This window comes from Bidens hawaiensis, unplaced genomic scaffold (genome assembly GCF_021521415.1).
Source record: "Bidens hawaiensis isolate Kalapana, Puna unplaced genomic scaffold, B.hawaiensis_p1.1 tig00012610_1, whole genome shotgun sequence".
NCBI classification, from domain to species: domain Eukaryota; kingdom Viridiplantae; phylum Streptophyta; class Magnoliopsida; order Asterales; family Asteraceae; genus Bidens; species Bidens hawaiensis.
The window spans coordinates 192,313-264,401 of NW_027492036.1; the positions used below are offsets into that span (position 1 = coordinate 192,313).

Genomic DNA, 72,089 nt, shown 5'->3' on the forward strand with positions numbered 1-72,089 from the left:
AGAGTGTAGTGTGTGTAGTGCTAAGAAATTAGCTTAATTTATAGGAAAACCCAAGGGAACACAATCCCTTGAAAAGGGGAAAAGATCTTATCAAATCAAGCAAAAGATATTAAAAAGCACAAGGAAACAAAAGCAAAAGATATCAAAAGATATGCCGGCAGCTGCAGGGGATGGGAAAAAGCTGACAGGTTACAGGTAAAGCATGGGAGGTGTCAGATAAAGCACTGTTCAAGACATGCAAAAGAAGATTTCAAAAGATTATGTCAGTCACTTTTTCTGTCAACCAATAGGATTGGTGCGCATGCTGCGCCGAAAGTGGCTTTTCGGACAGATGTCGGAACTGACCTACAGTGCTCATACAAAAGATAAGATATTTCAAAAGCATACAGGCTGACTAAAACAGAAGAAAAGACTTAAGGTCTAGCGCGAGAAGACTCGAGCGCGCGCGAGGGCGAAGGCAGACAGAGAACAATCCTTAGCGCGCCGCGGGAAGAACTATAATCCTTAGCGCGTCGCGGGAAGAACTAAAATTCTTAGCGCGCCGCGGGAAGAACTATAATTCTTAGCGCGCCGCGGGAAGAACTACCATTCTTAGCGCGCTGCGGGAACAGTTCGCCTCGCGTATCGCAGGAACAGTTGGTCTTCGCGCAGGCTTCCTTGTAAGGAGTCTGGCGCGTGGAGCTGCGCAGACATCCTTAGGCGGGAAGAACCAAAGGACAAACAAAGGTTTAAGAGGAAAAGGGTTTCAAGGCTTAAGGGTTAAGCAAAGGGGCGGGACGGCGATAAGAGAGAAAAGGGGCGGGACGGCGGAGAGAAGGAAGAAAGGGACGGGTCGGCGGAAAGAAATTATTATTATTAGTAATATAAAAATATATATATATATATAGTTTATTTAATGTTAAATTTACAAAGATTAATAATCAAATTTAAATTATAAAAAGAATCGGATTCGAAAACGGGTACCTGGGTCGGGTCGGATTGGGCAGTTGTCACAGTCTCCCCTACTTTAAGAAATTTCGTCCCGAAATTTATCTCGAAGTAGGATGCGCAGAGAAAAGGTGCGGGTACTTGATCTTCATCTGATCTTCCATCTCCCAAGTGAACTCGGCTCCGCGCTTGGACTGCCAACGAACTTTGACAATAGGGATGCGACTGCGCTTGGTTTGCTTTACCTCGCGATCCATAATCTCAACAGGCTTCTCAACGAAATGCATAGACTCATCAACTTGAACTCCATCAAGTGGTATGTGGAGGTTCTCGCCAGCTAAACATTTCTTGAGATTGGATACATGGAAAGTTGGATGCACATTGCTGAGCGCGGGCGGCAGGTCCAGTTTGTAGGCAACTTTTCCCACCCTCGCAAGAATCTTGAACGGACCAACATAACGAGGTGCAAGCTTACCTTTCTTCCCAAAGCGGACAACACCCTTCCAGGGCGACACTTTGAGGAGAACAAGATCACCAACTAGAAATTCGAGAGGCTTCCGCCTGCGATCTGCGTAACTCTTCTGTCGGCTTCTGGCAGTCAGCAGATGATCACGGATCTTGGCGATTTTATCGGTTGTCTCTTGAACTAGTTCGGGTCCTGTGATTTGAACTTCACCCACTTCGTTCCAACAAATCGGCGAGCGGCACTTTCGACCGTAAAGTGCTTCAAATGGGGCCATACCGACGCTGGAATGATAGCTGTTATTATAAGAGAACTCGATCAGAGGTAGGTGTGAATCCCAATTACCTCCAAAATCAAGAACACAAGATCGAAGCATATCCTCAAGGGTTTGGATGGTTCGCTCAGACTGTCCGTCAGTCTGAGGATGATATGCAGTACTCATGTCCAAATGAGTTCCTAACGCAGTTTGGAGAGATTTCCAAAAGCGAGATATAAAACGGCCATCGCGATCGGATATGATGCTCAAGGGAGTACCATGACGGCAGACAATTTCTTTGACATAAAGATGCGCAAGTTGTTCAACACGGTAGGTTTCACGAATGGGCAGAAAGTGGGCAGACTTGGTCAATCGATCCACTATTACCCAAATGCTATCATGTTTGCTTGCGGTCAAGGGTAACTTGGTGATAAAGTCCATTGCTATACTTTCCCATTTCCACGTAGGAATTTCAGGTTGTTCGAGCAAACCAGATGGGCGTTGATGTTCAGCTTTTACCTTAGAACAAGTTAGGCATTTAGCTACGAACACAGCAATATCCTTTTTCATACCAGGCCACCAATAAGAAAGGCGCAAATCTTTGTACATTTTGTCAGCACCAGGATGAACGGAATACCGAGTTTTGTGTGCTTCACTCAGTATGACAGAGCGAAGATTCTCATCATTGGGGATCCAGATGCGATTGAGATAACAGAGAATTCCATTCAGGTTAGGGACTAGATGCGCTTCTGCACCACACGCTAACTCGGCGCGTAGGTTGCCTTTGCTGATCGATGCGCGCTGCGCGTCGCGAATGCGCGATTCCAGATCGTTCTGGATCGGCGCGAAATGAAGCTGCGTGCGCGGCAAGATACAGTTGACTTGACTGGGTTTGCGGCTGAGCGCATCGGCTACCACATTAGCCTTTCCAGGGTGATATCGGATCTCACAATCGTAATCGCTGATGAGTTCGTTCCATCGGCGTTGTCTCATGTTAAGTTCCTTTTGATCAAAAATGTGCTGAAGGCTTTTATGGTCTGTGTAAATGATGCACTTAGTCCCATAGAGGTAGTGTCTCCAGATTTTTAAGGCAAATACAACTGCACCAAGTTCGAGGTCGTGAGTCGTATAATTCTTTTCATGAATTTTGAGTTGCCTAGACGCGTAAGCGATAACCTTGCCTCGTTGCATAAGTACACAACCGAGACCTTGGTTGGAGGCATCACAATAAACGACAAAGTCGTCAGTACCCTCAGGTAACGCTAGAACAGGAGCTTCGCACAACAATTGCTTGAGCGTTTGAAAGGCTTCTTCTTGCTTCGAGCCCCAAATATACGGTTTGCCTTTGTGCGTTAATGCTGTTAAAGGCAAGGCGATTTTTGAGAAGTTCGAGATGAATCGCCGGTAGTAACCAGCTAAGCCCAAAAAGGAACGGATTTCGGTAGGAGTGGACGGTGCAATCCAGTTCTTGATTGCTTCAATCTTAGATGGGTCGACATGAATACCCATGTTGTTTACAACATGACCAAGAAACTGTACTTCATCCGACCAGAACTCACACTTGGAGAGTTTGGCATAGAGTTGTTCGGTTCAAAGCTTTTGCAACACCAACAGAAGATGTTGTTCATGCTCGGCCTTGGTTTTGGAATATACCAGAACGTCATCGATAAACACGATCACGAATTGGTCCAAGAAAGGCCTACACACCCGGTTCATTAGATCCATGAAAACAGCGGGTGCGTTGGTTAAACCGAAGGGCATGACCAAGAATTCAAAATGACCGTAGCGGGTTCGAAAGGCAGTCTTGGGAATATCCTCTTCGCGGATACGCAACTGGTGATAGCCAAAACGGAGATCGATTTTGGAGAAACAAAAGGCACCTTGGAGTTGGTCAAAGAGGTCGTCAATACGCGGTAAGGGATACCGGTTCTTAATGGTGAGCTTGTTCAGCTCGCGGTAATCGATACACATGCGAAACGATCCGTCTTTCTTTTTAACGAACAAAACCGGAGCACCCCACGGCGAAGAGCTAGGGCGAATGAATCCTTTATCGGTCAACTCTTGAAGTTGACTTGCTAATTCTTGCATTTCAGCGGGTGCAAGTCGATAAGGAGATTTGGCTACGGAGGATGCACCAGGGACAAGATAAACACGAAACTCGACTTCCCGAGCGGGAGGTAAACCAGAAAGATCATCGGGAAAGACTTCAGGAAAGTCACGCACGATGGGGATTTCAGAAAGTTTCTTCTTTCCTTCATCGGGTTTGACCACATGAGCTAAGAACGAGACACATTTCTTTCGCAAAAGTCTTCGGGCTTCAGTGCATGACATAAGTTTAAGACCGTTAGATGGTTTCTCGCCGTAGATATGAAGATCTTGACCATTTTCCCGAGGAATGCGAATCAACTTCTTGGCGCAGATTACTTCGGCGCGATTTTGCGAGAGCCAGTCCATTCCAATAATCACATCAAAACTTCCAAGAGGCATGGGAATGAGGTCGATTAGAAAATCATGTTCATTAAGGTTAAGCGTGCAATCTTTGATCACGGAGTTTATTAAAATAGTTTCACCATTAGCCAATTCAACTGAAAAGTTTTCGTTTAAGTTCTTTCGCGGTCGCGCAAGTTTGTGTTCAAATGCGCGAGAAATAAAACTTCTATCGGCGCCAGTATCAAAAAGTATAGATGCATATTGTCCGTTAAGTAAAAAATGTACCATTAACCACGTCATTATTCGCTTGCGCTTGGTGCGCGGTTATATTAAAAGCTCGTCCGCGCGTCACTTGGTTTGAAATTTGGTTAACCGGATTAGCTTGCGTAATTTGTACTTGCAGTCTCGGGCACGCGTTCCGGAAATGACTGGGGTCACCGCAGTTATAGCACGACCTGGGTCGTGGATTAGGGTATGCTGGTTGTGGGTTTAGCGGGTAAGTTGGTGGTGTTTGCGCGATTGGGTTGGCGGGAAGGACTCTACAGTTCTCTGTAGTGTGACCAGTACGGCCACATCGGTTACATTGTCGGCATGGGACTTGAGTTGGATGGTGAAGTCTACAGGTTGGGCAAAAGGGTTGGTTTCCTGTGTAAGGTTTCTTAGTTGACGGGGCAGGGAGTGCGGGATTGGTTAAGGCATAGTTATGGACTACAGGGGGTGTTGGGTAGGTTGACAGTGGGTTAGGAGCGTATACTGGAGGTTGGTAGGCGGGTTGCTGGACAACGGGCGGGTTGGTAAGGGCGTAGGCTTGATGATTGGGTTTGCGCCTGCGCTTGAGGTTGTTACGGTTTGAGGGTTCTGGCTTGGTTTCTGTTGGTTCTGGGACAGTCTTGGTGAGTTTGGTCTTCTCGGCTCCCCGCAGGAACAGGGTTCCTGCCCTGACATGGTTGTCGCTGAGCACAGCGGCCAACTCGATGGCGTCAGAGAGGGTTGCTGGGTTCCTGGCCCATACAGAATCTTGAATTTCCATGGGGAGACCCCCAAGAAACTTCTCGATGGCTCGGCGGGAAGGGGTAACTAGGTGCGGGACAAGCAAACTTAGTTCGTGGAAGCGCGTAGCGTACTCGCGCGCTTCGCCACTGTACTGCTTCAAGTTCCAAAATTCCTCCTCAAGGCGCTTTATTTCGTTGGGAGGGCAGAATTCTCTAGTCAAAAGTTCCTTGAATTCCTCCCAGAGCATGCTAGAAGCAGCCTCTGCGCCACGCGCGTGAGCTACTCCGTTCCACCAAGTAAGCGCCCTTGATTCTAGGACACTTGAGGCGTATAAGGTTCGTCGATCTGGAGGGCATTGGGTATGGAGGAAGGTGTTCTCAATTTTCTCGAGCCATTGGAGCATTACGGTGGCTCCTTCAAGCCCTGTGAATTTCGGAGGGTTACCCGCATTAAAGGATTTAATATTGTATCCGGAGGGGTTGGTATTGTTTTGGTTTAAGGCTTGGGCTATTGCGGTGGCCATTTCCTGGGAACGTTGCTGCCTACGTCTGCGCGCGGCCTCTCTCCTCTGATAACGAGCTGATAGCGGAGGCATTCTATAAAAGTTTTTAATTTTTGTTAATATCTTGGTTTGGGAAATCGTTTTAGCGCAAAGTATATCGTCGTAAAGCTTGTTTCGCGAAGTTAAATGCTATCAAATTTTGAAGTAAAATATGAATTTAAATGCAAACTTAAATGAATTCGAATTGAAAATCGACAATTCATGCATCACCATGACTTTCCGAATTCTCAATTTAAAATATCAAGTAAATGAATATTGGAGATTGACAATTCATGTATCACCATGACTTTTCAAATCTTCAATTTAAAATATCGAGTAAATGAATATTGGAGATTGACAATTCATGTATCACCATGACTTTTCAAATCTTCAATTTAAAACATAAAGTTAATGGGGATTGAAAATCAACTATTCATGTATCACCATGACTTTTCGGATTTTCAATGCTAAATCCCAACAACAAACGAATATGTAAGTAAAGAAATAAATTGAAATTTAACAATAAAAATCGAGAGGTCGCGAATAAAACATGAAATTATGTGCTGCGTATGCGCCAGCATATTTTATAAATATCGAGTAATTAACAATTAGCGCGCAAACATGAGATATTTCTCATGCGCGAGAAGGGACTCTTAGGTATTCTAGGTCGTTACGTCTAACCACCTATCCTAAAGTCACGGAGCTCTGATACCAATCTGTAACACCCCGACCGGCGGCGGATTATACATCGGGGCGCCACGTATTTGTTTCATTACTCGTGACACTATTTGGGTGTCAATATTTAATAAATACATTTTCATTGCGCACGCGCAGAACACAAATCGTAAAGTAACATAAATCATATCATAACTCAAAATATTTAAATAACATAATTTGTCTTGTTACATTTTATTCTAGGTCCAAAGAAAAAGAAAACATCCTACGTGTCCTTGAGATTCCCAAAAGCAGCTACAACAAACCTAAACATGTGTTAAAATAAAACGTCAACACTTGCGTGTCGGTGAGGAATCAAGTTTAATAGATATAAATAGATAATAACAAACACTGCGCGCAACATGTGCTTAACTGGGGTTTAACATAGGGTGTAATCAGATTGTGATCAAGCCTAAATAGATCATAGCTCATAGTTCAATCCGTGCTCCCAATCGAGCACAAAAACGAATAATCATACGTGCATGTGTAAACAAAACAAGAAAACCGTAAACGATAGGTCTCCCGTGTTCATCTAATGGATCCATGAAAACTTCGGAATAGGCCGAACAAAGCGGTTAATGATTCACACATACAAATAAACAGCCAAGTAAACGTCCATAACACATGGGGTTTTGCGCACATAAATTTCATAAACAAGTTTAAGACTCAAGTTGTACGAACACATGAACATCCCAAAACGTTAAAAATAAAAGGGGATTAAGTACGAGATTACTCACTTGTAAATGGCGCGATGAAAGATAATGCAAGAACCAACTTTTAAACAAGCACAAGTTAACCTATAAATAAGAGGTTATTGGTTTAATCGATTGGTTTTTATGTCTTGAATATAGTATCAATTTGTTAGTTAAACAAATTAAAACAAAATATATATATTATTTTTACCGAGCTTCTGGGCAGAACAGAAGAGAAGACGAAGGCAAAGAGAGGTGTGGCGGCAGAGGAACTAGGGCAGAGGGCAAGGGAGAGATTTGGAGAGTGTAGTGTGTGTAGTGCTAAGAAATTAGCTTAATTTATAGGAAAACCCAAGGGAACACAATCCCTTGAAAAGGGGAAAAGATCTTATCAAATCAAGGAAAAGATCTTAAAAAGCACAAGGAAACAAAAGCAAAAGATATCAAAAGATATACCGGCAGCTGCAGGGGATGGGGAAAAGCTGACAGGTTACAGGTAAAGCATGGGAGGTGTCAGATAAAGCACTGTTCAAGACATGCAAAAGAAGATTTCAAAAGATTATGTCAGTCACTTTTTCTGTCAACCAATAGGATTGGTGCGCATGCTGCGCCGAAAGTGGCTTTTCGGACAGATGTCGGAACTGACCTACGGTGCTCATACAAAAGATAAGATATTTCAAAAGCATACAGGCTGACTAAAACAGAAGAAAAGACTTAAGGTCTAGCGCGAGAAGACTCGAGCGCGCGCGAGGGCGAAGGCAGACAGAGAACAATCCTTAGCGCGCCGCGGGAAGAACTATAATCCTTAGCGCGTCGCGGGAAGAACTACAATTCTTAGCGCGCCACGGGAAGAACTATAATCCTTAGCGCGTCGCGGGAAGAACTAAAATTCTTAGCGCGCCGCGGGAAGAACTATAATTCTTAGCGCGCCGCGGGAAGAACTACCATTCTTAGCGCGCTGCGGGAACAGTTCGCCTCGCGTATCGCAGGAACAGTTGGTCTTCGCGCAGGCTTCCTTGTAAGGAGTCTGGCGCGTGGAGCTGCGCAGACATCCTTAGGCGGGAAGAACCAAAGGACAAACAAAGGTTTAAGAGGAAAAGGGTTTCAAGGCTTAAGGGTTAAGCAAAGGGGCGGGACGGCGATAAGAGAGAAAAGGGGCGAGACGGCGGAGAGAAGGAAGAAAGGGACGGGTCGGCGGAAAGAAATTATTATTATTAGTAATATAAAAATATATATATATATATAGTTTATTTAATGTTAAATTTACAAAGATTAATAATCAAATTTAAATTATAAAAAGAATCGGATTCGAAAACGGGTACCTGGGTCGGGTCGGATTGGGCAGTTGTCACATTTAGGATATAATCAAGTTAACCTTTATTTGAGCTTATGTTTGTATATTTAAATTGTTTATTATATTTGGATGTTGTGTGTGTAATTGAAATCAAATAATTAATTAGATATTGTCACATTTATATTATGATAGTATCTTCGAGCTGTGAGCAATTGGATCACGCCCCGACATTTCTGTCTTAGGTTGAGGTGTGACAGTTTAGATTATGTGCGTTATAAAAAAAATATATAAAAACTGAGATGGACCAATGGGTCGGGTGTCGTCGGTCGTTAAACTCGAGTGATGGTAAAACCGACCATTGGTGATTTCGGGCGTTGAAGGGGTTTGGTTTCCGTCACATTCATTATGATACCATAACTAAAAAAATCGGCGTCCGGTCAGTTTTCGTTACGGTATCGGAACTAAAACAAAAAATGGTGAATCTATGCGAATTCAGTCGGTTTGATTACATCTGTGACGGTACCAAAACTAAAACCCGAGCATTGTCGGTCACAGGCGTTATGACGGCGAGTCAACATGAATAACTGTTTAGTTATCAAATTTAAAACAAAACAATAAAAAAAAATTTTGGTTGATCCAATCATACGACGTCACATGGACCAATCATGGTCATGCGGCGCCAAACTTATCATTTGTATATATATAATCTCATATCCAAAACCGGTCAGTCTTGTGACCTTTTATTAATAAACCCAGACTAAAAAAAAAGTTTTTCTTTTAAAGTATTTTGTTGTATAATTTCAAGCTTCACCAATACAAAAGTAAGATAAAGTTGGTTATCATTGTTTTGATTCTTACCAATTTATTAGAAAAGGTATTACTCTTTCAGATTCTATTTATATATATATATATATATGAATCTACATAACTTGGTATGAATTTAAAGGTTTTCTCTTTATCAATAAGTCACCAATAAAAAAGCTTTTTTATATATATATTTTACTTGTGTGCTATAACTTAAAAAAAATGAAACAAATACGTGTAGATAACGTGAAAAGTAAATACAGTAAATAAGTAAATAAATAACACATAATATATTTTAGATATAAAATGCTTTTAAATAATTATTTTTATAATTTTCTCTTTAATTTAATGATAAAAGTGGGTAGTAATGTGGAGTCAAAGTTTATAAAAGTCCACAAGGTCAGCCTTTTTGTCTTCTTGGGTGATGGAGCCCGTTTCATGCTCCATATTTATCGGCATATGGAATCCTCAAAGTCTAAAACACACACGATATGAGTCTTTATACCGTACTTGCTTGTCTACCGTTACTGTCATGGATCTTAGATCTAACGACCAAGTAACAAAAAATATTACATCATGATTTGGTACATGGTCCCACCTTTTGTAATTCTATTTCATTTCCTCATGTGAGCTGGATTGCATCTCGGTACTATTTTCCTTTTCACTTAGTTTTTAGTATATTTATCATGTAATTGCGGTGGAATGTATAAATGCATTAAATGTTTGAAAGCTATCGTGTGTTAGAGCGGGTACGTAACAGGTAACTGATCAGTTTATTGGTTTGATTTGTCATGATAAAATTTTTGTATCAAAAGTTTCATTACCAATATCGATGGGCTAAAAAGTAAATATGTGAAACTAAAGTCGAGAAGCCAGAAAATATTTTCGTGAAACTTTTGTAAAAAAAATCTATTGAACCAAAGTTTGTAACTAAAATTAAGGAGCCGAAAGATAAGTGCTTGAAACTTAAGTAGCAAAACTCTAAAGAACTATACTATAGATTATAAAAGTGCACCACCTTTAGTTTACGTAATATAATCTGTTACCATATTATACATGTGCTATGAGCTACAATTTTGCATAATTATCATGTTATGCATGTCCTATGTGGTTATACAATGTTTCATTTGTCACTATACTACTCTTAACAAATTTTACATCATACATGTGTATAAAGTATGATACAACACATTATTGAAACATCAATAAGTCTCAATAAGTTATATGAGCCAGATAACACCTTTTTACTTATCTATATGGCACATATATACATTTCGTCATGTTATATGGTCGTATATGTTCATGTCATATATCGTTTCAAAAGTGGGGTATTTGTCACCCCACTACAGACAGACTAGATGGCAAGGGCCAGGGAAAACGGGAGCTGAGGTGGAAATTGGTAGCATAAGCGAGAAATGCACCCTCATTTGGAGAAAAGTTTGTGAATAGACAATAGTTAAAGATGTCATGAGAGGTTCAATTGGGTTTAGATAAGAAAAACAATTATGCATATTAAAGAAAAATGATTATTATACAAGTACTGGTAATAATTATAAAATATTACTTTAATTTTTATTTAAGAGTGTGCATGTTTTTAATACATGAAAACAAACATCATTTGGTCAAACTTATATAAAGTTTAAAGTTTTGCTGTGAGGCCCCCAAGATGTTAGAACTGTTAGTCCCATTTTATTTTAGTCTTTTGTATTGTAATTATATGTTTTGGGCTTTAATTGTTATTTTGAATGTATGAGCCCAAGGGAAATAATGTTGTAAAGCCCATTGGGCATTTGATGTGACTTACTTTTCATGCATGTTTCCCTATATATATAGGAAGCATGCCATGAGAGATGTTCGTGGTTAAAAAATAAAGGAACTTTGTTGCCAAACTCTCATTCTCTCTCGGCTTTCTTTCTTTCTCTCTAACCAACCGAAAATAACCTCTCAAGATCCGAGACCGCTTAGGTGTCTTAGTATGATTTCCGCTAGCACTAAGCTCGGTTGATCCAAGATTATTGTTAAATCCACCCGCGTTGGGGACCTACAATTGGTATCAGAGCTTCGGCTCACTAGTTGAGGGTTTTGAATCACAACCTTAGGTTTTGATCTTGAGAAGAAGAAAACAAGTGTTGTTGACAAGAAAAATCACAAAAACAAGAAAACTACAAAAGGATTCGGCTTCAAGTTCATAAAATGTCTTAAAAAGTGTTCTTGGTGAAGATAACAAGTGTTCAAGTTCTAAATCTAAAAAGTCTTAGGCTTAAAAGTGATAAATTTTGGTGTTACGGGTTGTTGAAAAGTCTTAAAATTAACAAGTTAAGAATTTCGCTTCTCATGGCATCAAAATCAGTGTACCAACCTTTGACCTAATACTGACAAGTTAAGTGGAACAGATCCCAAGAAAGATTTCTTCTAGAAAACTGAACTTTTTTCGCTTCGCATAGTTTTTCGCTTCGCATAGTTTTTCGCATCGCTTGGGGTTTCGCATCGCCTACGTTTTCGCTTCGCTTGCCTAATTTTTCGCTTCGCTTGCTTAACTTTTTCGCTTCGCTTGAAACATCTTTTTCGCTTCGCTTAAAAGCTGTTTCGCACGAAAAAGTTGACTGTCTTAAAATTTAAGTTTTTTTTAAGGTTTATTAAGTGTTTGAGACCGCCAAGACCATGACGAGCACTGATTCTGAGTTGTTAAAGGGTTATTTGCTGTTGGAAACCAAGTGGGAACCCCTCAGAAGCCTCCTAAGTTTATGACCTTAGATGACAACTTTGCCGACTTCAAATGGAGGTTTACGAACGACATCTCATTGACTGAAACTGACCTAATGATATGTTTTGAACAATGTCCTCATATTCCAGTGACTCGCACTGATGCTGGGGAACAACTTAAGACTGTTGACAACTATGATCAAGCAGACAGAGACTTATTAGCACAAGACAAGAAAGCCTATCTCATTTTAAACGTCTGTCTTTCAAATGAGATCACTGAGACTCTTCGTGAACACACAAGTGCCAAGGGTTTGTGGGAAGCACTTGTTGAGAAGATTGAGGGCAATGCTGAAATTAGGGAAACAAGAAGGCCCTATTGAAGGAAAAGTTCAATATGTTCAACCATCGACAAGGTGAAGCTGTGTTGGATTTGGTAAAGAGATTTGAGAAGCTGATGGTTAGAGTCAGAGCTGCCAGTGTCAACATAACCAACTCTGAGGTCAATCACAAGTTGATGAATTCATTACCCTACAGTTGGAGTACAAACACAATCACAATCACAATCAAGAGAACTACAAATATAAATGCCATGACAAACAGTGATTTGATTTCTATTATCAAATCATTTGAAATGGATGAACAAATGAGAATGAATAATTATCTGAGTTCTCTGAATCAAGCTGGAGTGAGTACTGCATCATCAATGTCAACTACCTTCATAAGCAAGACTCAACAGAATGTGTATCCTGTGACCACTCCTAAGTACTCCCCAAGTGTGCCTTCACAACCAACTACTTTCATCTCAACCAGCAATCAATCAGATTCTTCCAGTACAAGCTCATTTCAAAAGGCAGTCGACAGTGTGGTTGCCCAAGCATTAAAAGCTCAAGGGATTTCCTCATCTTCAAAACCTCAACCAAGCAAACCTTCAAGTTACTGTGAAGCTCTTCCATTGCTAAATGATTCAAATGTCTCAATAGTTCATGCTTTTCTGTCAAGCCATGAAGAGTTGTCGCAAGGAAATCTATTGCCACCACAATTTGAGATCGGGGACATGAGAGATATCAACCAAAAGGATCTTGAAAAGATGAATATCAAATACCAAATGGCAATGGATGTGCAAAGAGCAACAAACTTCATGAAGATGTACGGGATAGACAGCTTCAAGGATTCAGACCGGAAGAGGATCGGTTTTGATAAGTCAAAGCTGAGCTGTTACAACTGTGGTGAAATGGGTCACTTCTCACGAGAATGCACGAATCCAACACAGCCAGCCAATGATATTCGTGTGACTGAGGTGACTGAGGAAGAAAACAGTAAAGCTGCTGGAAAGAAGCATGAGGTACAGAAGCCAAATAGCTCAGCTCCAAGAATTGGCAATCATCAACACAAGGGCAATTCAAGCTCAAACACAAGGGCCCTTGTCTCCCAAATGGAGGTCCAAACTGGTATGGATTGGGATGATCAATTCCAAGAGCTGCAGAATCCTCTCAACATGGCTGGCATGGCTTTCACAACAAGCAATGAAGCTTCTTCGTCTACTGCTGCAAGTTCTGATGTGTCATCCTCTGATGAGGTAAATAAAAATCTTTGCTCTCAAGCTTGCGTGAATAAAGTTACATATTATAGATATCTTCAGGACGAAGTTTTGAAAGAAAATTCAAAACTTCGTCAACTAAATGCTGAATATGTAAAGGCTGACAAGATCTATGTTGAAAAGATTAAAACTCATCACGATGATGTTGCAAATCTTAAACTTAAAATCTTTCAAAATGAGCACAATGTCATCTATTATAAGAACATAATTAATAATTTAAAAGATGAGATTGATAAGTTGAAACTTGATATTTCTGATAAACGAGAAAAAGAAAAACAAGTGGAAAGATTTGAAGCATCATCTGAACAATTAGATGATCTTATTGGAGTTCAGAGAAGTACTAAAGTTAAATCGGGACTAGGTTATGATTATTCAGCGGTGCCTCCACCAATGAATGATAATTACACTTGCCTACCCCATTTTAGCTATAATACTTCTCCTGATGAAGAGATGGCTTATGGTATTGGTAAACTACTAAAACCAGTGAAATTTGTTCCAGCTGTCTCTCCATCAAAAGCTCAAATTCCATCATCTGATAAGTCTAACGTCAACGTGTCTTGTGTAGCAGGTGATGTAAGTGGTGATTGTGAGAAAGTTAACCAGGGTTGTAAACCAAAAGGAGAATTAGAACCCCGTTTTGAATCTTGTGTGGGTCTAACAAAAACGATTAACAATCCTATCTGTAATAAAGTGTGTGAATCAATGTTAGGAAGCTTAATGTCAGGATTAAAAGCTGTGTTTTGTGAAACATCTGGTGATGACTGTTGTACAAATATTTGTAATGAAAGTGAATGTTCTTCTTCTGATTCAGAATGTGAAACTGTTTTTGATCAAACCATTGAAGTCAAGCTTAATGAACAGACTAGTCAGAGTTGCTCATCAACTGATCATAATGTTGAGAACTTAGTAAAAGAGAAATCCAGATTTGAAAATGAAAAACCAAGCACTTCCTATAAATACGTGCCACCGAAGAAAACCTCATTTTCCCAATATACAAATTTAAACAATAGTACTCAATATTATGATCAGATTGATAGTGACTATTATTATTCTCAACAGAAACCTAGACATTCAAACTATTTTGCTTCAAATGTTCATCATTATAAGACATATACAAGTTATAGAAATGTTAACCCAACTACATCACCCTATCACACATATCTCGGTGACCAAGATATATATAAATGCAACCAAAGAAAACGTTGTTTTGTTTGTGGAAATCCGTCTCATCTTGCAAGACATTGCAAAAACTGGCATAAGCAACAAAGAGATCTAAACAGTAAGTTTGGTCAGACATTTTCTAAGTTTCCTACTCAAAATAAGAAAATGCCTAACCAAACTTACACTTCAGCCAGTGAGACAGATTTAAGACCCAAAAGAACTGAAAAACCCAAGAAACCTTTCTGGCTAACCCAAAGAGAAAGAAAGAGGTTAGCTAAGGGATCTGAAGCTGAAAAGCCCAAGAACCCTTCAAAGGTTTTCTCAAAGGCTAATCAAGAAGATTTTGTGGTTAAGCCTAAACCAAAACGAAGGCAATCAAGAAAACCATTTCAAAACCGAGGAAATCATAATTCAAGTTCCTCGAGGGATTGCTCTTCAGATTCTGACTCACCAAAAGATTACATTTTCATAAATCATAAAATTAAACTTGGTGATTTTGTGTTTAATTTTCCCTAGACTAGTACGTCTCGGGAAACCCTCCACTAACTGGTTGTTCGTGTGTGTAGGGTCAGCCAGGACGGCCTATCAACAGTATTTGATACTTGGACAGTGGCCGCACCCGACACATGACAGGAGACGAGTCTCTGTTGTTCGACATCAAATCATTCAACGGTGGACACGTTTCTTTTGCTGGCGACATTGGAGGAGAAATAACCAAACAAGGGAAAGTCTCGAATGGTACTTTGACATTCGATGAGGTCAATCTTATGGAACAGCTCAACCACAACCTGCTCAGCGTGTCTCAAATCCGTGATAAGAAATTCTCAACCCTATTTACAGAAAATGAATATCTCATTCTAAAACCAGGTTTTAAGGTCCCTGAAGAGTGGATCATGTTGTGTACTCCGAGGCACAACGATGCATACATTCTGGATATGAGAAGCAATTATTCCATGCATTCCGCTTCTTGTTTGATGTCCAAGGCCTCGGAGAATGATTCATCCCTATGGCATCGACTTTTGGGTCACGTAAACTTTAAGAACTTGAATAAGCTGGTTAAAGGTGACCATGTGAGGGGTTTACCAGTAAAATCTTTTCACTGTGCTGAAAAATGTTTATCTTGCTCTAAATGCCAAAACTCTTCAGTTGTTGCACATGATCTTTTTGGTCCAATTCAACCAATGGCAATAGGTCGAAAAGCCTATTGTCTGGTTATTACTGATTACTTTTCGCGTTTCAGTTGGACATTTCTATTAGGGCACAAGGACGAGACATCACAATTTCTGCTCAGATTTATCGTGTTGGTTAAGAATCAAACTGGCAAGAAGGTGAAGTGTATCAGAAGTGACAACGGCACAAAGTTCTGCAACAAGGTGGTGAATGAATTCTGTCACAACAAGGGAATTGTTCATCAACTCAGCGCACCTTACACTCCCGAATAAAATGGGGTGGCTGAAAGAAGGAACCGTACGTTGGTTGAAGCCGCTAGAACAATACTCTCATATTCCAAACTACCATTGATTTTCTGGGGTGAAGCCATCAACACTGCTTGTTTTACCCAGAATCATGTGCTTCTGAACAAAAGGCTGAACAAGACTCCGTATGAAGTCTTCTATGGAATGAAACCAAGGGTAAATTTCTTCAAAACGTTTGGATGTCCCTGTACCATACTCCAAACAAATGCTGGAACAACCTCCAAGTTTGCTGAAAAGGCGGATGAGTGCTATTTTGTTAGTTATGCTGCCGACAAATGTGCTTATCTGGTCTACAACAAGAAAACTAGAGTAATCTTGGAGTCATTCAACATTGATTGGCAAGAATTGAACCATACTAATGCACACAATGGTCCTGACTGGATGTTTGATTATGAAAGTTTGTTCAAGCAATTTCGTGGAATGTATGTAACTCCCGCTGTAACATTGGTTTCCCCTATTGTTTCTCCACCGATTCAACCTGCTGATGATCAGTCTATCCTGATGCATGCTATATTGAGAGATTTTTGACATGTTGATATAGCTGCTGATGCACCCATAATTAATGTACAACCCGTGACGAATCAACTAGCCCCGGTTAATGATGAGCAGCCCTCTGCCGACACCACTGAATTGCCAGTTGTTGAAGACATGACTGATTCAGATTATGATTCATATGTGTCAGCCGACAACAATCAAAATGTTCAAGTCGATCAAGCAGAGCCACCTCCTGCAGAACCAAGTGTGGTGGAATCTGTCCCCACACCTCCCTCGGAAGAAGACAAACAAGGACCTGCAATGGAGGTCAATGCATCAAATGTGCAGGTTGAACCATGTCCGAATGATGCTTCTGATAACACCAACACAACATCTGTTCCAGTAGTAGTTGTCCCATTCTATGACAACCTATGGGAAGGTCCCATTGCTCCAGAACACTTGGTCAAACAGCAAGAAAGTGAATTTGATCCTCAACCAAGTGCTTCCATCCCTGCGACCACTGTTTCTCATCCCATAGAGAGCATGACTATCCAGCTTGAGGCCACACCAGTCGAGCATGTCGACCAGATTCCACAGCTACCAATTCATCGTCGACATCCGACTGAGAACATCATTGGAGATCCGTCCGCTGGCATTCAGACACGTAGTACTTCTGGTAACATTAACAGATGTCTTTTTGCTTGTTTTATCTCACAGGTGGAACCCAAGGACTACAAAGTTGCACTGAAAGAGAATTCCTGGGTTGAAGCCATGTAAGAAGAGATGTTACAGTTCAAGAAGCTGAATGTCTGGAGACTAGTGAAGAAGCCAGAAAATAAGAAACCAATTGGAATGAAGTGGGTGTTCCGAAATAAGAAAGATGACAAGGGGTGATCATTAGAAATAAAGCCCGGCTTTTTGTGCAAGGTTTTTGGCAACGTGAAGGTCTTGATTACGATGAAGTCTATGCACCAGTAGCCAGACTACAAGCAATTCGCATCTTTCTGGCATACGCCTCGTACATGAACTTCAAAGTGTATCAAATGGATGTGAAGACTGCTTTCTTGTACGGGAAAGTAAAAGAAGAGATCTACGTTAGTCAACCTCCAGGTTTTGAAGATCCAAATCATCCTGATCACGTTTACCGCCTTGACAAAGCACTTTATGGTCTTCACCAAGCACCTCGTGCATGGTATGCCACACTGGCCGATCATTTAGTGAAGAATGGATACAGGAGAGGAATCATTGATCAAACTCTCTTTGTCAAGAAGGTCAAGGGTGATCTGATTCTAGTGCAAGTTTATGTTGATGACATCATTTTCGGGTCCACGAATGAGAATCTGTGCAAGGAATTCTCTGAGGTTATGTAACAGCGATTTAAAAGAGTTCCTTAGGGGATATGACTTTCTTCCTGGGCTTACAAGTTGAGCAAAAGAAGGACGGGACTTTGATTCACGAAGAAAAGTACGTTCACGACATTATTCAGAAATTTGGTTTCAAGGACTCAACATCTTTCAAGATTCCAATCGCTACGCGACCTGTTCTCGCTCCTGATCTATCGGGAAAACCAGTCAATCAACACCTTTAGAGATCAATGATCGGTTCCCTGATGTATCTCACAGCAAGCAGACCGGACATTGTGTTCCTTGTTTGTCAGTGTGCCAGATATCAGTCTGACCCGAGAGAAGCCCACATGACGGCTGTCAAGCGTATTTTCAGATACTTGAAGGGTAGACCACGTTTGGGTCTTTGGTATCCAAAGGAGTCACCCTTGGAACTTCATGCTTACACCGACAGTGATTATGGGGGATGTAACTTGGACAGAAAGTCAACATCTGGTGGATGTCAATTCCTGGGAGATCGGTTGATCTCATGGCAGTGCAAGAAACAAGTCACCATATCCACTTCCACAGCAGAAGCCAAGTACATCGCCGCATCCAGCTGTGCTCTCAAGTGATATGGATCCAGCATCAGCTGCTGGACTTCGGTTTGAATTTATATGGATCCACAATCAAATGTGACAATGAGGCGGCCGTTGCAATTGTTAAAAATCCGGTCCAGCACTCAAAGACTAAGCACATTGACATCCGAATACACTTTATTCGTGATTGTTATGATCGTATGCTTGTCGACATAAAAAGGGTTCATGCGAAGCGAAATGAGACCATGCGAAAAAGTTTTACTTAGCAATTTTTTTTTGGTTTTCAGACTAATACCCACTGGACTATATTGAACTATTGAACTGTTTGGATTCACAGACTGTTTTAGACTTGAACTTTGTACATATTGGAATCAGGAACCTATAAATAAACTAACATTAACCTATTAACTTATTAAGTCTAAAATGTAAATAATTAATTAACTATAACAAATTAATTAAATTAAGTAATAGATAAATATTTAAGGCATATGTATACAACTTATCTTGTTTTGCTTTTATCTAATGATGATTCTCATGATCTTGTGGTATTAATTTCAGGGACATAATCAATTTTGTGCTCTTGAGCTTCCAAAGTCTAAAAAGGAAAAAGCGTTCACATCTATGGTCAAGGGACTTAAGCAATCACCCCTTGCACATGCTATATCTGCTGATCCAGCCATTTACTACAAGTGGGTCTTGGATTTCTGGGCATTTGCCAAGATTGCTGATGATTCCCTATCGTTCACAACAAAGGTTGCAAGAAAAGAGTTGACCATCACTGAAGCAGATATTAGACGGGTGTTAAAAATTGCTGACGAGCTAGATTACAAATATGAGAAGGGAAACAGAAAGAAGTTGGAAGACTTTGTGGCGAGTATGGGATATGATACAGAGTGGAAAAGCCTTGAGAAGAAACATCTCCCACCATACTGGAGATTTCTATTTCACATAGTCACTCATTGCTTTGCGGATATTCGTAGAGGATTTGATAGCATGAAAGTTGACTGGGTCAGGATCATGTTTGCATTAACGACTCGAAAGAAGTTCAATTACTCTCGAAGAATATTCCTGTGCATGTTGGGGAACATCAGGAGTGGAGCCACATGGCTTATGTACCCGAGATTCGTACAGATGATCCTGGATGATTTGATCCCAGATGTTCCAAGGCCGGGGTCAAAGAAGGCTAAAGACAAGAAATCTCTTCCCGAGCCCTATCATGTGAATGAAATCAAGACGTCAATCTTTGGTGTGTTGCTTAGCACCAAAGGAAGGGGACATCAGTATGAAGGACCAAGACCGGGTCCGAAATTCGGTTTGTTTGAGGAGACTGAAACTGCGGGTGATGAAGATGTGGAAAGTGAAGAGATTGAGGAGTTGAATGCTGAGATTGTGGCTTATTCTAGTGATGAGCCTCTTGACGACCGCACAAAGGCCAAGCACGATTTAAAGAGGAATGAGGCTGAGAAGGGCAAGATAATTGAGCTAGAGGAGGAAGAGGAAGACCAGCCGCCCTTGAAGCGTCTGAGGAAACTTGGGGACTCCCAGAAGTCATCCAAGTTTCTTGTCAAGATTCCCTCACAAGACAAACCATCTGACCAACCCAAAATCACCAAAGAAGCTCTAACCCAAGCCCTCAAAGCATTAGATGTAACAAAAATCCAAATCCCTACCTACAAGAAGCCAAAAACCAGAAAGAAATCCAAATCCAAGAAAACCAAAACCTTACTCCACGACTCACCTGAATCCTCACCCGAAACCACTCCAACAGACCAACCAATATCTACCTTCCTACCTCAAATACCACCCTCACCACCTCAAGACCAACCCACAACTCCAGTCACACAACAAACCCAAACCGAGCCCGAACCTTCCCAAATCACAACACCACACACTCAACCAATCACCGAACCAACAACTTCCTCCATATTCACATCATCCATCTTCAGCTCACCAATCCAAACAACAAGTTTATGGAGCCAAACCGTTATAACTTCCCCAACCCAAACCATAACACCACATGTCTCACAATCAACACCACCCACCACTACAACTTCACCAATCCTTACTCAACCCATCACCCTGCCTTTGCAAACAACCTCACCACCCGTAATGTCCATCACACCACCATCTACCATTATCTCACCCAAACCCATTGCCCGAGGAAAGTCTTCGACACCTCCAGTTTACGCCAATACTATCCTCGATAGGATCGTCGCACTGGAGGAATCCAATGCTAAAAGGGCGGAGCGATAAATAGTGCTCCTCAAGTTCATCAAAGAAATGAAACAGAAAACGATTGAAGACGAGAAAGAGAAGGATGCTCTGAGGGAGCGGATAAGGGTATTGGAAGAACAGAAGGAAGCAAGCGATGCTGTTGCTGAAAATCAAATATTATTGACCAACACCTTCCATACCCGAATCCAGAACGTTCAAGCGCTGATGAACCGAGAAGCCTCGGAAAACGCAAACCTAAGAGCAGACCATTCCAGACTTGCTGACAGATTGGCCACTCTTGAAAGAAACCTGCCGTCTGCAAGTGCTCTCAGGACTAGTCTAAACAAGAAGATTGAGGATGCCACTCGAAGATGGGATGTTGAGAAAGAAGCTACAAACTCCAGAGTCACAAATTTAGAGAATCAACTCGCTTCATCCGCTTCCCTCGATACGCTCAGAGCCGAAATGGAGGTTGTTCAAGAGAAGATCAAGGAACATGATCATCTCAATGAGCTTCAGCTGAAAACGAATGAAGAGCTGGTAAGCAAGTATCAAGCGGCCTCAGACCTTATGGGTATTCATGAGGATGAATTTCATGGTATGGAGGATCGACTTGATAAAGTTTTCAAGAGTTGGAGAAGGTCGGGAGAGACTTATCAGGCTGGTGGTTCGCAGCCTACCGCTGGTCCGAGTGTGGCCTTGCGAGGAGTTAGGGTGGGAGTGTCTGAAGGTGAGGCAACTGTTGGTCGTTTGGTACAACAAGACGGCCAGTCTAGCGGTGTTGGTGGTAGTAATGATGGTGATGACGAAGATGAGAATGAGGATGATGATGAAGAAGAAGATGATGACGATGATGACGTTCATGATAGCTATGATGAGGATGACGATGGCGATGATGATGGTGGGAATATAGGAGATGGAGGGGCCGGATCAGTGGGAGGTGGAGGTGGAGTTAACACTCAATCACCTCCACAAGCTCAATATGAAGTTCAAGACCCTGCTGATCGCGACTCAGCCGGCAAAGTCAGGCAACACGACACACAAATTACCGATATGTATAAAGATTTATTTCCTGATGACTTTGCAGGTGTTATAGATGACTTTATTGAAGCGGGAAAGAACTTGGAGCAACTTATTGAACATAATACAGAGGAAGGGGTTGAAGATGACTACATCAACTACTCACCTAATCCAGACACTCCTCCTGCTCAAGTTCAGGCTTCAGAGACTCCTGCTGCTGATCCCGTCTCCAATCAAACTGCCGACTTGACACAGGAACCACCAAAGAAGAAGAGGAAAATCATATTGTGTCAAGTCGTGCATGTGCACGCGAGCTCATCTACCCTTACCACGATGATTCGCTGATTGTCTATGCGAAATATAATAAGGAGAACGCGTGTTGGACTATCAGACGATATAATGGTGATCTGATCTATCTCAACCACCATGAGCTCAAGTCGTTACCAGAGCTTGACATTAATTATTTTCGAAAGGCTCTAGGCCATGGTGCGGTTGGGAGTACGTTGGAGAGTTGGATCCCGGATTATCTTCATCGTCAATCGAAAGTCGACTACAAAGATTTTGAGCCGAATAAGGGTCGGAAGTACAAGAACCCAAGGGAGATAGACCAAGCCACCGGAGAGCCACGAACAATGTGGAGATACAGGGCACCAAATAACTATCATATCATCTACCATGGTGAGCCCTTTATTCCTAACATCCTCCGCGACTTCATTGGCTGGGAATTCGACAATTCGACAAGGGAGGCCGTCATACGCTGCAAAGATCTGCCTAAGATTCGTGTATTTGACGAGCACGAGCTAATGGGGCTGCACATAAAAGACATCAAGAAGCTCTACAATTCACCCCTGGGAACCGTCGAGGACATCGGTCGTCAAAACACAGACCGGATAGTTGAAGCCTTCAACAAGTTTGTTAAAAGAGTTGTTGAACTTCCACTACCCGAGGACGGCTGGCTGGATTACGACACCGACGGGTTCCAATACTAAAGACTAGAGGGAGATTGTTAGTCCCATTTTGTTTTAGTCTTTTATATTGTAATTATATGTTTTGGGTTTTAGTTGTTAGTTTTGAATGTATGGGCCCAAAGGAAATAATGTTGTAAAGCCTATTGGGCATTTGATGTGACTTACTTCTCATACATGCTTCCCTATATATATAGGAAGCATGCCATGAGAGATGTTGTTGTCCGTGGTTAAAAAAAAAGAAACCTTTTTGCCAAACTCTCATTCTCTCTCGGCTTTCTTTCTTTCTCTCTAACCAACCGAAAATAACCTCTCAAGATCCGAGACCGCTTAGGTGGCTTAGTGTGATTTCCGCTAGCACTAAGCTCAGTTGATCCAAGATTATTGTTAGATCCACCCGCATTGGGGACCTACAAGAACGATTACCATTCCATCCCACATTGAGGTTTCTTATTTTCGATGCAACAACACATTGAATTTATTTGAGACTACAGTCAATACGATTTTCTTCTTTGTTTTGGTTTTTAAGTTTTGCTATGATCTTTTTGTTGTCCATCGTTTGTACATAGATACAACTTTATCACTAACTTACTTTGCTCTTCTCTAAGTCCATGTGTAGTGGAGGGGCTACTTTTGGGGACGATTTTTGACATACGCCGCCACGTCAATAGTGAGGTGATTTTCATTTTGATTATAGTGGTTTGTAGCTTAAAATCGCCCTACTAATAATATAATAATATTAGATTTTCAAGTTGAATGGCGACATGCATATGCCGCCCCCTCACGATAACTACAAAAGGAAAACAAATGCCAATTCGTTTGCCTATGGGATTTGAATTAGTTATAACTTATAGTGAGAGCTTGTCATGCTTTTTAAGATGACAAAAAGAACTAATTGTATACATAATGTATACATAAAGTGTTGAAAATTGATATCATCCATAAGTTAAAAGTACCTTTTATTCTATAAATCATGCATTCGAATACCAAAAATATTTTAAGTTATAGTGTCTAGTTAGAAAAGGCATATCATGGGCGTATGCTGTACCATACATTAAAAAGAATTAGGGTGCATGACTCCTATTTCCTTATCAAAAAAGCTAAATGCATGTTCCGTTTGCACTATACATTACATGAATGGGTACATTACTATCATTCATTCACCTCATTTTTTAGGCATGCATGCCAATGACTAGTTTGTCCAACAAACATGCTTTCGCTTACATATAATTGACTGAATCAAGCTTACATTTGTACAAAAACTGGGCATGCCACTTTTGGACAAGCATATTACAAGACCTCTTCCTCAAATGGGTGGGACTTGCGTAAAATCTATGACGCATGGTTTGTTTGATGATAAGAACTTTCACATATGGTTGTACGAAATTTCAAATTTTGGTGACATGGCAAAAAAACATAGTAGCAATAATCATTCCCGACATAGAGCCACGTTAATGAAATTATGTTGATTAAGAAGAAAATGTATTGGCAAAAGATGTATCAATAAAACTGCATGAAGAATAAATCAATAACTAAGATCTCATCACATGTTCAACACATGAAGACGAAGAAGCAAACCATGGCTTCTTAGTTCTCACTATACATATGAACTTCAACCTCAAAGGTTAAACATAATGCCCCGTTTCAAGCGGCATACCATGAACCTCCCATGCTTAATTACTCAACCCATCTACACACAAACACATATACTTTTATATCACTCTTTATACACATCCATATATCTAGCGAGAACAGTCAGATAATGTATTCCTTTAGAGTCAGATTCACTCTTAAATTTCAAATTTTGACCGACTCAGAAGTCAGCATAAACCCCACTCTTCTATAACATTCTACAATATTCAGCTCTTTATATCCACGAACACCAGACTATATCAAAAAAACGAAACCATATATAGAATCGTATCCAACACCAACACACATTAACTAGTCAAAACGAACAAACTTTCAATGCATACCATATTCCAATACTACAAACATACAAAAATAAACTTATTTTTAGCATATGCACATTTATGATATATGTTAGGATATACACACACCACATCAAAACATGTCACATGTGTAGGTAGGAGAACAAGAAGAAAACGAAAGATCTAACCAAAATGAGAAATAAAAACCATGAGGACATCAACAGCCATCAAACACATTAATTAAGCTAGGTAAGTGTAATATCACCCCTCTGACACACATCACCATACTCATACTCCTTCTCACACAAGCTTCACTCTCTGTTATTACTTTTCAACTCTTGATCTGGGGTTTAACCGGTGCAATGTAGGTGCTGCATGACTGATTCAATGGGTAAATTTCAACAAGTCAGTCTCGGATCGGTTGTTCTAGACCGCCAACATGACGGTGGCCGGAATTTCAACCTCTGGTCCACTTGCCGCCGGAAAATCATCGACACGATGAGATGCGGCGGCGGTGGGTACCGGTACCGCCACACTGTTCATTCCCCGGTTCCAGTCATACCCAGTTGCAGATCTGACGTCAGCAAGCTCAATAATAATAATAATAATAATAAGGCTAAGATCAATAATAATAGTAATAATAATAAGAGGTCGGAGAAGCTATCGGAATTATTAAAGATGTCGCAGATGATGGAAGAAGAAGAAGAGGCGGTTAAGAAGAAAGTGGAGGCTTTAGAGGAATTGAAGCGCGTGGTCAAATGGTTACAATTCGGCGGGAACGACGACGTTTTGGTTGGCGCCAAGGCGGTGAGGCGGTTGGCGAAAGACGATGCTGAAGCGAGAATGACGTTAGCGTTGCTCGGAGCAATCCCGCCGTTGATTGCCATGCTGGATTCCGGCGATCTGGAGTTTCAGGTTGCCGGACTTTATGCGGTTCTTAATATCGGAATCGGAAATGACACGTAAGCAAAGTTAATTATTAATTAATTATGTTTTGATCTCAATTTTGACTTTATTTTGACTTGGTTTTAGGAACAAAGCTGCAATTGTTAAAGCAGGGGCGGTACACAAGATGCTTGATCTAATTAAATCTTCAAATGAAGGTTCGGCGAAACCGGATTTGTGTTCGGCTATTGTAGCGAATTTTCTCGGGTTAACCGCGCTGGACTCGAACAAGCCTATTATCGGGTCATCAGGAGCGGTATCGTTTTTGGTTAAAACGTTGATGAGTTCGGCTAGAGGTGGAGTCGACTCGCAAGTTGTTCAAGATTGTTTTAGGGCGTTGTATAACTTGTCGATTTTGCCTTCGAATGTGTCACCGATGATTGAAATTGATGGTTTTGTTCTGTTTTTGTTGACTACTTTGGGTGATATGGAAGTTAGTGATAGGATCTTGTCGATTTTGAGCAATGTGGTGTCTACGCCTGAGGGACGGAAGGCGGTTAGTAGTGTTCGTGATTCGTTTCAGATAATGGCTGATGTTTTAAGCTGGACAGATTCGCCTACTTGTCAAGAAAAGGCGACGTACATATTAATGGTAATGGCTCATAAGTCGTATAGAGACCGACAAGTCATGATAGAGTCCGGGGTTACATCTACGCTCCTTGAACTAACACTTCTTGGTAGCACGTTAGCGCAAAAACGAGCGTCTCGGATTTTGGAAATTTTAAGGATCGATAAAGGCAAACAGGTGTCTGAAACCTTTGTCGGAAGTAGCGGGGCGAATGTTTCAGCGCCCCAGTGTGGGTATGTTGATTCCAGATTAGTGGGATCAACAGACCCCCCTAAGGATTCAGAAGATGACACGATGATGAGTGACGAGAGTAAAGCGATTAAGCATCTGGTACAACAAAGTTTGCACAGTAATATGAGGAGGATGGCGAAGAGAGCGAATTTGCCGCAAGATTTCGTGCCGTCAGAGCATTTTAGATCACTTACATCTATGTCAACTTCCAAGAGTTTGCCCTTTTGAGATGGTGGCCATCAAATGTGTGTTTCTCTACCTTGTTACTAGATTAAAGTTGTGCTTGTTATGTTTGCTGTCTTTTTTGGTTTTAGAGTACTACTAGAATGGCTAATGTGTTGGGTCTATATGTTTATGCTAGAAGTAGTCTTTAGTGTACAAGTTTTGTCTAGACACTTATGTAATTTATGTTTTCAAGTTTTTGTGATGCTCTAGGTTTAATCATATGCAACCCTTGTAATTACAATCTCATTCTCGATTAGAAAATCGTCTACTTTGTTCCGTATCTGTTGGGTATACGCTACTCAATACCCGTTGGATTTGTAAGTATATTTGTATATAGTTTTATGAAAAAAGGCGTGAAATAATCAACGACACTTCTAATAATTACGCAACATTTATCGCAACTTCTAAGGTTATATTGATAATTCAGTGTGGGTAAACGAATTCGGGTAATCTGATAGTCATCTTTTTATATCATTAGTCATAACCATCTCAAACTCGTGAAATTTTTTTTTAAAACTAATATGATACGTGATACCAGTTCCAAATAATTTGGATTTTTATGTAAGGTTCGTGTTTGGTTGCAATCCTCCTGTCTCTATCTCAAGGTGACATTTGAAATACCTTTTTAGATGGCTTTATTCCCTTAATTTTTAATATAACTCCAACTTCACTTTTGGAGTAACGCTAGGTAACATGTCAAAATTCTTTCCAGAGAATACATGATTATTATTTTTGGATAACTGTAATTATTTAAACATGTTTTGATCTTGTTAACTATTCTTACGGATAATGTTTAGGGAACTGTTTAGCATTACTGAGTTTAAAAATCATTGTTTCTGCTCAACTTGGTTTGAGTGCTATCAACATGACTTGTATTGTTTATTTTTTTAAATAATGATATTAATTTTAGTAATGCATAAACCATTCATGACCAACAATAATAAAACAGTTAAGCTTATATAAAGCATATTCATGAACCAAACCGTCACACTTACGAAATCAAATAACAAATTATGACATTGTTATTCTACGACTTATTCAAATTAACATTCCAAAGTTAAAAACCTTTAAAATTCAAGATCTACAAAATAAAGATCTTATGGGCGATACATGTACGCTTGTGGGTCTTACGGACGTGAGTATTCATGTCAATTGCATATGCAACTTTCTAGTACCCATTATAGTACCATGTCTAAAATGATAACCACAACGTGATTTCAGTAGGCAAGCTAGCAAGATTTTCATGTATTGAGTACTGTAACTCAAAGCTTGGTTGGAAGAGGAGGAACTGTGGAATGAATGCGAGTAGTGAGTTGGCTAAGAATGCAAGATGACATAAATTTACTGGTTAGTGGATTAAATTAGGTATTATATTGAATTTAATGGGTTGAGCTAGATGGACGTCCCTTATTTTTCATTGAAATGGGTAAAAATTGGATTGAAATAGGTCATAGGTGACAAAATATTGCTAGTTATTGGTGCAATAAAACACATAGACAAGGTTTAAACAATAGTTATGATAGAATTATAAATTAAAGAACCCATTTTTAATTATTAATTCATATGTTAACAAATGGCTGATATTACAACGATATGTCTGTTCTTTTATGTTATATTGTTTTCAACATAATCTGTTATAATATCCCATTCAACCTTTTACTATGTAGTCTGTTTTGGCAGTATTGAAATCATTTATCTTGTTGATAAGAGACAATAAAGATTAAAGTTGATTTTGCCACTCGTGATTAAAAGTTGTAACGATATTTAGGACTATAAAAGGAAAAAAGTAAAATTGCTGGTGGGACCAATGTTTTAAAAACCGGTTTTTTACTTGTACCGGATTGGGCTTAAAAATGGTACAACCGGTTGAACCGAGTTATACCAGGAGGTTCAACCGGTTAAATAGTTTACCTTATAATTTTCTATAAGTGCAACTTCAACTCCAAAAATAACCTAAAAGTAAATTATTCCATAACAAAAAATAATCCAAAAGTTAATCTATATTAAAATAAAATAATTCTAAAGCACTCAATTTAAAAAAATAGTCCTAAAGTTTACACGTTTAATGTTAATTGTTGGGTTAAAAGTAATTTTGATAAAATATGGGCTGCAAATATAAAAAATTTCTGGGACTTAAAATCGGTTTGCCGGTAGAAACCGGTATTTTAGAAAAAACCACCAGTACGATGTTCTAGCAAACCGGCCAAAAATACCGGGCTCAAAACACCGGCTTGCTGTGCGAAATCCAGTTTAACCGGTTCAGTCGGCCGGTTTAAACCGGTGTTTAAAACACTGGGCGGGACCTTCTAATTGCCATCTTGTAATTGGCACCCGTGATGTTCACCATTTTATTATAATTACTTTTCATTTTTGAATAATCATAAAACAGGTTTGGCAGCAGGCGAGTTTACGTAAACAAGTCAAATAGGTTGATGGATGATGCGTTGTACTGATATTGTAGATTGATTAAACGTGTTGTAAAGAAGTTAAATGAGTTGACAGATTAAAATTATAAGATATATGTTTTATTTAGCACACATGTATTCTAATTTAACGGGTAGCTCTCCTGTTTTGTTAGCACAACATGAACACCGCCTGTTTTTTCAAATGAGTTAGACATATACATTGCTCTTGTTAAATAAATTTAATTGATCACCTGAAAAACCTAATTTATTTTATACCAGGTTTATGTCATGTTTCAAATCGCGTCACAAATCGTTATGAGTGAATCATATGTGTATGCATGTCTATTTATGTATTTATGATATATATAATTGAAGGACCCTATCAAGAACGTCACTGGCACGTGGAAATGTCCATCTCTACTTGTTCTTTTACTTTGCTTTGTAGCATCATTGTTGAGCCCCCCCAATAGCTTTCATGAGGATCAATAATTTACTCGTACCATGTATTGGCTAAAGTATATGAAGTGGTTGGTTTTTACAATAGTCCTTAAAATAAGTTATTTGAGTTTAGTTTTATGTTTTCACCTCACTTTTATCATATTACCATTTTATAATTTACTTTATAACATAATATTATATAATACAAAGTACAGTGTAACTTGAAGACTAGTACGTATATATACTCTAATGCAATTCTAAAGAAAAACTTGGCTCTAAGAGCATCGTCAATGGAAAGTTTGTAAGGTGTTTGCAACTCATGCAGGGGGGGGGGGGGGGGGGAGAGAGAAGAGAGGTGAGAATGTGGTAAGATTGTGATGATGCGTAGGTGTTTGGAAATAAAACGCATATACCATTCTAGATGCTCCAACAGAGTAATAGGTTAAGTTGTCACGTTAGTTGTTAGTTGTCAAACCATAAGCTAATTACAACTTCATATTTATTTGCTATTTTATTTCTTGTTCTAGAAAATGAAAATACCCACATCCTTTTCGATGTATTTATAATGACTTTATATTAGACAATGCCAACTTTAATGTATAAATAGACTTTATTAATATTTCTCTAGCCTTATCAACATTAGTTCTAATTCTCGACTCGGAAGTAAACTAAAGGAGCTCGGCAACAATGTATATGCAATTCACATAACCCACATTAGAAGTTTAGCATTTTAGTGTACCAATTTATGTTTATACAGCAACATAACGTCTCTCCTTTCTAAGCACGTATCACGCATGTTTCTCCTTCAACGTGTTCTCATGAATTTCTAACACATATCCTTCAACGTACGTTCTCATGCATCCATAGTATGGTCCTTTTGTTTTCCAACCAATCAAACCACTCAACTAACATTTTTATAATAAGATAAAAAAATTAATAATTATTGTGTTTTTAGTTTAACCATTACGCATTTCGTGAGAAAAGTTAGTAAGAATCCCAGTGCATACGTGACAGTGACAATCGATTTTCACTTTTTAGTTAAACCAGTATACATAGTTTTATACCATGTGTTCCAACTATATACATAAAAGTGCTTCATCTCTCTTAGAGATCATTCGAGATATACCTTTTTAGTATGTCATTTTAATCACCAATATACTTACCTAAGGTGTGATTTTAATTATGTAAACAAACGAAGTGGTGTTTGATGGTAAATGACCCAACCCACATTAGAAGTTTTTGATTGAACTTATATTTCACCATCTTGGTTGACATCTCCAAGTGTGGGCTTCTCTCTCTTAGACCCAGGAATTTGCAGTTGTGTTATTGGGCTCTAAATGCAATCTGCATGGCCCACTTACTGTATGGTGTTAGAAATGGAAGATGATGTGGGTTCTAGTCCTCCGGATCAAAACAATAGTGCTTTGATATGTAGTATGTGTTAAGAAACGAGTACACATTGTCTTATAGGATCTTCTCCTTAATTGTACAAATCAAGTACAATATATATATATACTAGTTGTTAGAAACCCATGTATTAGATGGGTAAAATACAATAAAAATACTAAACAAAGATAATTTTCTTTAATTTGTAAGTTGTAAATTACGACGGGTAAAATGTGAAATAATAGAAGCAGGAGAAGTAGGTTGGCCTCACATAATTCCAACTAGTGGCGGTGGAAATTTCCAACTTCGTATCCAAAGAGATTTCATGAATTTTATTCTAATTTTCTCCAAGTACGCAGTCATGATCATCTTCTTTTCGCACATAGGTATTTTAAGAAATCAAGAAACGACACATCTTTTCAGATGCTCGTATTGAAAGCGTATGAGTGCTTTAGTAGCTTACCTTTACCCGCCCAGACATATGCTATGCAGTTCAACAAATTTGCATGCAGGTGCATGCACCTTGGACCGCTCATTTGAATGCACTAAGGTGAATTTTAGAGTATATCAATGGCATGATAACTCACGGACTACATCTCACACGCTCATCAGTCTCCTCATTGTTGTCTTATACCAATGCGGATTGGACCGAATGTACCACATCTCACACGCTCATCGGTCTCCTCATTGTTGTCTTATACCAATGTGGATTGGACCGAATGTACCGATACATGCCTCTTTACATCTTGTTGGCAATCAGATGCACGATTAACAAAGAAATGAAATTGTTAAGCGCAAATTAAAAGAATACACAAGTGCATTAATCTATCATTGGATTAATCTTGGTAGCAATCAAGGTTCACAATGCGTTCATATATATGAAGAAGTGAATGAAGGGCTGCAAAGGTTGACGAGTAACTGTTTGATAACGGCTATGTATTCTCGTGACTTATTATATGCAAACACTAACATTCTTAATCTAGACTAAATAAATATTATATTCTGTCACAAGTAATAACAATGCAAATATAATATTATGTCTTTAAACCAAAAAATGTTTATTTAATTCTAATATGCCCCCTTAAACATTATTGAGTTTAAGAGAAATCTTGGGCATGCTCCTATGGGCTTCTTCAACAACAGCTGCAGCTTTTCCAAAGTCAGATTTTCTTCTCTTTATTAGCCTCTTTACTACATTCCAATCGCCTCCAAGATAAAAGTGCATACTAGTCTTCTGCCTTGTGCCCATCCTCTATTTCTGTATAAATATTTTCTTGTGCTATATCTAGATTTGCCATTCTTCTTGCCCTCTGAACTTTAAGTTTTTCATAATTACATTCAAGAGCATCCAAATATTGAGCATATAGGATCTGTACCAAACGAGTGTCAATATAATCAAGACGGAGATCTTTTGCAATTACTGCCCATAGATTGAATTCTGTGGCCCTTTTGTGATTGTTTTCAATTTTAACAAAAAGATAAAGATCGAAAAGTTCCACCCTTTTATTTTTTTCACATGGTGGTGGAATGGGTCGATCAAGAATCATAAAATAAAGTGTATGAACCAATCTAGCATTTGTAAGAATTTAACCTTGAATGTATTTCGGTGTTCCCAAACTTCAGTGGTGACATCAATGAGATCCAGAAAATTAACACAATCATCCAAAGTATTGAATTCGAATTCCATTATCATCGTGTCATTTTTCTAGAGCTTTGTATTATGTTGACTAAGCATCAAATCATTAAAATATGAATCGAGATAACCTTCTTTAAATGCAGCATATTCACCATGGACATCTAATTCATTTATCAGATTATTTGCACTAACCCTTTCATCAACAGTGGGTGTCTTAGCATTCTTGTTTTTAAATCAGGGGGAATAAAAAACACTAGGTAAAATAATTTGATTTTCGTCTAGTATAATTCTAACTTCCCCAATCCTGTGAATAAAAACAAACTTGTTTTTCTCCAGTTTTGATTTGACCACAAACTATCTTCTAATCTTACGAAAGTGGTTAAGAGTACCCACAAAATGGTTGTGCAGTCTTGAATTCACGTACCAAATATCGCTCCATGGGTCGTGAACGGTGCCTTCAACCATGCACTCTTTCGCATATTCGTCACTTTCTTGCGGGAGCATCTTTCCTGCATCAATTGTTTGTCGAATCAACATGGACGCTTCATCATTTTCTTTTGATTTGCATCAATGTATCAAGTGATCGGGTTCACGGTTGTAGTAGCAAAGCCGTCTATCATACATCCTTGTGTTCATTCGTTCCTTGTATCATCTGGTTGTTTCCATGGCCCATTTCTCTTTAACTAAATGCCAACTGGATGTGAATTGAGTGAATTGCTTGAATTGAAAACCGGACTCTGATACCAGATGTTGGCAATCAGATGCACGATTAACAAAGAAACAAAATTGATAAGTACAAATTGAAAGAATACACAAGTGGATTAATCTATCGTTGGATTAATCTTGGTAACAATCAAGGTTTACAAATGCGTTCACATATATACAGAAGTGAATGAAGGGTTGCGACGGTTGAGGAGTAATCGTTTGATAACGGTTATGTATTCTCGTGACTTATTATATGCAAACCCTAACATTCTTAATATAACCTAAATTATATCTGTCACAAAAAAAATAATAATAATAATAATAATAATAATAATATGAAGTCTTTAAACCTAATAATGTTTATTTAATTCTAACGTATGTCGCGTTTAAGTGTCAAGGCCAAACGGCGCGGGGTCGCCAATATTTTTGGAACATGCAGGTTAGTGGTTACATAGCCTTATGCCTGAACTTCATCATTCTCCCACTCATGTTGCATTGGTATATTGTGACAATATCAATGTCGTTTACTTGTTTTGCAATCCAGTCCGAACCCAACGCACCTAGCATGCACATTAAGTCAGATATCCATTTCGACCGTGAAAAGGTAGCCCTGTGAGAAGTTCGACCCATACATGTACTTTCTCTACATCATATCGCCAACATTCTCACCAAGGGATTACCTCTCATCTAATTTAATGATTTCAAGCACTGTATAAGCATCCGAGAACCTCCTGTATAGACTCCAAGGGTACCATAATATTAGCGTATATGCTCAAACATATCCTATAAGTTAGGATATTTGCAATTTGAATATGTAATCTCATCCTAATTTAGATTAGGTTAAAGTATAGTATTTATACACGTTGGATTTTAATGAGAAAGGGGAATTAATAACAATTTTGAACAATTAGAATGAATGCGATACTCAGTTAAACATGATGGTGCAGGAGGTAGAGCTTGTGCTTCTGTCGATTGAAAACAGTAATAAAATCACTCTTTATGGTACTCTGTTTGACTAATTCAGATAATTTATGACATTGGTACACACGTTAAGAGCATACACGCTTTTTTATGGTATTCCTGTATTGGTATCTTCTTGTTAAAAGCGTGAGGCGCTCGTAGGCATTTGGTCCTAAAAAAAAGCGCCAAGACAAAGATCACTTGTTGAGTTTATCCTTCTTTAACCATCCTTATTATAACTTGTTATGTACCAAGACTAATAGAATCTAATGTACCAAGACTATATGTTTTTGTATTTTTATGGTACCTCAATCGCTTTCAAATTTCGGTGACTACCATACCTGATTTTGATCGTGTGAGTGTATCAAAATCGGCTTCCACTCCGCATGCATTCCGATAGTGAAGCAAACCAAAGATGAAAGTGTTAGATTCATTAGGTGGGAATAGGCCAGTTCAGTTTCAACAGCATTTGCCCGAGTACCCTAAAAGATTTGTGTGAGCAAATTAATTACTCCTTCCTTTGCATGTTGGTCCATTAATTAACTCAACTAAAACAAAATCCAGTGATGATAAAATGATGGATTCTTGTTGACTAAAGCTCATAGCATCATAATGTCAAATGATGAACATGGGCAAATTGATAATTGTAGCTTTAAAAAGTTATATAATATGCTCTATAGCTACATGGTGAAAAGTTAGAATAATGCAGCACTAAAGATTAATCTATTTGTGTCACCTTCTATAGACTAAAAAAGACATATTCTTCAGGTAAACCCTATTAATTATAAAAGTTTGAAATATGCATTCATTCTTTAAGGTATGATCAGTTTTTGACTTTCAGGCCTATTTTGCTTGATAATGTAAATTCGGATAGGAGAATAGCATGGAAACAATAATTTGAACCGGTGTTACCCATTATAAGGATTTGTAATGTTGAATTAGGATTCACGGTTGTAAAGAAAGCAATTTTGTATGATCAATTTGGCTTATGAGGTCAGAAGAAGAGATCTTTTGCTTAGAAATTGATTAGAAATTCATTGTGTTTCAAGAAAAGTTAATGACTATGTTAGAGTGTATGAAATATGCACCAATTTGACAAGTTCAATCTTAAATTTCTGATACAAATGTAGAGTTAGTATGAAGCATGTAAGCACAATCCTTGATGACATCACAAATTGAAGAAAATGAGGAATTAGATTTTACTTCTCTTTAAATTGAAGCATGTAAATTCAATCCTTGATAGCATCATAAATTGAAGCTAATTAAATGTGTCATGGTGAATGTTATGTGGTGGTGATTCTACATGTTTAATAATGTTTTTATTTGAATTACTAATTTAAAAGACTAAAAAATAATGAGTATGGAGAAAACAAATTTTTCTTTTTTGCTAGTTACATTTATCAGCTGAAATTATATGAAAAAAAAAAGAAGTATTTTTAAGTTATAAATGTTTGATTTAAGTATGAATACAAAGATATTATTATCAACAAAATAGGTTTAAAATAGGTTTGACTTAGAAAAGGTTTTATGCATTTTAAACAACTTTAGCTCCACTTGTCACGTCAACTAAATAGCTAATTTAATCTTTCAACTTTATTTAATTTTTTAATTTATACTTTTAACAAAATTTCAGAATTGTTTACTCTTGTTTGCTGTTTATTGTTTGATGGGTAGAACCAGATAAAGCATGAAAATTTACACAAACTCAAACATCATACGAAAACCTGAAAATCTTGTTAAAGATATGAATTCAAACATGACTCCCGTAATTATAGGTTCACACAAAGTCATAATTAAAAGTCAAAATTGTGATGAAACCACGTAAAAAGTCCAAATTTGTTTGGATGGTTCATAAGGAGTGACCAATAAAATCAACATGATGACCAAAATCCCTTTCAAATACCTAGGCTAGTAAACCTTGAAACTTATCTTTGAAATGTAATAGCTTATGTAATTTTTGCTTGTTTTTTAGGGGTTTCATGTTAAGATTTAAAATATGATATGATGTGATATTCGTGTTTGGCTGTTTATTGATTTCGACCCACAAATAAGAAATTAGATTGACCTTCTTTCGACTTATATTCCCGAAATATAACACACGTGATTGCATATCATTAGGGTATTAACAAGTCATTTGGTTTGACCGTTTTAACTTTTATTATTCATATATTTTTTCTTATTTTTGGAATATTTTTTATTATTCGTATATTATTTTTGGAATACTATATGTATTACATAGTATTCATCTACCTCACTTTAATTTATTTTAATTAATGTAAATAAATATTTTGAAGTAATGTTTGGTTTAAATCGTTAAATCGTCGAAAAATAACCGTTAGACTGGTCACACTAGTCGGCTCAACCGACTTGCATGTTTGGTTTGTTGTTCTATGAAAATGTTAGATCTGACATGATTCTCAGGCTTGTGTTAGACTGTTAGGTTCGAACTTTCAACATGCCAACGAAACCCATTTGACACACAAACAGAACCATTACCTATAAAAAAGGTGAAGACTACAAAAAAACAAAAAAAATTTGGGTTTTCATTTTAAGCCTCTCTAATAAACAAGTTGTGTCCGCGTTGACATATTTGCCCTGCTTGTCACACCACAACCTAAGACGAAAATGCCGGGGCGTGATCCGATTACTCATAGCTCGAAGATACTATCATAAATATAAATGACAATATCTACTTAATTATTTTATTTCAAATGTACACACAATATACAAATATAACAAAACAATTCAAATAAATATATATATAAAATAAAATTCATGTTTGTCTTCATTAAAACCCTAAGGTTGTTCTACGTGTCCATACTTCAACTTCAAATCAATAGCAACATGCATATGCGTAGAAAACATGGGTGAGTTTATCACCAGTTTTGCAATAAAATAATGTTAATATAATAAATAAAAGAAAAACATGATAAATGCGGTAAATGAATCAAACCATGAACAAATAATAATAAGACTGTTGCCAAGCAAATCGGGCGTTAGTCAATAATAATGAGAACCCAATACATGGGAGTATGATGGACCCCTCCGAATATATGAATGAATGAATATTAATACAAGTAAGCATGTAACAAGTATATTTGATTAAGTCACTCACAATTACACGTATGCATTTGTTTGATATATATATATATACTAGTTTTAGAGCCCGTGTCACACACGGGATAATTCAAATTATAAAATTATAAGTAATACAAATAATTACATAACGTATATGAAAAAAAATGTATTACATCTATGCTTGTATCTATATAGTGTATACATAAATATACTTTATTTATATCACAAAAGGATTTTTTTAAACGAACTTAATAAAAAAATGCTCGTGCAAAAACGTACCCGATAATGCTTCTTTCTATTGAAAAATTCATTCTCGGTATCATATATGTATAATTGAAAGAATTTTGGTTATGAACCAATTTCGGAAATAAGACTTCTCATACGATAGTAGTTCTAACCACTCAGCCTAAATACAAAAGTAGCGTTACCTTTATTGATATATTTATCAATTTACTATACATCAAAGGAAAGTAGAATATTAAATTGTAACAATTGATGTTCTTCAAAAACTATGTTTTTCTGAGCTATACCATGAAAAAGATTTTGATAAGTTTCAGAGGTCTTCTCGACTTTGTCATAATGACAACATAAAAAATAATATGTTAACACATTCAATTTTGTGAATATTTTGTTTCATTTGAGCATAGTTTTGCATGACATGCTTCCTATACAACGTTCTGATCACAATTGAAGGAAAAAATAATGTTAAGTTCCACAAAAAAAAAACCCCCAAAACAATTTTTATTTGAGAAACATGAATTGTTGTTGATTTTTGGAATTCACCAAGTATTTTAAAATATATAGTAAAATAATATGTTAATATTTATATTTATAAAAATATATAGATATTATATAAATATAGTGTAAAGGGTAAGTGAATAATTATTGATTTATTACATATATTAGGGTATATTAGTTTTGGAGGGAAAAAATTGTGAGAATTAACAAAACATGAAAAGTGTCCACATTTATTTTACTTTATTAGAATATGTATATATATATATGATAGTATAAAATATGGATAGGTACGCATATGTACCCAAAATGTTTAGAAAAGTTGGTAAAATAGGGAATGATAAACTCACCTTAGATTAATGACAAACAAATATAAACACGATTAAGCGAGTTAATGAATAAGCGAGTCGTCCACTACATGTCAAATGATATGAACTATTCAGAATCTGAGATTTTAGTATATGATAATATAAATAAAAACGAACTCGTTGCCGCTGTAATCAATCCAAACGGACGTTTAGAATTCAAGTTATGTTTGTTAAGATTTAAGCGAGCTGATACTGACCAGAATCCGAACAGCGAGTCGGAAGTCGGGTTTTAGTCAGTAGCCTTAAAATTTCGTTAAGAGAATAAAAATCTTCTTGGCCAAATGTTGAATCCGACCAGAAGTATGAGAAAACGTTAAGTCAAACTAGTTGACTATTTTGTCCTTTAACGAGTTTTAAACGATTTGACTAGTCAACACCCTTCAACCACCGAAATTGATTGAAGGTTATTGACTAGGGAATATATATATATATGAATGATTTCTATGTTTACAACTTACCCGGAAAGTGAAAGAATCAACAGAAACGACGAGTCAAAGGTCCACACGTAAGCAAAGTCAAACGAACAAGCTTGTATCTTCAACAATAATGCAAAAACCGAAGGATTTTATGAGGCATAGAGAAGGGTGACGGCTGAGAATGCTTCTTAGGGTTTAGGTAAAGTTTGTGGCAGAGATTATGAGTCTTGTTTATATAAGAATATAAAAAACGAACCATATATGGAAGATTTGCTCGTTTAAGTAACTAAATACGATATTAATGACCAAATCAATGAAATAAGTTGTAGATTTCGTGCATGATCAGTAATTTATAAATATGGACTTGTATTTTAGTTATAATCCTTTTCTTGGACCTTAATTTACTCGATTTATGTAAAAAATAAACGATTTGGATGCTAAAAACAAATTAGAAAACAAAATAAGCTATTTAATGAGAAAATCTAGTACAATAACTAACAAAATTTGTCTTGGACATCAAGAAAACGAAATTGGACCAGCTATAACATTTCTTAGAGTTTAAGTTTCGTTAATTTAATCGAAAATAGGAAAGAATTGACAAAATTAGTCCCTGTAGTTTCTGAAAATGCGATTTTTAGCCGTTTTAAGCGATTTAAAAGGTTTCTAAGGATTATTTGGCATGATTGAAAGTTATGGAATTATAAAATAAGTTAAACCAAGTTAAATACAAGTTTTAATCAGTTCAAAAGATCCGAATTGCATTCTCGAATCGGTTTAAACAAATACGAAAAATCCGGGATGTTACACTGCTTTACCAAACAGATTTGGTCGGGTTTAAATTTTCCAACACACCAAGCTTAAACCCATCAACCTATTTTAAAATAGAATAAAAATTAAAAGATAACTTATAAGATCAACCTACCAACCTGTTTACAATCACTTTAACATATAAGATCAACTACCAACGAGTTTATGACCCGCTTATATAATGAGTTACACACGTTATGTTCGAGCTACACAATCAAAGTGCATCCAGATTACTGAGTCAAAGAAAGTTTAAATTCAGCTATCCCATAAGAGTGCCATTTTTGTGAAAATGATATAAAATAGGTTGCAATAGGATCCAAACTTTAGGAAATTGCAGATAATAAAAATAATAATAATATAAACAAAGACCTTAAAATTCTACGTGTCGCGATGTGGTTGCTCCCCCCCTTTATGGAAGCCACCAGATTGCTTGATTTTTAAATGGAGTTCTCTCATTGATTTAACCCAAATTCATGGGTATAGGTCTTACCAAAACTAGATAGCTCTTAAACGGGTTATAACATCTCATTAAATTAAATATTAATCTTACCAATTATTTGATATGAAAATCCTATAAAATAGTGATATACTAAAATTTAATATCCAATTTAAAAAGAAAATGATATTATTTATATAATAGTTCAGGAATAAATCAATGAAAGCATATTTATATAAGAGTAAAGTGTCATTTTTGTCCTTGTGGTTTGGCAAATAATGCGAATTTAGTTCAAAAAGTTTATTTTTTGCATATGGACCCTCCACGTTTCTCAATTCTTGCCAATTACATCCAAATCACTAACCTCGTTAAATTTAATCATTAAGTCATGTAGACATGTCTTTTCACTATTTCTTTATTATATGAGTAAAGTGCCAAAATCGTCCATGAGGTTTGGTCATATTTGCGAATTTGGTCCAAAAATATTTTTTTTTCGCAAGTAGACCCTCGATTTTTCCCAACCGTTGCCAATTTCGTCCAAATTGTTAATTCGGTCTAAATTCAACGTTAACTTATATGTGTTACTATCATTTTACATGTTTGTTTACATTATTGTTATTGTGTGTTTGTTTGATGACATATATTAGGGATGAGCTCGGTACCGTACCGGCACCGACCGGTACCAGTATCGAAAATCCTGATCCCGAAAATCGCAAATGTTTGGTACCGGTACCAAAATGTTCGGTTCGGTACCAGGACGGTATTGATATTTGAGGTAAAAATTGGGAAATACCGATACCGTACCGGTCCCAAAAACTTAGAACCTTGGTACCGACGGTACCAAATCGGTACCGATTTCGGTACCGGTAACGGTTCGGTACCGGTACCGATTTTGCTCGTCCCTAACATATTATAACATTTCACGATTCCTATGTTTGAATCCAATATATTATCCGTTTGTTTATTCTTCTTTATTTTTAGTCATATAAGGGGTTTAGCTCAACGCAATAATAATAACAATGTAAACAAATATGTAAAAGGACAGTAACACCCGTGAGTTAACATTAAATTTAGACCGAGTTAACAAATTGAACAAAATTGGCAACAGTTAGGAAATATCGAGGGTCTAATTGCGAAAAAAAAATATTTTTTGGACGAAATTAGCAAATGTGACAAAACTTCAGGGACGATTTTGGTACTATACTTATGTAATAAAGAAAGAATGAAAAGACATGTCTACCTCTAAGTTAACGATTCAATTTAATGGAGTTAGTGATTTGGATGTAATTGGCAATAATTGGGAAACGTGGAGGGTCTATATGCAAAAAATAAATTTTTTGAACTAAATTCGCATTATTTGTCAAACCATAAGGACGAAAATGACACTTTACTCTTTATATAATAAATACACAAAAAACCTCATATTCACAACGATTAGATAATACATCAATTAAAATAAATGGAAATCAAATTTAATCAATAAAAACATTAAAATTCCATCTTTAAAAACCTGCAAAAACTTTATTTATTTTTAAATACTGCCAAACATTATAATAAACATTATAATAAAAAGATTTGACAAACAAACATCTTATATAGCACAAAAAATGGACGACCAGTAATTATGGAATTTTTGTAAATATGGAACGGATTTTAATTAAATATGGGATTTTTAATTAAAACTACGTAGTTTTGATTGGTTTTAAGTGTAAGGTTATACGTCTCATAGCACCGTATTCACTTTCCAAAAAAAAATACACAGAAGATATTAATTTAGCGCTAACGAGAAGCTCGGATTCACAACCTATATAATTCAATCATATTATCCTATATAATTCAATCATATTATTCAGTAAGAGAAGCACAACTCTACTAAAAAATTGATTACATCGATCACCTACCTAGCCAGGTTTAACATATAATTCAAAAATAAAAAAATTCATAAGCATTTTTTTTAATTTCGCTTCCCATGTTCTCACTTTCACCAAATTTCCATGGAATGCGCACCTAAAACCCTCTCTGGATTTTACTTTATAGTGGTAAATGAAGGTTTCTCACGTATTTGACCCGAATTCACGGGTAAAGGTCTTACCAAACCCAAATAACTCTTAAACTGGTTATAACATCTCATTATATTAAAAATAATCTCATAAAATATTTGATATGAAAATCCTATAAAATAGGAATATACTAAAAATTAATTTTCAATTTTATTTAAAAAAAGATATTATTTATAATTAAGAAACAATTTTATAATAAAGAAAATAAACGGGTAATGGGTATCACAAAACCCAGATAGCTTTTAAACCGGATTATAACATATCATTTATTTGTGAAACCATTTTATCATCAAACCTTAAGTATATTAATTATTTTCTTACAATAAATAAAATTCAAATTCAAATATACATATATAAAAATTAAAAACGAATAATATAAAACAAACCCGTAATACGGGGATGAAATCTAGTATTTTATAAAAATAAAAAATCCCAGAAAAAAGCTCAAATCTGCGTACTTGTTCCATATAGATTTCCTCAATTCTCTCAGTCTCTTCAAATTTGACTCACACACACATACACACTCACATACAATTCCACCCTCTGAATCTATCCATCCATCTATCTACTGGTACCCTATCTCTCTCTCTCTCTCTCTCTCTCTCTCTCTCTCTCTTCCAGATGCGTTTCTGGGTTTTCTCTCTCTAGACTCACAATCAAACACTCTCTTCATTGTAACAATATTAGTCTTAGATTCTTCAGTTTCTTTTCAAGATTTCTATAAATTTCCAACCTTTTTTACAAACCCATGTCAGATTTCGTTTAATTTTTGTGGGTTTTGAATGGTTCGAGCAGATGAGTTGAATTAACGCTAATTTTTGTTAGGGTTTCGAAATTGAAGATGGCGTCTACAGAGGCTGAGTTGGAACAACAGGTCAAGGAAACTGGGAAGCAGTTATTGCATCCTCCGGATACCGTTGATGAACTGTTGTCTGTTCTTGATGTAAGCCCTAATTTTCAGAAAAAAGCTATTTTGTTTCTTAAATTTGGTAATTTGTGTTTTGTGATGTGAAATTTGACCTCAAGGTTTTGAATTCTTGGTCTTTAGATTGCATTTTGATTTATAGATTAGTGGGGTGACTGGTTATATGGTTCGAGTAAAGTTTCACTTTGAGAAATAGCAAGTATTTGTATCCGCTCGTTACCGTTATTTGTTATAGTTAACGATATGTGTAACATGCCTAGTTTATCATTTTAGGAATAGTATTACTAAATATTTGCATTAAAAATAATAATTACCTGCGCGTTGAAAATAAATAATTACCCGTGCGTTGTTTATGTAAGCCCTAATTTTTGAGTTTTGTTTGGGAAAAAAGCTAATTTGTTTCTTAAATTTTGTTAATTTGCATTTTATAATATGAAATTTGACGTCAAGGTTTTGAATTTTTGGTGCTGAATTTAGGGTTATGTGTAACAGTTTGAGATTTAGATTGCTTTTGTGATTTATACTAAGATTAGTGGGGTGACTAGTTATAGGGTTTGAGTAAAGTTTCATTTTAAGAAATAAAAGGTATTTGTGCCCGTGCGTTACCATTGTTTTTTATAGTTAAAGATGTGTGTAACATGTCTAGTTTAGCATTTTAAGAATGCTATAACTACATATTTGCATTAAAATGAATAATAATTACCCGCGTGTTCAAAATAAATGATAAGTTACGCAAACATATTTAAAAACAGTAAAATTTTTTGTGGTTAAAAACGTTGTGGCCAAAGTTGAATTTGGGGTAATGTGTCTAATGTGTAATAACTTGAGATTTAGATTGCATATTTGATTTATAGGTTAGTGGGGTGACTAATTATAGGGTTTGAGTGAAGTTTCATTTTGAGAAATAAAAACTATTTGTTCGGTTTGTTACAGTACCGTTGTTATGGTAAAACTATGCTTGTAACATGTCTAGTTTAGCATTTCAAGAACACTATTACTAAAATTTTGCGTTAAAAAAGGTAATACTTGCACGCATGTTGAAAATAAATGAAATGTCATGGAAATGTATTTAAAAAATGTAAAATAATTTGTGGCAAAAGTTGAACATTTAAAAGTGTTGTTTGGGAAAAAGGCTAATTTGTTCATTTAAGTTCGTTAATTTGCATTTTATAATGTGAAATTTGACATCGGGGTTTTGAATTTTTGGTGCTGAATTTAGGGTTATTTGTAACATCTTGAGATTTAGATTGCATTTTTGATTTATAGGTTAGTGGGGTGACTGGTTATAGGGTTTGAGTAAAGTTTCATTCTGAAAAGTAACAAGTATTTGTTCGGTTTGTTACGGTACTGTTATTTGTTATCATAGTTGTCAATAGCGGTGATAGCGGGCGCTATAGCGCGCTACGTAGCGATGCGGCTATAGGCCGCTATATACTAAATATTGGTTATTTAGCGTGATATAGCGGTATTTAAGTTTTTTTTTTAATTTTAATTTTATTTTTTAATATAGAAAATTGTAGTAACCTATTTTTTAGGCTTGTTTATCAAGTTTATCAACCAAACAGCTGCACGTTCCACAAATTCCATCGTAAAAGCTTATTTTGTGAATATAAACCCTAATTATTTGCTTAAAAATTTTCTACCTCTTTATCGCTAAATATGAAATAGCGGTCGCTATTTACCGCTATTCGCTACGTAGCATATAGGTGACCCGTCGCTATTTACCGCTATTCGCTATTGACAACTATGTTTGTTATAGTAAACGATGCGTGTAACATGTCTAGTTTAGCATTTTAAGAATACTGTAACTAAATATTTGCATAAAAAAAATAATTACCCGCTCGTTGAAAAATAATACTTACCCGTGCGTTGATGAACTTCTCCCTGTTTTCTATGTAGGCCCTAATTTTGAGTTCTGTTTGGGGTAAAAAGCTAATTGGTTTCTCAAGTTTTGTTAATTTGCGTTTTATAATATGAAATTTGACCTCAAGGTTTTGAATTTTTGGTGCCGTATTTAGAAGTGTGTGTAACAATTTAAGATTTAGATTGCGTTCATGATTTCAAGAATTGTGGGTTGACTAGTATTTGTACCTGTGCGTTACCGTTAGTTGTTATAGTTAAAGATGCGTGCAACATGCTAGTTTAGCATTGTAAGAATAGTATAACTAAATATTTGCATTAAAAAATAATAATTACTCGCGCGCTGAGAAATAGTACTTATCTGCGCGTTGACGAACTCCTTGGTTTTTATGTAAGCCCTAATTTTGAGTTTTGTTCGGGGAAAAAGGCTAATTTGTTCCTTAAATTTCGTTAATATGCATTTTACAATATGAAATTTGACCTCAAGGTTTTGAATTTTTGGCGCTGAATTTAGGGTTATGTGTAACAATTTGATATTTAGATTGCATTTTTGATTTATAGGGTAGTGGGGTGACTGGTTATAGGGTTTGAGTAAAGATGCGTGTAACATGTCTGGTTGTACGATTTATAGGTGCTATACGAAGTATTTGTACCCATGCGTACCCGTTATTTGTTATAGTTAAAGATGCGTGTAACATGTATAGTTTAGCATTTTAAGAATACTATAAATATTTGCATTAAAAAAATTATAATTACCCGCGCGTTGAAATACATGAAATGTTACAGAAACGCATTTAAAAAAACTAAAAATTTTTTGTGGTCAAAGTTGAACGTTTAAAAGGGTAGTGGCCAAAGTTAAAAGTGGGAAGGTGTTGTGATTAAAAGTGAAAAAGTTTTATGTGACCAATTTGTAAACGTCTAAAAGTTTTGTGACAAAACTTGAAAGAGCGAAAGTTGTGGGCCAACATGTAAAAGTATAAAAGATTGGTGGCCAAAGTTGAAAGAACTTTTCATCTTGCCTTTCAATATATATATAAATATTAATATTATTATTATTAATTTAGTTATTAATTTGCACTCAGGCATTTGTGATTCATTTGGTCACACTATTTACTGTAGTGTGAATGCAGATGTAATTAAGAATATGATTGTTACTAGTTAACTGTAGACAGTTTTTGTACATATTCTTAAATGAATATTTTATATTCGCATTTGGTACATCTACTTGTTGGGTTTATTTGTCTGTGTTTCTCAGAAAGTGGAGAAACTTTTATCAAAGGTTGACCAGTCACCGAAAAAGTCTATGCTCGATGCACTCAAACCGTCAATGAGGGCGTTAATACACGATAAACTTTCAAAGCATTCAGATGTTGATGTGAAAGTTGCAGTTGCTTCTTGCATCAGTGAAATAACAAGAATAACAGCTCCTGATGCACCCTATGATGATGACCAAATGAGGGTACACCATAAACACACACCATTTGAAAAATATGTATATGTGTATGTATATTTTAAACTTCCTTTTTATATGCACAGGATGTCTTTCAGTTAATTGTTTCTTCATTTGAGGGTTTAGCTGACCAATCAAGCCGATCGTATGTCAAACGAGCTTCAATTCTTGAAACAGTTTCCAAAGTCAGATCATGTGTTATCATGCTTGATCTTGAATGTGACGGGCTGATAATTGAAATGTTTGAACATTTCCTAAAATCAGTAAGGTACGCGTTTGATCTAATGTATTCTTCATTTTAAGTAACAATATGCAATCATTATTATTATTTTTTATTTCAGGGACTATCATATGGACTCCGTATTTCCATCGATGGAAAACATAATGGCGTTGGTTTTAGAAGAAAGTGAAGAAATTCCAGTGGAGATGCTCAAACCATTGCTCGCTAGTGTTAAAAAAGATGAGAAGGTACGAGTTTTATGAATTATAGTTTCCCCCCCCCCCTCCAGTTTGGATCTTTTTTGTTTCGCATACAGTTTTTTGACCAAATTTATTTATATATTTATATACAGGGGGTATCACCAACAGCCCGAAAATTAGGTGAAGGGGTGCTTTTGAAATCTGCTGATAAGCTAAAACCGTATCTTAAACCTGCTCTTGTGTCTCTTGGTGAATCTTTAGATATGTACACTAAAGTTGTGACTTCAGTATGTGAAGGCACAACTGCTACTTTTGAAAGTAATGATGAAAATACTTCTGGGATACAACCGGTATGATTTGTATTTTCTTTATTATCTAACAAGTTGCAATCTTTTTATTTGTATATTTAGTTAATTGTTTTTGTTTCTTTCTTCACGCTTTATTTCAGGCTGATGAGATCAAATTGGAGAAAGGATCAGTAGACGAGACACAGCAGGCTGATGAGAGTAAGCTTACAACGGCATCATCAGAACAGACGGAACAAGTATGTTATTTAACATTTTAAACAGTTAATATGAATTTATAATATCCTGAATTTCTGAAATTGATAAGTTGAAAATAATTGTGAAATAGGTGGTAAAAGAAGATGCTTGTCCTGAAGAAGAGGTGGGCCATACTGAGGATAAATCTCCAAAATCTGTTATGAGTAATGGAGTAAACGAGATCGGTAATGAAGAACCTTCGGTTGATCAGGAGCCAAAGAAACCAGAGGAAGACATAAGTCAACAACCTAAGGAGGATACTGATGAGTCAGCAGATACTGACAAGCTGGCAAAAGCAAAATCACAAACCGAGCCCTCTGATTCCTCTCATGTTGAAGGTGAAACCGAAAATGAAAATGAACATGAAAAAGAAAAAGATAATGATGTTAAAGAGTCGGTAAGTAAAAAGGATGGTGATGTTAAAGAGTCGGTAAATGAAAAGGATAATGACATTAAAGAATCAGAAAATGAGGACGCTAAAGAGTCGGAAAACGAGGATGTTAAAGAGACGGAAAATGAGGTGGTTATTCTGACTGAAACTGAAAAAGATAGTGATGCTCAAGTTTCTTCACCAAAAGCAATGGAAAGTAATAAAATGAAACCTGACCCACAAGAAGACGAAACCGCTTCTCCATCCAATGATGAGGCTGTTAAGAGCACGAGCCGGGCCAAAGCAGCAGGAAAGAAAGTGGTTATTGCAAAAGAGATTAAAGTTTCTGATACTGTAAACGAGTCGGAAGATGATGAAGCTGCTAGTGATTCAGACGCAAAGCCTCTGAAAAAGTCAGCACCAAGGCCAAAGTCAAAATCAAAATCAAGAAAACAATCGGGTAAGAAGGCAAAGCAGACCACTAAGAAAGCGGATGCAAAAGTGGAGGACAGTGATTCAGATGATAAGCCGCTTAAACTGTCGGTTAAAAAGGGGGATAAAAGCAAGGTTACAGTTGAGGAAGAAGATGAAAGTGATTCAGAAAACAAACCGCTTAAACTTTCTGCTAAAAAAAGTAGCCCAAAGAAGAAAGATACTGGAAAAAAACGTGGGACCGGTAAAAACGTTACAGAAAAAGAGCAAGCAAATTCAGGGTCTGATGATGTCAGTAATTCAAAATTTTAATTCTTTTCTTTTAATTTATTTTGAAAATAATCTAAAAGTATGACTTTTTTTGGGTTTGAAGGAGATGGATTCGTCTCCAAAGTCGGTTACAAAATCAGCTAAAGGGGAGGGAAATTCCAAAGATACCCCTGTGACTAGTGCAAAACGAAAGCGCAGCGCTGTCAAAGATAATGTAAATATTATTAAGCTTTAGTCTATAATACAGTTTGGATCAACTTCTAAGTGTTAGAATATGAATTCTTTTCAGGTATCTGATGCTATAAAATATGATGCCAGTTTGGTTGGTACAAAAGTCAAAGTTTGGTGGCCTGAAGATAAAATGTAAGTACAGCTTCGCTTAAGGATTCAACATTGTTTACTGACATTAAATATTGTGTTGTTTGTAGGTATTATGAAGGTGTCGTTGAAAAATTTTATCCTGCTAAAAAGAAGCATAAGGTCATTTATTACATTTCAAATGATCGTATGTGACTTTTTATTGTTTTAAACATGTTTTGTGGTTTACAGGTTTCATATGTGGATGGGGATGAAGAGACATTGAATCTAAGAACACAAAAATGGGAAATTTTGCAAGAGTTTTCTGCACGAGATGATAAGGTTATAGCATGTTGATTAGTGTTAAATGTTGTCACCTTAATGTTTTTTTTATTATTGTTTGTGCTGATATGATTTGGTTGACAGGAGGAGCAAAACTCTGAGGCTGAAAATGAAGAGGCCTCCCCTGCAACGTACGCTTTACTTTCGTATTTTGCTTTATTAATGTTATAGCAGTTTCATATACATAAGTGATTGTTATGCTGCAGAAACAGGAAGAAAAGATCAAAAACAGATTCTGCACCATCCGTGTCACAAGAAACAGCCAAAGATTCAGTCAAAAGGTGTGTTTTTGTTTCTTTATTTATATAACTATGGTGTGCATGGGTCGGTTTGGTCTCAAATGGAACCAAAATCTGATGTTTGTTTTTTTTAACAATGGATTCGGTTCGGTTTTAATATTTTCAGTTTTGCTATTTGGGCTTGAAAGTTTTGGTCAAAAATATTACTCTAAATAAATGAATTTGGTCCTGAAACTATGGATCTGTTTCTCTTTAGTTACTTATTAATTAATTATTACATATGCGGACCTAAATTTTTTGGGCTACACTATTTATAAAGTTACTTAAAATTAGTTTTTTCTGTTTTTTAAGTTACGGTTCGATTTCTTCAATGGGTTTGGTTTTGTTATTTTTTTTGGGTTTATCATTTGGGCTGGAAAGACTTAAAATAGTGAGTTTGGGCCTGAAATTTTGTGTCTATTTTTTTTGTTATTTAATAATGAATTGACTATTACATTTTTGGACCTAAATTATTCAGCCATACAACTTTTTAGTTTCTTATAAATTGCTTAAAATTGTTCTTTTTCTGTCTTTTAAGTTACAGTTTGGTTTGGTTTTTTGGTTTATGGTTATAGCAAAGGCCAAAGAGATTTTATCCAAATGGTTGGCTTTTAACTTTTCAGTTTATGGTTACAGGAATACCAAACTGAAAAATCTTTTTTTTTCAATGAAGCATAAAACCAAACGGTTGGCTTTGACTGGGTTGGGTTGGGTTGGGTTTGGTTTGGTTTTGTTCTGTTTTGTTTTTCTGGTTTATGGTTATAGCAGAACCGAAATCGAACTGAAAAGTTGGATCTTTTAATAAACAAAAAACCAAACGTCAGTTTTGATTGGGTTTGGTTATTATGATTCAATTAATTGAGTTTGGTTTTTAGTTTATTTATTTTGGTTTATGGTTGTATTAAACCAAAACCGAACTGGAAAATCTGTTTCTTAAAAAACAAAAACCAAACCGTTGGTTTTTCATTCGGTTCGGTTACATCGGTTATTCTGGTTGCGTTTCGGTTATTCTGGCTTCGTGTGCTTCCCTATTTTTTGACACTCGTCAGATACGTTGTATAAACCCCACTTGAGCAAATTTGATAACTGTGTAAATAAATAAATAACAGAGGTGTGGCGTCTTCGTCTGGCAAGTCGAAGTCAGGCGCAAAATCCGCCTCCAAAGAAGCTGGAAAGTCAAAGGAAGACGAAGAGACACCAAAAGCCGGTACCAAGTCGAAGGCGGTCAACAAGTCAAAGGGTAAAACGCCTCCAAGTGGCAGCAAATCCAATAACTACGGTCCAAGCAAGGCAAAAACCAGTTCGTCAAACGTGAAAGAATCAGATGATGTGAAAACTCCAGAAAGCGGGAAGGGAAAGTCAACAGAGGCTACGAAGGGCGGGTCAAAGAACTCAAAGAAACGAAAGAAGAGGAGCTAGAGGGTTTGTTGACAGTAGTGGTTAGGGTTAAAAGTTAGTGATTTTCATGGTATTGTTTGGTAGGAGTATTTATTATTGGCTTTTGGTAGGGGTAAGTATTGTTATAATTATGATTAGTAGGTTAGGTTTTGTTTGTTATAAAGAGTTAGATGATGTGGTAGATTCTTGCATTATTTCTTGGTGACATTTTCTGGTTTAGAACCTTGTTTCAGTCTGTTTGGATTCTAGATTTGTTTCAGTTGCATTGTTTGTTGGTGAGATTTTATGTCTTAGTGATCTGTTGAAGGTGAAGGTAAACTGATTCTTGACGATTTAATAACCATGAACTTATTTTTATAGAAAATTTTTGATATTTTCTTGTGATACATGCGCCACGATATCTATCATGCATCCTGTTGTTTCACTATATTGTGTTTGTGTATATAGTTATTCGCGTGTGGTAAATCCAAGATGAAATGTCACAATATGGTAATTGTATATACTATATAGTATATTGAGAAGCCACAAATACTAGCGAATCTTGATATTTTTGATTTTGTTTTCTCACTACTGAATTGGACATGGAAGCTAATAGGAAACTGCAGCAGCACATATAAGCAATGAAATTTTGTAATTACCAACTGCATGCATATAGTTTTGTTAATTGTAAAAGCCCTGGCATCTTATAAAATAGGGCATGAGGCACTGTGGTGTCTCTATTACCATGTACAATAGCTAGCAACCCCTGTCATATATTAGAAAACAGGACTATATACAGCCTTTGCACAAGTAAACCCATGCCATGATGCAAGGCACAAACAGTACTATGTACCTCTAACCATGCACAATTACTGAGCACCCTTCCACGGCTAGAGAACTTGATGAAAATATTTAAGAAGGTTTTCTGAACACTTTTATGAAGATGAAGTTTTGAATTTACCATCTGCACCAGATTTGTGTAGTTATCTAATGCTATAGGTGAGTAAATAAGAAGCTTATAGGTTCTGATATTAGTCCTGCTTAGTATTTACACATTTTGTTTCAGAACGGAATTGTTGAACTATATTTGCTCTTGAAGTTTGGGTTTCAGTTTTTCAACCACCAAGTATATTGTTATCTGAGGTGTAAACCAGCGGTTCTGTTTGCTTTTGAGCCAAGTCAACGCAGGAAAGTGGGATTGACTGTCGACACAGAAGGCGAGATTGACTTTCAATGCAAGGCGGGATTGATCAGAACCGGTGGACCAAAGAACCAGGCTTTGTTTTCGGAAAGTGTTGTACAAGTATCATCAGGGGGATTACCTTTATTTCGGGTCGAGATAAATAAAATTGATCAGATTATTACTTGAGGGAAGAAAAGTTTGCTAGAATAGGGAAAAAGAATACACGAAAGATGGTTCAGTCAAAAGATAAGGAAATTGCAACAACAAAGGATGGAGGGACATCAATGACTTTCTAGTGCTCGATCCTTAACGAGACAAATTATACCATTTGGGCGGTAAAATTAAAGTACTCTTTAATGCCCATGGAATGTGGGAAGCGGTTGAACCAAAGGTAGGGACTGAAGTTGATGAGAAAAAGAACAATACGGCAATTGCATTACTATACCAAGAAATTTCTTAAAATATGGTATTGCAAATTGCTAATCTTACTTCAGCGGAAGAAATTTGGGAAGCATTAAATGTTCGACATGTTGGAGTCGATAGGGTTAAGGAGGCGCGTATTGAGACACTCGAGTCGGAGTTTGAATCTCTGAAGATGAATATTCGTGATTCATTCGAGGTCTATGCAGGAAAGATCAGTCATATTGCTACACAAGCAAGCAGTCTTGAGCATACGATGAATGAAAAAAGATTGGTTAAAAAACTTTTGGGTTTTGTACAAGAAAGTTTGTTCAACTTGTTGCATCAATTGAACAGTGTGTTGATCTTAACACTATGCCATATCAAGAAGCGGTTGGGTGATTAAAGGCTTTCGTGGAATGTACAAAGAAGAGAATTGAGGAGGAAGATGTGTATGGGAAGTTACTATTCAATGGAGCAAATGGGAAATGAAAGGGTAAACGTCATAAGTGTGAGCATTGCGGTTATAGAAGCTCAAACTGGGAGGACTTTGGACATGGACGAGGGAAAGGTCGGATGTTACGGAAAAGTCGAGGCGATAGTGGAGTGCAACGGGACAAGAGCCACGTAAGGTGTTACAAATGCAATGAACTTGGGCATTACAGGAGTGAATGTCCAAACTTAGAAAGAGAGGAGGCGAATTTGGTTTGAGGTGAAGACGAGGAACCAACGTTGCTGTAGGTAGATCTTGAAGTAGATGACCGTGATTAAGGGGGTGAATATAGTGTTAATCATGCATCATCAGAAGTATAGGGGTCGTGTTGTAAATAGTCGAGACTATGTTTTATATGTTTTAGTATAATGTAAGTCTAGGGTCTAGATGTGTTAAGTTGGAATATTATAACTTCCATAAACATGTGTCAAGTTAGGATTGGTTCATGTAATCTATAAATAGGGCAACAATCAGGATGTTTTATTCATCCAATCCAAGTTAGAGTTTGAATCAAAGTGTGATGTTCATATCATCTTGTTATCATATCAGTTCATTTATTATCAAAGATAAAGTCTGGGCCAATATGCTCTGCCTCTCATGTAAAATGTAATTTGGATATTAATGTACTAAACTCAACTCTTTAAATAACTATTATGGATCATAGAGTATAATGAGTACAAAATCGTCGTTTAATTGTGTTGATCAGTTAGTTCAGTTAAATCGGCCATGAGCTCACCACTCTAATTCCCTTTTTGTATTTATTAATGGAGAAGGGCTCTATCTTTTGTTGCTGCAGCAAGGGCAAGGCATGTAAATCTAAGGCAAGACATTAACTTGATGTTTACAGTGTTAATCATAGTTAGAATTGTAAAAGCCCGTATCTTATAAGTGTATTGTACATATTACTAAGATATATATATATATATATATATATACAGAACTCAATGTTACACTCTAATCCCTCTAATGTAATATATAATAAACTACGTCTAATATTCCCCGCAAGCTAAGGTCGGGGAGCGATCTTTAGCTTGAACCGTAGGAATAGGAATTGCGGAGAGGATAGAGGCTTTGTAAAAACGTCTGCAATCTGATCCTATGTAGAGATGAACTGAACCGAGAGTTTCCCTTGAGCTACCAGTTCTCGAACAAAGTGAAAATCCACTTCAATATGCGTTGTACGTGCATGGAAGACATGATTTGCTGACAAGTATGTTGCACCAAGATTATCGCACCACAGTGTTGGGGGTGATCTCACTGGGACACATAGTTCATGCAAGAGTGCTTGTAACCATGTTAGTTCAAGAACCATATCAGCAAGATCTTTATCGTAAGGCCAAAAATGTGACTTGCGATATCAAAGTACGAAACCCGTTATATATTTACGGTCAAGTTAATAATTAAAGTGGGCGAGAAAGACGGCCACGAGACGAGAACTTCGGGCACGCGTTTAACTTGAACGGGAAGAGAGCTTCTATCAAGAACAAAGCCGTTCGTTGTCGGATCCGGTTTCGGGACCTACAATTGGTATCAAAACGGGTTTGAATCAACTGATTCAACTTTGTTCTTGATATTCGGGTTATATTTCCACTATTACCCGAACCGAGACGTTAATTTTGTGAAGACCCGTTGAAGATTTGGGGAAATAAAGTTGATGCTCGGAAATAAAGTCGGAAATGAAAGTGTTTGTAGTTCGTCTCAGGTTCGTGAATCATCAGATCTGGCTTGTTTAATGGTGTATGCTGAAAAATTAAAGGCTTTTATGGTGGTGTTATGGTGAAAGATTGTCACAGTGGGTAGCTTGATGAGATGAAATGAACAGTTTGTGTCAAATATTCCGATGGTTAACTATGAAAGGGGGTGACGACATTTGGAGGGTGGCTGTTCTGAGGTTTATTAACGGGATTAGAATGTGTAACGGCAGTGGGGGTGGCTCAGGAAGGTCTCCGTGACATGGTGATGTCACCAAATCTCGTGAACATTTTCCCGGCCACCACCATGGAACCGAATATTCGGCTTGATATTCCGACAGCGGTGGTTCAGGTGGTCATGGAGTGGATTCCCGGTGGCTGCCAAAGCTATCCGGCAGGTAGCCGGTCACGGCTGGCGGCTGTGGTGGCCGGAACCTGCCTTTCTGAGACTACAAGGCTTACGCCATAACAGCAATCAAGTTTAGATATCTTGAGATGGGTTTGTCGATGACTTGGGTGAAGATGACCGACGTGGACGGCGCTTGTGTGGTCGATGTGTCGCCGGAGCTAATTTTCGGTGGGTGGTCAGATGGAGATGGCGGCTGACTCACATGGCTAGGGTTTCTTATTAAAATGATATTACATGTGGGCTATATAATGGACTTGTACTCCAAATTAGGCCTGGACCAGGTCCAAGTTGATTATGTTGGTGTTTGCTATTTGAAGATGGGCTGTCATATGCTTTCTGGGCCTGTTTTATAACTTGGGCTGTTGGAATTAAATTTTATTTGGGCCAAGAAATAATTGTTTTGTGTTGACCAAACTGAAAAAAGTCAAATTTGTTTGGGTTTCGTCATTATTGGACCGTGTTCAAAGCATATTATTTATATGTTATTTTCAAGGCGTTCGAGAATTGGATCCTGAAAACGTGGGCTACGAGCATCCGAGATGCTTATTTATTAAGGTGATAATTTTTGAACAAGTTGGTTTTAATAGGGAATTAAATTGTTTAAGCTCTCAACCTGAAAATGTGGGATACGAGTAACTGGGATACTTATTTATTAGGGGTGAATTACTTAAATAATTTCATTCACGGAAATAATAAGCTTTATCATTTGATCGTTGTCCCCGGTATTTCGTCAAGCTCTTCTGAACCTATATTGCTTAAGATCCGAGATGGATAAAGAAGCGAGAAACGTCTTCATGAATGAATTAGGTGGATCATACCTTGAGGGGGTGACTGAAGAAGCTTCGGTTATCAGGATGATTTGCAAAAATGCGAGACACGGTTCGACGATGTTTTGAGATCACAAGTCAAGGGGGTGATTGTATGGCCAAAAATGTGACTTGCGATATCAAAGTACGAAACCCGTTATATATTTACGGTCAAGTTAATAATTAAAGTGGGCGAGAAAGACGGACACGAGATGAAAACTTCAGGCACGCGTTTAGCGTCAACGGGAAGAGAGCTTCTAGAATGTTTTTAGTTTAGCTATAAATGAGACTTCTTGTTTTCATTTGTGTGTGTGTTTTCTTGTGTGTAAACAACCACCCAAGGGGAGCTCACCTTGGGTGGGATCGGTTCTTTTAATGTTATGAATCTTTTGTTACCGGTTACTGAGTCGTTCAATAATCTTTATATATTTGTTCGATCGTTTGTTTATCTCGCACCCGTCTTGAGCACTTATCAAGAACAAAGCCGTTCGTTGTCGGATCCGGTTTTGGGACCTACATTTCTACTCAGATTCTAAGATGATCGAGAGAGTCCTTTGTTTACGCACAGCCTAAGATACCAACTTCGACCCAAGATATATAGCATGTCCCCCGGTAGATCGACAGTCATCTGGACATCCAACCCAGCCAGTATTAGAGAAGGCACTCAAAGTGTTGTAATTGGCATCTGTGTAAGCATGGAGAACAGAGGACGACTGTTGTTTGATGAGAAGGCCATGTGAGGTCGTGATGTACTAAAAGTAGTTATTAATTTATTAACTAAATAAACGCTAATATAGACACTAAGTAATAATTCTAGACTCTTAACTTAACTAAAACTACAAACCGACAAGTGAACCGGTCGACTCTAGTACAGCTAAGTAAGTCCAGATATCGAACCCACGAGACTCTTCTAATTACGTAAACTAGCTAAATTAGACTCAACTACATACACGACTATTTATTTATATTATTGGGGGGTTTATATTAAACTAATATTAAATTAATTACTAAGACTTAAAGACGACTTAAATCTAGACTTAATTCAAATGATGACAAGCAACCATCTAGACTAGAATCCCTAATGTATCAATTATCAAATAGTAGGAAAAATGCTAAGTTGTGGAACCGGTATCATAAAATAGTCTCTTAAAGAAAACCCGAATAGGACCCCTAACCCTCCTCAAGAAGACACCTATGGATCTCTATTAAGTTCTTAAAAATACCAGTTTAATTAGAATCTCTTACGTTCGCTAATTATTTTATGACAGGTACCTTTAAAACGAAAGCCTACCTTACAGCGCAGAAATCAAAGGTAATTTAAAGAATTCACTCGACTAGATAGACAAGACAAATAAACCAAACCTAGACGGACTCCTTACAGAGAACTAAATCTAGCAATTTATCAACCAAGACCTATTACATAATCTATCACCTTACAGTTATTTAGATTAGCAGCACACTTAAGTCTATTTGATTTATTAATATTGTTCCTATGGTTTTAATGCGTATCAACCATAATCTAGTCAAAAACACACAGTAGATGATCTAACATAATCCTATTATATGAAACAATCACCAAGAAAACTGTGAAACAATAAAATTCACCAAACAATCCTAAGCACACATATGCATCGAATGAATAACAATAAACCTCTTACTTAATCATAAACCATAACAAAAGAAAAGTCCAAACTAAAATCCAATAACAACAAAAGTTCATCATAAACCTAGGTGGTTTAGGGGTTTAGTCTACAACCATACTCGATAACAAACCAAATAAATAAGGTTCAAAAAGTGAATTCATAAAGAACACAATAAAATCAAACTGAATAGTAATGATGTTTGGATGAGTAGGTGTTGAACCCCGACACTCTCTAGTTAAACCAAGGTGCTCTCCTCTCTAATGTCGAACTCTGGCCTCTGCCTTCTGTCTTCGTCCCTCTGTTGACGGCTCCAAATCAGCAACCAAGGTTAGAGTTGCTGACAATGTCGTGCTCTCCTTAATTAATTCTCTAGTGGCTTCTTAAATAATACTCTATGTTTCCAGCCTCATCCACCGACATTGTCACAAGAGCCCACAAGACCCATTAGATAATTTCCATGTATGCCTTATTTTTTCTCTTTTTCAAGCCATGGCCTATTTAAATTTATTCGCTAACTTCCTGAAAGATATTAATTCAAATCATGTATCAGATTAATTCAATAAATAAAGATAACGAATTAACTATCAACTTATTTTACATGAAATAAAGTTAACGAAATTCATACTAATGTGATTTCTCTTTATCTGTTTTGTTTTGTAATTTTAAATAAACTTAGATTGTTAATTATAGTGTATATTATTTCTCTTGTGTAGCTTATTCGTATCATTTTAGCTCATGGTCTCAAGTTTATTAAAAGTACCCAAATTTTAACTCATTATCTTTTAGAACTTTAAAAACCTACATATGAGCCAACTAAGAATAACATTAAATAAAAACCTAGCTCAAAGCACTTGAAAGTATATGAATATTTATATAATATTATGTATATTTTAGACCACATCAGGTAGTACTCTTTAGGTAGTGCAAGATACGTTTAACAGCAGACAATTGATTTTTGAGGTTTCTTTTCCATTCATTTTGACCCATTATTTTATAAAAGGGAGCTTTTGTTTTGTACTTGGAGATATATGATTTATCATTCATAGAAGGAATAAAAAGAACACCATCTTTCATGGATCAATTTCTTTTACCATAATACTTGTTAGGGGCAGTGTTTTAAAAACCGGTTCATACCGGTCGGTTGAACCAGTAACACCAGATTTCGCATATCAGACCGGTCTTTTGTGTCCGGTATTTTTGGACGGTTTGCTAGAACATCGAACCGACGGTTTTTTCTAAAATACCGGTTTAAACCGGCAAACCGGTTTTAAGCCCAAGCAATTTTTGATATTTTGCGGCCCATATTTTTTAAAAGTTACCTTTAATGTAGCCATTAGCATCGAAACAAGTGAACCTTTGGATTATTTTTGAAAATCAAAAGCTTTTGTATTATATTTTTTATTATTGATTAACTTTTGGATTATACTTTATTATAGAATCACATAACTTTAGATAATTTTTTGAGTTGAAGTTGCGTCTATATGATATTACAAGGTAAACTATTAACCCGGTTGAACCTCTCGACACAATCCGGTTCAACAGGTTGTACCATTTTTTAGCTCAATCCGGTACGAGTTAAATATCGGTTTTTAAAACATTGGTTAGGGGTAAGTTTCGACATCACGGTATGCTGAGATATACAGATCTGGAGATACCGATGAGTCGGTATCTGAAACAGCCAGGTATCCCGGTTATATTTTACTAACGATTTGTTACCTGATATTTTCTGTGTATGTCTTTTCAGGAAAAATAACAAAGATGCCAATATGATATACCAAGAGTCAAGATACCTTCTTTATAGAAGTATTCTTGGTTAACAAGGCCAACAGGTAATGGAGACTCGGTCAGGTGATCCCGGATTATTCGGGATCCTATTTGACTGGAGGAAGCTATTACTCACGAAGACCTGGCTCGAGGCAACATTGACCGAATAGTTGAGTGATTCAACAAGTTTGTTCGATATATTGTTGACAATCAACAAATTGATACCTCAGAATCCTTCGAGTATGAGACGGACTAGAGGCGAAACCTGCTAAAAATACTAAATACTAGAAGGAGATTGTAGAGCCCATTTAATATGTTAAAGTCTTTTGTATATCTTAGCTTAAATTCACGGGTGTAATTTATATGCTTTCGTTTAGTTTGTATTGGGGCCCGAGGCCTTTTTATATGTTAGCCCATTGAATTGGGCTATATGAATGGAAGATGTGTGCCATAGCTTGCACCATAAATAATGCAAGCATGGTCATGCAAAACAACCTTTTGCAAAATTCAAACTTCTTTCTTGTCACATCCCAACCTAAGGTGGAAATGCCGGGGCGTGAGCATGATTTTTCACAGCTCGAAAATACTATCATGATTATAAATGACAATATCTATTTAATTATTTTATTTTAAACAGTGCACATAATTTACAAATATAACAAAACAATTCTAATAAGTGAATATAAACTAAAACAATGATTGTCTTCATTAAATCCTAAGGTGTTGTCTAGGTGTCCAAACTTCAATCTTTAATTTACATGATAACCTGCATATGCGTAGAAAATGAAAAACAGTTTGTCAACATAAAGTTGAGTGAAATTATCACCAGTTTTGTAATGATATAAATAAGCATAACGTAGTAAAGTGCGATAAATGAATCAAACCATAAGCAAGTAATTAGACCATTGCCAAGCGAATCGGGCGTTGATCAATAATATGAGCACCCTATACAGGCAATACGTTGGACCCCTCCGAAATATACGAATGAATGAATATTAGCACAAGTAAGCATGTAACAAGTATATTCGATTAATCACACACAATTACACGTTTGCTATCTTTGATATATATATATATATATATATATATATATATATATATATATATAATATGAAATACGAATAATACGCATATGTCCTCAAAACGTTAGAAACTTAGTAAAATAGGGGAATGATAAAACTCACCTTAGATTGAAGACAAGTGATTAATAAATATGATAAACGAATTAAGATTTAAACGAGTCGTCCACTAAGGCGTCAAACAAGATAAAAAATCAGAACCTGAAACTTTGATATATGACAATATAAGTAAAATCGAACTTTTTGCCACTGGAATCAATCCAAACGGACGTTTAGAACTCCGGTTATGTTAAATTTAAGATTTAAACGAGTCGGTACTGACCAGAATCGAACAGCGAGTTGGATGTCGGGTTTTGGTCGGTAGCCTTAAAATTTTGTTGTGATAATAAAAGTTTTATGGACCGAACATTGAATCCGACCAGAAGTATAAGAAAACGTAAAGTCAAACTTGTTGACTGTTTTGCCCTTTAACGAGTTTTAAACGAATTGACCAGTCAACACCCTTCAACCATCGAAATCAATTGATGGTTATTGACTAGGGAATATTTATAGATGATTTTACAGTTTACAACTTATCCGGAAAGTGAAATAATCAACCACAACGAAGAGTCAAAGGTCCCAAGTATAAGCAAAGTCAATCGATTAAGCTTGTATCTTCTAACAAATAAGCAAAACCGAAGAAGTTTACGATGAGCAGAGGCACATGACGGCTGGGGAATGATTATTTAGGGTTTAGGGAAGATTATGGCAGAGATTATAAGTGTTGTTTATATAGGAAACACTAAAACGAACTAAATAAGGCTAGTTCACTCTTTTAAGGAAACCGAATATGTTTTTAATGACGAAATCAATGAAAAGGCCAGTAAAATTCGTTCTTGTACAACAAGTAATGAACATGGACATGTATCTAGGCTTTATGAGTTTTCTTGGGGCTTAAAACACTTAATTTGATCCAAAAATAAGCGATTTCGAGCAAAAAACGAACTAGGAAACAAAATCAACTAAGGATTCTGCCCAGCATCACCATCGCGCCGCGCGGCCACATGGGGTGGCTTCCGTCGAGCGACGCCTTGGCATCAAGAGGGCAAGTTTTAGATTTTGGCAACTTTAGTCCTTGTAGTTTATAAAATACCTAATTATTGATTATTTTTGAAGTTAAATCAAGAAATGCCAATTTAAGGAACTTTAAGGGATACAAATTGAAAATATATTAAAGAATTCTTACAAAAGTTTAATTTGATTAATAATAAAGATCCGAACATGTTCTCGAATCGGGTTAAACGTAAACGAATACGAGTTCGAAAAATCCGAGATGTTACATTTCTCTCTCTTTACCTTATCTTCTCAATCACGCTCTTACTTACCATTTATAGTAAATAATCAAACACAAGCAAGATCCGAGATCCATAGTGTTGTTAATGGTTTTCGCTAGCTAACAACACGGATTGATCCAAAAATTATTGTGAGATTCGGGGTATAAGGTTCTACATATACTGGCCAGTTGAACTGGTAATACCGTATTTGCATATAAGGCCAGTATTTTGAGGCCGGTATTTTTGAACGGTTTAGTAAAACATTGAACCGACGGTTTTTTCAAAAAATACCAGTTTAAACCGGAAACCGGTTTTAAGCCCAAGAAATTTTTGATATTTTGGGACCCATATTTTTAAATAATTACTTTTAACCTATTGATTAACACTGAAACAAGTAAAATTTTGGATTATTTTTTTAAATGGAGTGCTTTTGTATTATTATTATTTATTGTGGATCAACTTTTGAATTGAATTTTTTTATGAAATCATATACTTTTGAATTATTTTTCGAGTTAAAGTTGTATTCATATGAAATTACAAGATAAAAATATATAACTCAATTGAACCTTAAGTATAATCCGGTTAAACCATTTGTACCATTTTTTAACCTAATTCCATACGAGTTAAAAATGGGTTTTTAAAACATTGGATATTTTAGTAGAAAGATTGGTTTGTCTATTAAGGTAATCCATGATATATAGGTGATAAGAACCCGAAAGTGGCTACAACGGTTCATCTCATCTCATCTCATCTCATCTCATCTCATCACCATTCATTTCTCCACCCTGACCACTCACTCATCATGTGGTGGCCACCGCTACTGTTTCATACAAAGTACACCAAGTACTAAATACCCATATCACGAGTTTTGTCATTTCTATTTCTTGTTTTGGTTAATTCCCCCCAAACCCTAGATGTTTTCTTTACCTTAAATGGGTGTTTTGCTTTGTATTCTCAGATCTGACTTTGAAATCTTTTGCTTTTCTGATTTCGAGCGTTGGTTAATTACCCTATTTGGCAGGCCGATAAATAGAAGTGACAGAAGAGAGTGAGCACACAAAGTCAAATTGTACCAATGAGACTTGTATGATTATTTTGGGTGCTCACTGCTCTATCTGTCATCTTCATTCCTACTCGGCTCAATCAAACATCCTTAATTTTGGTTATGTTGGATTCTGTCGGACGATATTGGGGCTGTGTTGGACACAAATGAAGTAGTTTCTTGTTAGGGTGTTTTGTTTGGGATTTTAAGAAATAAAATAATGATTGATTGTACTTGAATAATATTTTAAAGATTGGTTGTTAATTAGCATTAGGGTTTAGTTAGACAGTGAGTCTTTTCATGGTTTACTGTTCTTGATCAGTGAAAAACTGGCATTATTATGTAGCTAATGCCTGAGCATCGTGTTGTTTAGAATGGTTCTTCCTTTCTTGTTTCTTGTTTTCATGTTTTATTTTTTATTCTCACATTTAAGGCTTTTGCTAGTATTTTTTAACCTGTTATGTAAATTTTTTAATTTTTAAGATTTGTTGCATTGTTTTAGATTCATCAATGAAGCACTTTCACTTTTTTTTGGTTATGTTCTCTTTTTTTTTTTTGCCGATGATGAACTTTCAAGCCAATTCAAGATTGCAGAACAAGTTGATTTTTTGAACTATAGAAAACTACCATCACCAAGGTATTTTTTTTGTCATCGAACTAAGTCCATCTTTGATTGTTAGTTTTTGAAGTCAACGATGTTTGACGTGAAAGAGAGAGAGGATACAACAGGTGTGTTCATTGACGAGGTCTATAGAGAAATTAAGTCATGTTTCGTGATGAAAGAAGACAAAGAGATGTGGTTCGTTGGGAGGAGAGATGATGGGTGGTTTGTTTGTATTGATCTTTGGGTGGGTGATGTGAGGGCATCTATGACAATCTTTGATGGTTGATGCTATTCATTAGCGAAGATAAAGATCACTATTGTCGATATATAGCGTGTAGAACGTAGTTCTCTGCAGTTTGATGTTTAGCGGCTGAATAGGGTGAATAAAGTGACGTGTAGGGGTGTTTTCATTTTTATTTGTTTAAATATCTAAAACTGATTTTAGGCCATTTTATTGTCCAAACTCCACGAATCTTCAAAATTTTCATATCATTACCATCGCACACTATCTCTGAGACATTTTTAAATATCAATTTCATCACAAAAGCTTAATTTCATGAATGAAAACCCTAAATTAATCCACTTTAAAAAAAATTATGCTACCTTATCACTAAACATGAAATAATGGACGTTATTTCATCGCTATTGCTACGTAGCAATGCTCGTATAGGTAGTTTGTTGCTGTTGATTGATATTCACTATTTGACAACTATGACCATTACACCCAAGAACACCTTTAGATTTATAAACTTCTAATCAATTTCAACCTTTAGAGAAAACGGATCCAAACAACCGTTTTATGTTATCCATTACTATCATCGTGTATTTTGAATAGACCTAAAGCTAGAATTAAAATATTATCAATTTTCAACGTAATTTTGTACTTGAGAGTTGAGACTTACCTTGATTCTGTAGATCCCGAGGCGGGTGGATCTAACAATAATTTTGGATCAACCGAGCTTAGTGCTAGCGGAAATCACACTAAGCCACCTAAGCAGTCTCGAATCTTGAGATGTTATTTTCGGGTAGTTTGAGAGAAAGAAACAAAGCCGAGGAAAGAGAGATTTAACAAAAGGTTTTCTATTCTTCTTCTAACAACTCCTACTTCTCATGGCTTTATAGGGAAGCATGCATGAGAAGTAAGTCACATCAAATATCCAATGGGCTTTACAACATTATTTCTCTTGTGCCTAAATATTCACAACTAACAACTAAAGCCCAATACATATAATTACAATACAAAAGACTAAAACAACAAAATGGGACTAACAATCTCCCTCTAGTCTTTAGTATTGAAACCCGTCGGTGTCGTAGACCAAACATTCGTCCTCGGTTAGTGGAAGTTCAACAAGTCTACGTACGAATTTGTTGAAGGCTTCAACTATCCGGTCTGTATTCCGACGTCCCAAGTCCTCGACGGTTCCCAGTGGCTTGTTGTAGAGCTTCTTCACATCCTTAATGTGTAGACCCATAAGCTCATGCTCGTCAAACACTCAAATCTCGTGCATATCACGGTAGTGGATGACGGCCTCACCGGTTTTATTATCAAAGTCCCAGTCAATGAAATCTCGAAGAGTGTTGGGAAGATAAGGCTCGCCGTGATAAATCTCGTGACAGTCTTTCGGTGCCCTGTATCTCCACATGGTGCGAGGCTCTCCGGTAGCTGGGTCTATCTCCTTTGGGTTCTTGTACTTGCGACCCTTATTCGGCTCGAAATCTTTCTAGTCGACCCTCGATTGACGATGAAGATAATCGGGGACCCAACTTTCTCACGTACTTCCGACTCCACCATGACCAAGAGCTTTTCGGAGATAATTGATGTCAAGCTCTGGTAGCGACTTTAGCTCGTGGTGGTTGAGATAAATAAGGTCTCCGCTATATCTTTTGATGGCCCAAACACTGTTCCTCTTATCATACTTCGCATAAACGATCAGCGAATCGTCAAGATAAGGGCAATTGAGCAAGCGGGCACACGCACGACTTGACACAATGTGTGTCTTTCTCTTCTTCTTTTGTGGTTCTTGTGTCAAGTCGGCTGCTGGAGTTAAGACGGGATCTGTTGCAGGTGCATCTGAAGCTTGAGCAGGAGGAGTATCTGGATTTAGCGAGTAGTTGATATCGTCATCTGGTTCGTTCACTGCCTCCTCCGTTCTTGTTATAAAATCTTCAAAACTCATACCCGCCTCAATAAAAGCATCCACCATCCCTGTAACATTACCTGCAGAAAAAACATCTTTATATAAATCGTCAATCTGTGAGTCATGCTCCCTGACTTTGCTGGCAGAGTCTAGATCAGCAGGGTCTTGAATATCATATTGAGATTGTGGAGGTGATTGAGTGTTATCTCCACCTCCACCTCCTGCTGCCCTGCCCCCTCCATCTCCTCCATTCCTGCCATCATCATCACCGTCGTCATCCTCATCAAAACTATCATGAACGTCATCATCGTCATCACCTTCTTCATCATCATCCTCATCATCTTCATCATCACCATCACCAACATCTTCATTATCACCTTCATTACTACCACCAACACCGCTAGATTAGCCGCCTTGTTGTACTAACCGACCAATAGTCGCTTCTCCTTCAGACGCCTCAAACCTAACTCCTCACAAGGCCACACTTGGACCTGCGGTAGGCTGTGAACCACCAGCCCGAGAAGTCTCACCAGACCTTCTCCAATTTCTGAAAACTGTATCAAGTCGATCCTCCAGACCATGAAAGTCATCCTCATGAATACCCATAAGGTATGAGGTCGCTTGATACTTGCTCACCAGCTCTTCATTTGTTTTTAGCTGAAGCTCATTGAGATGATCATGTTCCTTGAGCTTCTCTTGAACAACCTCCATTTCGGCTCTGAGTGCATCAAGGGAAGCGGATGAAGCAAGCTGATTTTCTAAGTTTGTGACTCTGGAGTTTGTAGCTTCTTTCTTAACATCCCATCTTCGAGTAGCATCCTCAATCTTCTTGTTAACACTTGTCCTGAGAGCACTTGCAGATGGCAGGTTTTTCTCAAGAGTAGCCAGTCTGTCAGCAAGCCTGGAATGATCTGCTCGTAGATTGGCATTTTGAGATGCTTCGTTGTTCAGTAGCAGTTGTTGATTCTGAACTCAGGTATGAAGCGTGTTAATCAACAATCTTTGGTTTTCAGCCATTATGTCACTCACCTCCTTCTGCTCTTCTAAAACCCGAATCCTTTCCCTCAACTCAGCCTTTTCCTTCTCATCCTCAGCCTCCTTCTGTTTCATTTCCTTGATAAATCTGAAAAGTCCAATTTCCCGTTCTGCCATTTTTGCGTTTGATTCCTCCAGTGCGACGATCCTATCGAGGATAGGATTGGCGTAAAATGGAGGTGTCTACGATTTCCCTCGGGCAATGGGTTTGGGTGAAATGATGGCGGATGGTAGGGTGGTGGACATTATAGGTGGTGAGGTCGTTTGCAAAGGTAGGGTGATGGGTTGGGTAAGGATTGGTGATGTTGTAATGGTGGGTGGTGTTGATTGTGAGACAGATGGTGTTCTGGTTGGGTTGGGGAGGTTATCACGGTTTGGCTCCATAAGCTTGTTGTTTGGATTAGTGAGCTGAAGACGGATGAAGTGAAAATTGAGGTGGTTGGTTGGGTAGGTGGTGTTGTGATTTGAGAAGGTTCGGGTTCGGTTTGGGTTGGTTTTTCGATTGGAGTTGTAGGTAGGTCTTGAGGTGATGAGGGTGGTATTTGGGGTAGGAAGGTAGAAATTGGTTGGTCTGTTGGAGTGGTTTCAGGTAAGGATTCAGGTGAGTCGTGGAGCAAGGTTTTAGTTTTCTTGGATTTGGCTTCCTTTCTGGTCTTTGGCCTTTTATAGGTAGGGATTTGGATTTTGGTTACATCTAATGCTTTTAGGGCTTGGGCTAGGGCTTCTTTGGTGATTTTGGGTTGGTCAGATGGTTTATCTTGTGAGGGAATCTTGACAGAAGACTTGGATGACTTCTGGGAGTCTACAATCTTTCTGATACGCTTAAGCTGTGGCTGCTCCTCCTCTTCCTCCTCCAAATCAACGTCCATGCTCTTCTCAGTAGCCTTCCTTTTTAGATCATGCTTGGCTTTAGTGCGGTCCTCGGCCGGCTCATCACTCGAATTAGCCTCAATCTCAGCATCCAACTCCTCAATCTCTTCACTTTCAACATCTTCATCACCCGCAGTCTCAGTTTCCTCAAACAAAGCAAACTTAGGACCTGGTCTTGGTCCAACGTACTGGTGTCCCCTTCCTTTGGTGCTAAGTAGCACACCAAAGATTGACGTCTTGATCTCATTCACATGATAGGGCTCGGGAAATGACTTCTTGTCCTTGGCTTTCTTTGATCCTGGTCTAGGGACATTTGGAATTAGATCATCAAGAAGCATTTGTACAAATCTTGGGTACATAAGCCATGTCCCCCACTCCTAATATTCCCCAACATGCATAGGAATATACTTCGAGAGTAATTGAACTTCTCTTGAGTCGTCAGTGCAAACATAATGCAGACCCAGTCAGTACTCATGCTATCAACCCCTCCACGAATATCAGCAAAGCAATGAGTGACTATGTGGAATAGAAATCTCCAGTATGGTGGAAGATGTTTCTTCTCGAGGCTCTTCCACTCCGTGTCATATCCCATCTGTGTAACAAAATCACCCAGCTTCTTTCTATCACCCTTCTCATAAGTATAGTCTGGTTCGTCAGCAATCTTCAACACTCGTCTAATATCTGCTTCAGTGATGGTCAACTCCCTTCTGGCAACCTTGGTTGTAAATGAGAGAGAATCATCAACAATCTTTGCGAAAGCCCAGAAATCCAAAACCCACTTGTAGTAAATAGCTGGGTCAGCTGAGATGGCATGTGCAAGGGGTGATTGCTTGAGCCCCTTGACCATAGATGTGAATACTTTATCTGCCTTAGACTTAGGCAACCCGAGAGCACAAAAGTTATTATGACCCTGAAATTAAACCATAAGATCATGAGAATCATCATTAGAACAAGATAAGTTATATACTTATGCATTAAGTATTCACATATTACATAATTTAATTAATTAATTATAGTTAATAAATATTATGTACATTATAATTTTAATAAGTTAATAAGTTATATTTTGACAATTTATAAGTTACTAAGTCCAAAAAGTACTAAGATTAAGTCCAAATCAGTTTATAAGTTCAAACAGTCCAACAGTCCAGTATCTTTAGTTTGAAATTTTCAAAAATTTTGCAAAGTATAACTTTTTCGCATGACACTCATTTCGCTTTGCATGAGCCTAAGCGAAGCGAAACAGATTTGTTTCACTTCGCATTATCTCAAGCGAAGCGAAGCAAAGACTTCATTTCGCTTCGCTTGAGATCATGCGAAGCGAAACAAATTTGTTTCGCTTCGCATGATCTCAAGCGAAGCGAAGCAGAGACTTCATTTTGCTTCGCATGAGCTCAAGCGAAGCGAAACAAATTTGTTTCGCTTAGCATGATCTCAAGCTAAGCGAAACAGAGACTTATTTCGCTTCGTATGAACCCAAGCGAAGCGAAAAACCTTTTTTGAGCGAAAAAGTTTCACTTTGGCCTTTTTGATCTTTTGTTCATTTCGCGTGTGTCGCCAAGACCCGAATTGGGTTTCTGGAAAGTTTAATCCTGAAACACTTTGGTTTACTTGGTCAATTGAACCTCAGAACCCATGAACAAACCCTATAACTACAAACTGTACAAAATCAAATCTAAACTAATACATAATGATGATAAACATAAATCTAATGTCCTAAGAACATATTATGACCATGAGGACACCAAAAATTATGAGATCTGTGATAGATCTAGCCAACGGTTCATGAGAACCGCCGTCTCAATCCATGAGAACTCAGAAACACAGACGAAAAGATGATTCAAGGTGATTATGGAGATATACCAAGGGTGAATAATCAGGATTTAGAGGCATGTTTGATAATGAAGGGTTGGATCTATGAAGATATGAAGAAGATTTAGGGTTTGAATGATTTGAAGATAAGAGAGAAGAGAGAGAGTGAAAGGTGGAAGTGTTTGATGAATAGTGAAAGATATTTTGGGTTTTCTATTTATATAGGGTCAGCCTATCTCGCGATAAGATCAAAACATCGCGAGTATTCACCAAAAATACACTCTCAGTCCTCGGTCTTTATAATTTTTGCATTTTCAAACCCGAAAAACATTTACCCACCAAATTCAAGCACTTGTTTAGTTTTTATGATTTTCTTTTGTCAGTCCGTAACAGTTAAAATTTGCACTAACGATCTCTTAAACATAAGCATAAAAATGAAATAAAAATAAGAGAAAGGAAAAAAAAATAATAAAATAAAATAAGATTAAAAAAATAAAACTGAAAATATTAAACTATTACACTTACTTAGTATTTTAGAGAAAAAAAATAAAACTAAATAAACTAAAGTAAAAGAAATTTAAAACCTTTTGAAGTTAAATAAAAATATTGAATTAATTTACATATTATTTGTTTAGTTAATTTATAAAGAACGATCGCGACATGGAATCATACTGATCTGTAAAGCCCTAGATCGCATCTCCATTTTGAATTTATTGTGACACAAAATCATCATTGACTGTAGATATTTTCCACCTTTTTAACTTGACAAGTGTTTTGATATCAAAGTGATACATTTGAAGTTTAATTAGGCACAGTACTTATGTGGTCCCCATTTAATCAGACATGTTACTGATTCCATCATATCTCGGGTTTACTTTATGTTAACATATCACCTCAACTTGACTTAAACCTTTCATATTTGATCACAATACTCTTATTAACATACTTGACTTATTGTACATTGTACACATGACACTTTGTACTTTGCACACTTGACTCGATCTAGAAAGATTAAAATAAAGCAGAAGTTCAGGCCATAACAATCAGGTCGGATAATACCATATTATCGCGCAGAGAAAGTCCAAGGCTTGAACAAAAGAAAGAAAATAAAACAAAGCAGAAGACTCAGGGCCTTAATAATCAGATCTTGTATGACTACAAACGTAAAAAGTCCAAGGATTGAGTCAAAAATAAATGAAGAAATAAAGCAGAAGTTAAAATTCCTAGGACCGACTCTTTTTCTGACTCCTTTTCTTTTGTTTTTCTAACTCTTTTGTTTTCCTTTTCTTGCTTTTCTTGACTTTTTACTTTGACTCTTTTCTTGACTCAATGAAAATTAAAATTGACACTGACTTTCATAAGACCACTGTAATCAGGTAAAGAGAGGCTTTGGTATGACATGTGTAATTACATTTTATCCTTCATTGATATGATTAAAATGGAATCATGCAACCGCTTCTTAAACGTGTAACCACTAGCAACGGCAGAAATTTAAGTTTATATCGCCCAACACTTACTTGTTTGTCAAGCCTATCTACACATCAATGAATGACTTTGTAGCTTGTTGTTCTACTCTTTTAACGCGCTAAAATCATTACATACCAGTGTACTATCACTTTCCATATGGTCAGATCAATAATTGAAAATTTTAAATGTCCGACTCCCTCTACGAAGGAGCTCCCTCTTACCGGGACAATGATTTTAGAGTTTTCTTAAAATTTTCTTAAATAGGAGTAAGGATGAAATTAATATTATATATAAAAATTATAATCTTTTTGTTAAGTCAAATGACTTGATTTTTGTTTTACTAAAAGTAAATTTAAAATCTTTTTGGTGAGTTAAGGTTAACTCATTTTCTCCCTCTAAAATTGTGACATATTTGAAAAATATTTACTATTTTAAAACAAAAAATATAAAAAATTTACTCAAAAGAAATCATGCCCACTGACTCCACGAGAAACAAAAATCGGGCACGACTAAAAGCTTTAGTAAAGAGATCTACAAAGTTAAAGTCAGTATGGACCCTTTTTATGTCGACAAGCTTACGATCATAAAAATCACGAATAAAGTGTATTCGGATGTCAATGTGCTTGGTTTTTGAGTGCTGGACCGGGTTTTTAACAATTGCAATGGCCGACTCATTATCACATTTGATCGTGGATCCATAGAAATTCAAACCGTAATCCAGCAGCTGATGCTGGATCCATCTCACTTGAGAGGAGCAGCTGGATGCGGCAATGTACTCGGCTTCTGCTGTGGAGGTGGACACGGTGACTTGTTTACTGCCACGAGATCAACCGATCTCCCAGGAATTGACATCCACCGAATGTTGACTTTATGTCCAAGTTGCATCCACCATAATCGCTGTTAGTGTAAGCATGAAGTTCCAAGGGAGACTCCTTTGGATGCCAAAGACCCAATCGTGGTCTACCCTTCAAGTATCTGAAAATACGCTTGACAACCGACATGTGGGATTCTCTCAGGTCAGACTAATATCTTGCACACTGACAAACAGGGAACATGATGTCCGGTCTGCTTGCAGTGAGATACATCAGGGAACCAATCATTGACCTGTAAAGGTGTTGATCGACCGGTTTTCCCGATGGATCAGGAGCGAGAATAGGTCGCGTAGCGATTGAAGTCATGAAATATGTTGAGTCCTTGAAACCAAATTTCTGAACAATGTCATGAACGTACTTCTCCTGGTGTATTAAAGTCCCGTCCTTCTTTTGTACAACTTGTAAGCCCATAAAGAAAGTCATCTCCCCTAAGGAACTCATTTCAAATCGCTGTCGCATAACCTCAGAGAACTCCTTGCACAGATCCTCATTCGTGAACCCGAAGATGATGTCATTAACATAAACTTGGACCAGAATCAGATCACCGTTGACGAAGAGAGTTTGATCGACAATTCCTCTCTTGTATCCATTCTTCACTAAATGATCAGCCAGTGTGGCATACCATTCACGAGGTGCTTGGTGAAGACCATAGAGTGCTTTGTCAAGGCGGTAAACATGATCAGGATGACTTGGATCTTCGAAACCTGGCGATTGACTGACGTAGATTTCTTCTTTTACTTTCCCGTACAAGAAAGCAGTCTTCACATCCATTTGATACACTTTGAAGTTCATGTACGAGGCATATGCCAGAAAGATGCGAATAGCTTCTAGTCTGGCTACCGGTGCATAGACTTCATCGTAATCAAGACCTTCACGTTGCCAAAAACCTTGCACAACAAGCCGGGCTTTGTTTCTGATGATCACCCCCTTGT

General features: G+C 37.1%; 2 protein-coding genes across 2 annotated transcripts; both read left to right on the top strand.

The window, feature by feature from the left end:
• The first annotated feature begins 24,962 nt into the window (after positions 1-24,962).
• On the top strand, positions 24,963-26,746 carry LOC143541516 (U-box domain-containing protein 45-like). The gene is made up of 2 exons (XM_077034331.1): positions 24,963-25,537; positions 25,608-26,746. The coding sequence occupies exons 1-2, from the start codon at positions 24,963-24,965 to the stop codon at positions 26,545-26,547; spliced, it is 1,515 nt and encodes a 504-aa protein (XP_076890446.1). The 3' UTR covers positions 26,548-26,746.
• Positions 26,747-42,815: 16,069 nt separating this feature from the next.
• LOC143541542 (uncharacterized) lies at positions 42,816-50,586 on the top strand. Its single transcript, XM_077034343.1, has 14 exons — positions 42,816-42,917; positions 46,015-46,218; positions 46,296-46,477; positions 46,551-46,677; positions 46,782-46,979; positions 47,078-47,173; positions 47,263-48,264; positions 48,347-48,457; positions 48,533-48,606; positions 48,672-48,723; positions 48,793-48,882; positions 48,967-49,013; positions 49,089-49,163; positions 50,270-50,586. The coding sequence occupies exons 1-14, from the start codon at positions 42,816-42,818 to the stop codon at positions 50,577-50,579; spliced, it is 2,670 nt and encodes an 889-aa protein (XP_076890458.1). The 3' UTR covers positions 50,580-50,586.
• Positions 50,587-72,089: the final 21,503 nt, after the last annotated feature.

Excerpts from the sequence above, each read along its gene's own strand:
- LOC143541516 (XM_077034331.1), top strand. The coding sequence starts at position 24,963 with ATGGGTAAATTTCAACAAGTCAGTCTCGGATCGGTTGTTCTAGACCGC. Across the intron at positions 25,538-25,607 it reads ATCGGAATCGGAAATGACAC|GAACAAAGCTGCAATTGTTA; the intron begins GTAAGCAAAGTT and ends ACTTGGTTTTAG.
- LOC143541542 (XM_077034343.1), top strand. The coding sequence starts at position 42,816 with ATGGCGTCTACAGAGGCTGAGTTGGAACAACAGGTCAAGGAAACTGGG. Across the intron at positions 46,219-46,295 it reads ATGATGATGACCAAATGAGG|GATGTCTTTCAGTTAATTGT; the intron begins GTACACCATAAA and ends TTATATGCACAG. Across the intron at positions 48,265-48,346 it reads CAAATTCAGGGTCTGATGAT|GAGATGGATTCGTCTCCAAA; the intron begins GTCAGTAATTCA and ends TTGGGTTTGAAG.